Source organism: Python bivittatus, unplaced genomic scaffold, assembly GCF_059951505.1.
Source record: "Python bivittatus isolate LINGU-HERP-01145 unplaced genomic scaffold, Pbiv_v1 ctg000480_np1212, whole genome shotgun sequence".
In the NCBI taxonomy this organism is placed as follows: Eukaryota; Metazoa; Chordata; class Lepidosauria; order Squamata; family Pythonidae; genus Python; species Python bivittatus.
In genome coordinates, this window is record NW_028277075.1 from 72,193,636 (window position 1) to 72,264,988 (window position 71,353).

Genomic DNA, 71,353 nt, shown 5'->3' on the forward strand with positions numbered 1-71,353 from the left:
AGAATCTTCATGCTTTACTGTGGATTAGTCAGAGGATGCTCAGAGAGGATGGTCAGAAAAGATGCTCAGAAGATGCTCAGCCCATCCTTTGTTGTTTCATGTGCTTCAATTATTCAGACAGGCAAACTGGAGGTATTTATTTATCCAGCACAGAGCCCCAGACAACTGATGCAAGCATTGCACTGCTCACAGGAAGCCATTAAAACATGTTTCCCAAAGGACTTCCTCTTTTACCAAGTTCATTAAAGCGATTCATTCTCTTGAAAATTTCCCCCAGTAATAATGATTTTAGGCTGGCATAAAAAACAAAACAAAACAAAACCATTTACAACTGACACTATCCCCCTGAAATTATCCAAATCAACACCCAAAGATGAACAATCTTTCTTAGAAGATTCTGTTGAAATATTTTTCTACGTATATAATATATCAATATAACAACTTACATCAATTTGACATGGAGACAATTAAAGTTAACTAAACAAGAATACATGTTTTTATTAACCACATATGAAACATGTTGCATGTTGATTTTTTTTTTTAAACAAACAGAGGATTGACCAATGGTAAGAGCAAAGACACCATTGTAAGAAAGAACTCAGTAGGGAAACTGGGAATTCCAAGCAAGTTCACTGGGAAAGGTAGGAGCTCATCTCCTCTCTCCCTGCTGAAAAGCAGCACTTCTCCACTCTCCTCAGCTGCAAAGGAGAAGTCATTTGTTCTCCATGATCCAGTGAAGAACTGATCAGTTGACATCAGAAAAAAGTGGGTAGATTTCCTTGTTGAGTTCCTGAGGATTCATCAATCTTCAAACTTCTGTTTAAGATGTGAAGTATTTTTTTCTAACTGTTATTTAAAGCCAAGGCTGGAATATTTGAAAGAAAGTCACATTTCAGAAGAAACATTATCATTATCTGGAGAAGAGTCAAAAAATCCAAGTACAATAACATGATGTTGTGATAAGTAGGCTTAAGAGTAGAATTAAGCTTCTTTAGGCAACATAATTCTGATTCAACAGGAATGCAAATCGATTGAGAATTTGGATTATTTTATGATGGTTCACTTGTTATGGCATAATGTATCTACATTCAGAAGGTTGTAGGAATCTTCCCTTTTTGAAATGTCCTGTTTCAAAGACGTTAAAAGAGACAGAAGCCACCCATATTTTTTTATTCCTTCCTATAGGGAAGATTTGAAGCCAAAGTACAACCATATTTCAGTTTATACAAAGGATTTACATGACTGGTAATCCTAACTGTGCCTGAGAATGTAATTCCAGAAAAGGGCTTCATACATATATAGTTATTCATTCAAGCAGATACAACAGTATACCTAACCTACACTACCATCTTAAGTAAGATATCTGCTTGAACGAATAACCATAATTTGTACTAATTGACTGACTTGTGGTTATTCTATGCTCCTCTTTGGCGATTATGAGCTCATGAAATGGCTTTTGTGAACAAGCAGGCTAGATCTACCCTCAGGCATTGACATGCATGTCTGTGCTGTCCCTGGCTAATGAGTGGTCTAAAGCTCCTATGCACCATGTAAATACACACTATTAACATCTAGTCTGGCTTTGAGTTTTCGCCAAGATGGCATATCAGTTCTAAGACTGTTTTCCTACATTCTTGAGGTTTCATTCTAGGCCTGGACTTGACACTCATCAAGTCAAATATAATTTTCTCTCAGACAAAATAATCCATTTTGCACTCCCTATCAGCACTCACCTGCAAAACACTATAAGCAGCCATATTGGGGGGAGGGGATATTAAAATACTATTGATTTTTATCAAGTTCCTCTTCCCTTTTAAAGGGAAGGGTGGTTAGGATTAATTCAAATATTTAGGTAACTAGTGCCAGCACTAGAGAAAGAGGTATATAGGTACCAGCTGGGGAGGAGAAGAGTGAGGATGTTCCATGCTGGGGGGCTTCCTATTGGTAGAGTCACTTGTCTGCGAGAAAATAAATAAATAAATAAATAAATAAATAAATAAATAAATAAATAAATTTATTTAATGCCCTCCTTGGAAACAGAATCCTGGCCTTTGGCTTGATAAAGTAAGGCTTTTCTCCTGTTCTTAGAGTAATTCAGGGCATAATCAATATCAGTATGTTGACTCACTCCCAATGACATGGACTGCCCATTGTGATTGGGTAGATTGTATTGGATTGCTTGCATCTCACATCTTACTTACACAGGCAGCTGAAAGTCCTTTCTGAAGCAGCCACATGATCCTGGAAAAAGAAATAGCTGCATTAACAATTCAAAAAGAGGTACTTCATATGCACTCCCAGGTATTGTGAAGCCCCCGTCTGAAGGATTTGTCCTGTTGTGGTGGTGGTTATTCATTCATGGCTAAAGAGGGGCTATCTGAGGAAAACAGCTTTCTTGGTTATTTCCTTTCCCTGAGTAGGTCTGATGCAACATCCTCTCCTATTCAAGAAAATCCCTTGAGTAGGACATCCTTCCCACCAACTTCCTTCTACAAGTGTTCACCCACCCCATTATTCCTCTGTTTCCTTTCTGCATCATTAGCTCCAACTGACAAGGACAGGCAAGTTCACTGTGTGAAGAGGTTAATTTAGATGTGCATAGGAAGAAGGGAAAACAGTACCTTCTGTAACATCCAGTTCTACTCAGCAACTGGGTACATATATCACGCTAAGCTGTAATGTAGTTTACTTGGTTTGGACTTAATAAATTATAAAAAACCAGCCATTAAGGGTAGTAAATCATGCTTTATGGCCTAGTGTAATTGTTGAACTTAGTCAATATGTTGAAAGCTTATTAGTTCAATTAGATCATCTTCTGAGTCCATAATGCAGCATTGAGAATATGTGTTAAGGATGTATGTCTCCTTAATAATATCTTAGTAGCATTTTGGTTCCTATTTTAGCCACAGTCTAGTTGTTTCTCTTGCATTGAAAGCTTAAAGACATATTTGGAATATGCTGGGAAGAAGATTCATGTTTGATCCAAACTCTCATGAGAAGCTAACATTATGGGACAATTTAACCCCAAAGATTGTTGGCAAATAATTTTTCTAGAGTTCACAGGGAAAAAGGCACTACTATAATACATTGCACCAGTTTATTGCTAATCAACTTTTCAAAATATTTGATATTTTGCAAAAACAGTTTAGAATATCTAATATTTCTCAGTGGCAATATATTCAGTTAGAACTATTTTTGACCATACTATTTGGGTGAGATGCATTCTCTGGCCTGAAGTTTCTAATTATTATTTATTAGAAAAAGGTTTTGTAGTTCCTAAATTTTTGTCTACCATTGAAAAGTTGTATTAAGATAGGTACAGGTAATATGCAGGTGGTACATATTGGAATAATGACTTGGAATATCCTGTTTTAACAAATCAATCAGTTTTAAAGAATGTCAAATTAATACCTGATGAAATTAAGATGAGATTTTTCTTTTATCAATATAATTTTTATTAAAGATTTTTTAAAAGGAAGATAAAAACTAATACAAACTAATATGAAGTAAGAAAAAGAAAAAAAGAATGAAATCAAAGAGAAAGCTAAAAGTGCAAGAAAGGGAAAAAAATAAAAGAAAAATAGAAAAGAAAGAAAAAAAGATATAAAGTAGCTATAGTCAGCTATAAACATCAATATTATATTTTCTCTGATCAAAGAAGTCAATTAATACAAAATAAAGTTAACTAATACAAACTACATAAAATAAAAAAAGAAAAAGAAAAAATAGGAAGTGCAAGGAAAAAAAATAACATAGAAAGAAAAAGGAAAAAAGAAAGAAAAATAATATAGCAAAAAGAGAAAATAAATATGTAAAGAAGTGACTTCCCCCTTCATCACCATGTATAAACAATTTTAACAATTTATCACCTTCTCTTAAAATGCAACAATCTCTTCATCCCATATCTCATCTTTTATCTGTAAAGAAATCATTAAAACCTTGTCATTCAGTCCTGATCAGCAAAAGTCTGTTAAAGGTTACCAGAAATAGCAACATATCTATTTTAACCTTGATTAAATAAACCCACTTTATATTGCTTACTTTTACTTTTAACTATCTTAATCTGTAATCTCTTCATATAATGCCCTAGAGCTTGTTTTTTTTTTCCATTTTTTCTTTGTCCCTTCTCACAAAATCCTTTGTGAGAAACCTGTTAGTCTGTTTTGTAAATCCAATATAATAAAGTTATCCAAGTTGCTCTTTTGGTTTGCCATTTGTATATCTTTTTTATTATTAAGACATTAGCTGGTTTCATTTGTATATTCAGTATAACATCTTTTTCCATATCATTCCTGTAGCTTGTCATTTTTAAATCTGCTTTCAGATCTGATTCAGTCTTGTCTGGTGAAACTTGTTCCTCTTCCTTAAACATCTGAACACAGTCTATCTATAATGGCAGATATTTTTAAGATTAACTCCTCGGTCCATTGCTCAAAAATATCCTCCAGTATGTCCAATGTTAAAGTACTTTGTTTCATTCTATGTTAGTAAGTCAAATGGAAGTGTTCTTCTTTAATTATAATCTTTAGTTCTTTCTGGTTCCCTCTACTGTCCAACATTCAAATTCCCATCTTATCATGTTTTCTTTTAAGAATTCAAGTCAACAGCATTTTCCCATGGGAAGGATTCTTATGATTAATTTGAAAATCTTATTTCAAATCCATCTGGACCCTTAATCCATTTATAACTTTCCAAGATCAATGTTCTAATCAACTTTTTGCTGTTTATTTTTAAAAACGAGGTTTTTTAAAAGTCCTTAAACTTATTTTTAAAACTTCTTTAGCTAAGGATGAAAGGAAATTCACCCAGCGCATGTTATAAAACGTATCGATTAAAAGGTTCTTAATAGCTGAAAAGCAGTTAAGAAGCAATTTCAAAAAGTGATTAAGAAATGAGGCTTGGCAGAACTTTGTGCCCATAAGGCTATACTGTGGCTGTGAGCTTGGTGGACATCCCTCGACTCCCAGCCACTCAACTCATGAGCCAGCCACAGAAACCTCAGTTCCTGCAGTTTATTCACGAGGAGCAGCTGCCCAGAGTGCAAGTGGGTGATCTCACAATCTCTCCTCTATCTGGAGAGACTTGGCTGGCCAGAAATCACTTTCTGGCCCCCAATTTCACTGGAATGCTATCTTCGCTCCTTCAGAGATGTCCAGTTCACCATGAATCCTCATTGGAAGTCCAATTCTTCATCTTTTCTCTTTATCTCATCCAAAATAGCTTGTGTTTTCTCTTGACTCTTCTTTTTGAGTTTACTATTGTGTTGTATAAAATAACCTCTAATAAAAGCTTTACTTGCATCCAAGTAAACCATTCTTAAATCAGTGCCTTTACCTAAATTATTTTTTTAAAAATCTTTTCTTTCTATAATCCTCCACAATTGCTTCTCTTTGTAGCAACATTTCATTTAGTCTCCACCTAAAAGAACTAGATTTTCTTTTATAAACCAAACTCATGGAATTATGATCCAAAAAGGTATTTGGTAATATCTCTACTTTAGAAACCTTAGTAGCCAGGTTCTTTGAAATTCAAATCATGTCTATTCTTGAAAAGGATCTATATTTGGCTAAAGCTTTAATAACCTTTTCTGTAATATCTTCACCAGAATCCTTTGGGATTGATCAAATCTCAAACAAAATTCCTTCTCTCTCAATTCCAATAGAGCCAGATTATCTAGTTCTCTTTCTCTCTGTCTATAACTTCTGTCTTACTCTCCAAAATTTCCACTTTGTCATTAATTTGTTTTACATGTCCAGACACTTGTTTTACTTGTTTCCATCTTCTTAACTTCTTCTTTCATCACCTTTCATTTTTACAAGTCTTTGATCCATTCTTTTCTTTTTTTTTCAAAAGCAGTCAATGTAGTGTCAAGTCATTCAGTTAACTTACTGGCCATTTGCTCAAACATTTTCTGAAGCAAATCTGGTATAATTCCTCTCTCTGCAGGTTGTTCTAGTGCTCCTCGCCACTATTTTTGCCACTTTTCTGGTGGTTGCCATTATGATATTATAATCCAAAAATGGAAGTGTCTCAAACAAGGGAAAGAGAAAAGGCAAACTTCCCCTGCCCTCCCCCCCCCCCCCGCCATTTTGTCTTCCTGAGTCCTTAATACTTTCATCTCAGGTGGCACTCTGTAGTTACAGTCAGCATCACAGTCAGCATCTCCATAATTACAGTCAACATCACAGTCTGGCTCATGTTACCTTTATCTTTTGTTTTATAAAATCCATCAGTTGCACTCCTTAATAGTAAACAAAAACCATTACCATGAAGGTCTGGTTTGTTTGTCTATTTTAATTCCGATTTGTTCAAAAGCATTTCCACCAAAAAATAATCTTTGAAAATAACTGTCCTCTTTATCAATTTTAAATTTTCTTACATCCACTCCTTGTTAAGCTTTTTGCCAAAAGTTTTTAAATCTTTTAAAGTTTTTTTTTCCCCCTTTGGAATCCAGAAAGAATAATAACTCACCAAGAGGAATTTTTATCCTGGCACTCAGCAAATTTCTCTTTAACTGTAAATTAGTTACATCTGAAAGTGATTAAAAAATGAGGCTTGCGTGAAGCTTATGTCCATATAGGTTGCATTATGGCTGTGAGCTTGATTGAAATCCCTTGACTCCCAGCCACTCAATTCCCAAGCCAACCACAAAAACTTTAGTTCCTGCAGTCTACTCATGAGGAACAGCTGTCTGGGGTGCGAGTGGGCAATCTCACGATCCCTCCTTTTTCCAGAGAGACTGCTCCAGCCAGAATTCACTGTCTGGCCGCCAATCGCTGCTGCAGTGCTGACCCAACTCCTTCAGGGACAACTAGTTTGCCATGAATCCTTACTGAATGTTAAGATGAGATTTTTCAACAGAAGATTCTTTTCCTGAACCTATTGAACTCTCCAGAAGATGTATAGCAATGGTTGAATTTCAACTTTTGTAAGCTGGAGATCTGGAAGGGACTGTGATTTGTATGTTATGGGCCTGTTCTATGTTGGCTTAATAAGGCTGCAAATAGGGTGTAGGGAAAAGAAATAAAGGTCAAAGATGGAATGTCATAATGTCACATATTTTGACAATTTGTAGTATATGAAACCATGAAGAACTTTGGATGCATAGTGTATGGGCAGCAGTTAAAAAGGTTGTTTTTCTCCAGTAGAAAGTCTGCAGCGCACCTGACCTAAAATCCTGGATGAAAGACATGTCTACAGATTTTACATATCTTGACTTTATACCAACATTGTGGGAAGTCTGATCAATAGGATTCCATGTGGTCAAAACTCAATTTGCTATTTAAGACTTGTATTTAGAATGATTATAGAATTCTATAATATATATTTATTTGAAAATAACTCCTTTTTAATGCTCCTTCTTTACTTTCAAGTTTATTTTGTTTTGCCTTTTGCCTTATCATTTATTAGTATGCTTGATTGTTGCTTTTTTCCCCTTGTTATACATTAACAAGCAATTTTGTAAAGGAATCAAAATGAAACTAATTAAGTTTAATTATATAAGTTAAAAGAGGAGCTATGCATGGCTATTAGACAGATCAACATCTATCGGAGATGATAATGACTTTATTTTTGTACAAAGATGTTTGCCTGCATATATATTTTTTAATATTAATAACTACAGTAGCCATTAATGCAAAGTTTGTAGCATTCATCCAAGCTCTTTAAACACTTTTTACATAATTTCTTTTCTGACTGTGGCAAATACACTAAGGACTATTTTGCTACAGGGGAAAAAAAAAATAAAGTTCACAGGGAATAATTAAGAAGTATGCCACAGAGTTCTCTATGTTGCAATTAAAAATAATAGGACTGTATAAACAAAAAATATCAATACTTATTTTCCACCAGTGATGACTTCTATACAAATTATGTGTTCATCTGTTTGCCTTCTCTAGAGTAAACACACGTTTGCATGCTGTCATAAGCTTATCTTAATGAAGTCTCTTAGGGCTGCCACAAGCAATTGAACAAGCTGCTAGGTAGTAACAGGGCTGTTGCCTGAACATTTTCCTTTCTTATTAGCAAGCAAAGACCATAACTATAGCCACCCTGGCTACACAAAACACTGCAGAGTTCCTTCCTTACATCTTTATCTAGCACCATCTAATTTGCCAAATCTCTAATTTTACTTAGAGATGAAGTCTTGACAGGTGATTAATACTCTGCCCAGGGAATGAGCATTGGTTCAGTTTCCTTCTCAATTCACCAATTTACAAACATTTAATCTGAAAATTTACCATTTCCACAGGATTCAGATATCCCATGGAATGTCACATTGGTCCCCATCTAGGCCCTAGAATGGACTGGACTGTATCAGTTGTCCCAAAGTTATTTGGAGTAAATCAGGGCAGACAACAAATATCTAACTCCAATTAATTATTTTTGTTCTTGAAAAAAACAAAGGAAATCAGGCATATTTCAAATGCATGCTTTTCATCATTTGCTTTTAAAAAATGCGAACACTGATAGAATTATAAAATGACATTGTGGCTGGCCTACAATACAGTTTAAATCTCTTATCTCTGCTTTTATATTCATAAATAGCTAGCTGATTTGGGCATTCAGTACCTCAAATGACAGGAAACATGTTAGCTAAACAATATGCAATAGGTTTAAAACAGCTGTTGGAATGACAAAAAGTACAACAGATGTAAATTTGGGGATGGGAGTGTCACACTTTCCAGAGTTCTCCAACTATCAAAGATAGATTTCCATTCTTAAGGGCCACACCTATAACAAGATATAATATGGGACCTTCTAGAACTGCTATTAAAGTGCCCTTTGCCCACATCCTCTTTGTCCCCCTACATAAATATGAGATGAAATGACCCATTTTTAACATGATGATGCTAGTAACTTGTTTTCTAGTGAATTAACCTGGATAGTATCTAGCTTATTGTTGAAAAGCAAATGTTTGTGCATTTACTTTTTAAACATTAAAACTAGGCACAAAAATAAGAGATTATCAATGCAATCCTGCATATATAGAAGGAAGCCCTACTGAGTTACTTACTTCTAGATAAGGAAATTTTGATGTACAGCTGAACAACCTGGTGGTTGAAGGTCATCAAAGTTTGGAGTAGAAGAATGATGCTCCTGTGGAGCTGTGGTACATTACATGAACTACGTCTTTTGTTCAGATTGGGAAAAGAAGACACCAAATCATCAGGGGCATCTGTGTGTGGAAGGGATGTCAGAAAAGTCAAGATGGCAGCCACAACTGTCTGATCAAAGTCCTGCCCCTTGTTTCCACATGTAAAAAGCGTAAGGGCTTCAATCAGATGGCTTTTCAACTCCCCACTGTGGATGCCCCTGCACGTTATGGAACCAAATCCTTTCTTCTACATGTTTACAAGGTCTATTAGCCTTACCTAGCATGATTGATGGAGGATTTATGGGAGGTGGAGATAAAAGGATTGTAGAGGTTTTGAATTTTCTGGCCCTAATGTAAACAATTTGAAGGCCTATATGTTACAGTTGTTTGGTATAAATGTTATGCTAATAATAATAGTCCTGACTGCAACTTTATATCAGCTCAGTGAATAAATTTATCAAAATTATGATCTGTAAGAATGCTTACTTTTGACTAAAATAAGAAAATAAAGGATGGAAGAAAGTCAAAAGAACACTGCCAGAAGAACTATGCCTAACATGTCTTAATTTCATGGTTAGTCGGCCCATGAACAGGCATGGTTATTAGTTTTATGAAAACATGGGTTGGGAGAATAAACCATGGAGAAACCTGAAACAAAACACTATGTTTACACTTTTTAAAAACAATCTTTTTATGTTGTTGAAATGTAAGAGGGATAAGTAACATGAAAGGTGCTTTGCCAACAATTTGAAACTATAGGAGTGAAAATAATCAGCGATGTTCTTTAATTTCTTCCCAATTCACCATCTTCAGGGATCTCTGTTTTTCCTTTCTAGTTTTGAATCTCTTCCATTATTTATATTCTGTGTTATAATTTTAGCTTTGTTGTTGCTAACTAAAGTTTAACTCAGAGTAGAAGAATGCAGGAATGCAGATGGCGCATCTCTCAATTCATACTCCCAGAACTCTTAGATCACTTTTAAGTGAAGATCCCCTTGTTCTTGTTCTTCCTACTGGGTAAGATTGTGCTGATCCAACAGATTCCCTTCTGCAATCTCCAATGTATGTTTTTTTTTTCTTCCTCAGAAACCTGGCATTCACTTACATTTCCTACTCTTTCCTCATCACTTCCAGGATGCTGTATAACGTCCTTACAGACTGAGCTGCAATTCATGAAAGCTTATAATAAGGTCATCTGTCCACAAGCCCCTGCCCTTCAGTGGCTGGAGAAAATTATTCTGTATTCCTTATGTTTTATATTTTTGAATAAAACACAGCATTCAATTTCTTCAAAAATATATATTCTTTATTTCAAATAAAATAGAGTGAGTGCTGTAATGAATTGCCAAGGAAGTACAGTATAAGTACAGTACTTATATCTGCTGATTTCTTGTATTTTTGGATGGGTTTGGGTGAGTTTTCAGTCATTTTCCAGCATTTCAGAACCTAGCCCTCAATTTTTATAGGCACAATGTCTCATTTGCAGTTTTGTTTTCCATGATTGTACATTATAAAGTAGCTGCTGCAAATAATGAGATTCAGCTCGTGACTTGTCTTTAAGAATATATTTCTATATTTAACCTACTAATAAGTTTACAATGTGGGGATAGATTCTTAGAGAAGGAGGCAGTCTTTCATGTATTCTGGCACAAACCCATTTAGGACTTTATAGTAAGCTCTAGCACATAGAACAGAACACTGAAAACAAACTGTCAGATCGATATGACATGGCGTGACTTGAAAAACAACTCTTCTCCAGCTATACTTCCCAAGCTGGTTGGTAACCCCTCTGCCTTGCTAGAGAGACACTCAGTTTGCTAATCCCCATCTGTGCACTCAACCAACAATTCAGAGCTGCCACAGCCTTCTTGGCATTTGTTGACATGGAAGGACAAAGTTGACTATCAGTATACTGAAGAGATCATCCTTCCAGTCAAACTGATACAAACAGAGAAGCACCTGATTGTCTTATGCCTGGATGAATGATTTATCTGCTAAAGTAGTGACAGGTGATCAGACCAAAACAAAGCTGATGTAGTTTGGCTTTTTTGTTCCAATATGCATCAGTTATATTTGTTCATATTGACTGCATTTGCTCTTTTGAAGTTTAGAGAAATCCTTTCAGAGATCTTCACAATCCCTTTTTAATGTTACCACTCTAAATAGTTTGGCATTGTTAAGAAACACGGCCACTTCAGTGCTTACACCTAGCTGTAAATCATTTACAAACATCTTAAAAGCACCAGTTCCAATACCAATATCTGAAGGACCCATCTCACCAGCATGAGAATGACCCATTTATTTCTCCTGTATGGTTTTTTAACCAGTTTACAGTTCATGAGAGCACCTATCCTCTTATCCCATTGCAGGATTTGCTTGGGAGCTTATAATGAGGGACTTTATTAAAATCCAAGAATAGGTATCTATTTTGTCATGTTTTACATGCTTGTTGGTACCCTCAAAACATGTAGAAGAATCAAGATTTATCTGTAAGGAAGTCATGTTTATTTCTTTTCAGCAAGACCCATTCTTCTATGTGTTTGCATATTTTCCTTTAAAAAACGGCTCAACTATTTTCCTCAGAACAGATGTCAATTTAATATTTTCCTTTATTTACTTTCAATCCATTTGTAAACATTTGTCTGTTTTCTAGTCTGCAGGAACAGAAGCTAATATTACACAGATATTCTATATTTTCATGAACAGATTAGGAATTTCATATCTATCTATCTATCTATCTATCTATCTATCTATCTATCTATCTATCTATCTATCTATCTATCTATCTATCTATCCCCTTTAAGAATCCTTGAGTGGATAGGTTTTGGAGCTGAACTTTTTTTTTTTTCAGTTCATCATCATTATTAATTCATCTCTTACTTGACAGATCCTCTTCTGGAAAAAGCCAGTTTGTCCATAGACTTTTGTCCTACTTCCTCAGCCATGAAGATAGAAGCAAAGAATGCATCAGTTTCTCTGCTGTTTCCCTAGCCTTTTTTTAGCACACCTTGAACACTTCCATTATTGAAAGATCCAAGAGCCTTCCTAGGAAATACATTGAAATACAATGAAATGTATTTCATTTTCCAAATACATTTGAACAGGTTTTTGGTTGTTAATCGTAATGCTCTCACCATGAACTCCTTAAGTCTTTGGGGGGGGGGGGCAAGGCTTCCACTTTATGAAGGAAGCATTCCTGCCATTAATAAGAGCTCTCAGCTTGCTCATTAACCCCCCGGTGTCCTCTGGGACTTTGTAGTACTTTTCCTGATCAATTTTAGCTGACGCTTTAATTATGATTTTCAATAATATCCAAGTGCTGTAAAGAGAATTGACCGTCTTTCTTTCCACCAATCCGCTCATTTTTTGGAAGCTTGCTTTTCTGAATTAAAATGTCACCATGCTGGATTTTTTTCAGCAAGCATCTATTTACATGTGTGTTGAGGTTTATAGCATTATAAATTGGTTCAATAACGTTTAGGTTTTGGACAGATTCTGGGCACTACATAAGATGCAATCTAATGTTGCATTCCCCTTGTTGACTTCTTGGCTAGCTGTTCTAAGGCATAATCCTTTGGGATATCTAGATATGGATAAAGATATAATTTACCTTTATAAATTATAAAGATTTACAACTGGATTCTCTACTTTGCAAATTGCCTTCTTCTTCAGTAGCCTTCATCAGCCTTCTACAGGAAAACCACAACAACCACTCAGTTATATAAAATGTGCTAATTTCATGGTCAGACTGTGTGCTGTTGTCAGTGATCTGGCTAGATAGGCAATAGGCAACTGTGAGGTTTGATCGTTATGACACTTTGATTATTATTACTATAATACGGAATACGGATAAATGTGTCTGCTCAGGATGAGGGCTGGAATGATGTGGCAGGAACTGACCAGTCTAATATCCTATCTGATGAACTACAGGATGATCTAACTGAACAGGGCATTCCAGACACCCTGGAAGCAGCAATCCAAAGCAATGTGATTATAGACAGATGGGTCTAATGAGAGAATGGAGGCAGAAGGATGGGGTGAAGAGGTCTTGAAGCAGTGGGTAGTATGAGAACCATATCAGATAGACGATGGCAGCTTTTGCCTTTGTACACAGTCACCTACAATGCTAGGTGATTTTTTTGAAACCTAAAGACCTGGTTGGAAGACATTGATTATGTACCTTACAGTTAGATGTGGGTATTTGCATATTCCCAGCTGAAGGATGGGTAGAGACCGAACAACGTTCAAAGGAAAAGGGTGGATCATGATGAAGATCTCAGCTAGCATGTGAGTCCCTGGTATGTTCACTTTGAAATCTTCTTCTACCTAGAGTCAGAGCCTGGACAATGGATTATTCCAGATTAAAACAACAACCAAAGTTTATTTCAAACTTGGAATGAAATAGAATGGAAATAAATTCCCTTTGGGGTGAGGAGATAGCCATTCCTTAATGAAGAACCAGAATTCTCTCTCTTCTTCTCTTCAGGGCATCTTTAACCTCCTTGTTTCTCAGGCTGTAGATCATGGGATTCAACATGGGGATCACAAGTGTGTAGAAAACGGAAGCTATTTTATCAGTTCCCAGGGAGTGATTCGTGCTTGGTTGCAAATACATAAAGATCAGAGTTCCATAGAAGATAGTGACAGTTGTCAAGTGAGAAGCACAGGTAGAGAAAGCTTTGCATCGACCTTGAGCAGAATTGATTCTTAGGATGGCAGAGAGAATAAACATGTAAGAGATGAGAATGATAAGAAGGGAGAATATCATGTCAAAGCCAGCAAAAGCATAGATCAGTATTTGTTTGGTGCTGGTATCTGAACAGGAGAGGGCTAACAGCGGGAGGTCATCCCAGTAGAAATGGTTGATGACATTTGCAGAACAGAAAGACAATCGGAATGTAACTATGGTGTGGAACAGGGCAACTGAAAAGCTGTATATATAAGGTGCAGCTACTAACCGGATGCAGACTCTCTGGGACATGATGGATTGATAAAGCAGTGGGTTACAGATGGCTACATAGCGGTCATAGGCCATCACTGCCAGGAGGAAGCACTCTGTGATCATGAAAGTCAGGAAAGAACCCAGCTGGGCTGCACAAGCATGGAATGAAATGGTTTTCTTAACTGCTAAGAAGTTTGCCAGCATTTTGGGGGCAATAACAGAGGAATAGCAGAGATCAACAAATGCCAGGTGGGTGAGGAAGAAGTACATAGGGCTATGTAGCTGCCTGTCAGTTTGAATTAAAAGGATTATGCCCAGATTTCCCATCAGAGTGATACTGTAGTTCAGGAGGAAGATGGCAAAGAGCGGCATCTGCAGCTCAGGGCGATCAGTGATTCCAAATAAAATGAACTCCTTCACTCTACTCGCAGTTGAGTTGGTATCTGCCATTTATTCCATCACCTCAGTACTCAGGACACGGGTGAAGAAGGAATACAATTTCTTCCTTAATGTTCTATCTGTTCAGAGGGCTCTCACGCTCATAGATGATCAATTCTCTTGGCACTATTTTTATTTGAAATTCGGACACTGCATTGTCCAGGCTACTGGTATAGACATACTCATATCAGTTTATCTGTACCATCCGAAATGATTCTAGAGCAATATCATGAAGATAAAAAGTGCATGCATTATATGCATCATGCATTAAAAAGTGCATTATATGTCATAAATCAGTTGTGTACCACGACAATACTAAGAAGATAGCTTATGCTCAGTAAAAACATCTCAGCTGGGCTTGGATAGCTGGGCAAACTTAGGTTCCAGCTATCAAACCACAGTGCACATTGGCATTTTATCTTAGAAAGAAAGCGAGCATCAACACACACACACACACACAAAGTCACAGACAATATTGGATGGAAGAGGAAAGCTGAATATATCAGATGTACTGAAGAGCTCAGAATTGGTCAGGACTGAACTAGCTGTCTGATAAAGTTTGAAATGGGCTTCAGAGACATACAAATTGTAGAAACTTGATGGCTTCTCTCAGGTTGCCTGTTTCTGTATAGAAAAAAAAAATGGCACATGTTTAGAAAAATTGTAAGCCACATGCAAAAGAGTTGTCATAGTATTCATTTCCATTTCATGCCATATGGATTTTCAAAAGATCCTCTGAGAAAGCTAAGCCACACAACCAACTGACTTCTATGACGTTTTCACCCCTGATTTGCTCCTCAAACATTTAACATCTCAGAAAAAGTTGCCTTGTGAGCAGAATTGGGGCCATACAGCTAAGGCTGCTCAGGGAATTTCATCCCGACTTTATGAATGGTCCTGATTTCTATCTCTGAAAATGAGATATATGTTGGAATATAGCCGCTTCTGGATTTTGATTTCTCCACATTTTGTCTCATGCTTTTCTGAAATTTTGATGGAGTGAAAGAGATTGAGAAAAGTGTATTTGAATAGAAAGGGCATTGAGAAATGCATATTTTGAGGAAAAATAAATTTTCAGAAATGCCTGTTTAAAGGGTTTCAGTACTCATTTTCGTGTAGATTAATCACGTTTTTTTATAAAAAACATAAGTCCATCTCAATAGATCATTGGACATTCTCTTGATTTTTTTAAAACATGAAACAACTTTGTTTTCCGGAAAGCAAGACTTGGAGAACCTGTGAGCTATTCCAGTGTGAGACTGATGCCTAAAAGCAAACAAGCAAACAAGCGACTAGCTTCCTCCCAGGAAAATGCATATTATTCACTCTGAGATTCTCCCCATCTAAAAGGACTACGGGGCACTTTTTAACTTGGATCTTTTTCCCAGCCTACCTGTGCCTGCACTTTCTCATCCATCCACTGGCTGTGAATGCCTGTCCTTGGCAGGTATCTGTACGAGTGCCTTTGCCCCTCTAATAATCTGCTTTTAGAGGCTTCTTAAGGCCTTCTGCTCCTCAGAGATCTTCCTTGTGAGACTTGACCCCTCTGGGAGAGTAGCTGATAATGTAAATAGCAGGTGTGGAACTGTGGCAAGATGAGAAAATATAAACCCAAAGTGCTCAATCCAGATTCTCAAGGGTGAGTGAGTTTCCATAACTCATTTCTCATTTCTGTCTACCATGTCACTCTGGATAGGTGGAGCAAATACTGACATCCGAATGTCCCATGCAAGGCTGAGACTAAGACAAACAGAAAGCAGGGCAATGACAAGCTCATGAGCTTTCATTGGTCTGTTATAAACCTTTCAACAAAAGCCAAGGGAGAAAGAGTGGTACATTCACTTTGAAACCTTCTGCCTACCTAGAATCAAGAGCATTGGTTCTCAACGGGGGCGGTACCGCCCCCCGGGGGGTGGTGGGAGGATGCTGAGGGGCGGTGAACTTGTTTTGGGCGGTAGGGGGGCGGTGGGCATGTTTTGGCATTTGAACTTAATTTTAAAACTCCCAAAAAAATTTATTAAATCGATTATCCGGTTTACACCATTTGTACCAGCAATAAAACGAACTTACGCGATGGCTGCCCTCACGCACTTCTAAGAATGGTGAGACAAATTTGTATTCTAGGTAGGATGACCTTGAAGAACTCGACACTACGATTCTTCTCCGATCCCTACCAGAACAGGGCATGCGTCAGCTGTCTTCCCGCGCGATTAATCGCAGTGCGTGCGTTGAGTGTCCTTTCAATATGAATGTTTGATTTGACCCGTGTTTCTTGAGTTGCTTTTAACTAACATCTAGCGAAGCTAGGTTAGCAGGTATCCCAGATAAGATCCCTTCACTTTTACACTGAGTGTAACAAAGTAGGCTTTTCCTTTTGACAAGATCTATGAATATTGAGACAGCAGAGGTTCAGATTCAGGAGGAATTGGCCGAACTTTCAACTAATGAAACTTTGAAAGCCAGCTTCCAGAATGGTGATCGTCTCACAGAATTTTGGCTTCAAAGTAACATCAATCGCCTTTACCCAGGACTATGGACTATCATCAAAAAATTTTTAATTGCCTTCCCTTCCTCCTACCTTGCCGAGCGAGGATTCAGTGCTGTGACTGATCTAATTACAAAAAAGAGAAGTTGACTCCAAATCGTGGAAAGAGGGGACTTGCGCCTTCATCTCTCTAACAATATTGAACCGAATGTTCAGAAACTGGCTCTGAACCATCAAGTACAACCATCCCACTGACATAATCAAGCATGTTTCATTGATATTACTCTTTTAGCATATTTTTTGCTGTTTTTTTAAATTATCTAATTAAGAATAAAGAATTTTTAAACATTAAAAAAGCATTTGCAAAAAAAATAAAAAAAATAAAAAATTTTTGAAAAAGAGCATCAAAAAAATAAATAAACATATTTACAGCATTTTGAAATGAACGTATTTACATAAAAGAGCATTTAAGCATTTTTTTTGCATTAGTCATTTTAATTTTAATAAAAGGAATGCAATTACCTTCCAGGGCAAAAGTATCGAGTTAAATTGAACAAATTTGGTGTGTAAGTCTACTGAAAAAAATTACTTAAAATTTTTGCCTTTTATAATTCAGGTACTCCCCCCGTCCAATACCCTAAATTACAGGATTTTCACAAAGGGTGGCGCTGAAAAATTTTCCACTCCTTAGGGGGGCGGCAGTTTCAAAAAGGTTGAGAATCACTGAACAAGAGCAATGGGCTGCTCTTGATTAAAGCAACAACCAAAGTTTATTTCTTGCTTGAAGAGAAATAAATGAACATAAATTTCCTTTGGGGCGGGGAGGTAATCGTTCCTTAATGAAGAATCAGAATTCTCTCTCTTCTTCTCTTCAGGGCATCTTTACCTTCCTTGTTTCTCAGGCTGTAGATCATGGGATTCAACATGGGGATCACAAGTGTGTAGAAAACTGAAGCGATTTTATCAGTTCCTAGGGAGTGATTTGTCCTTGGCTGCAAATATGTAAAGAAAACCACTTGGAAGCTGCAGCTGGTCCAGGACGGAGCAGCATGGCCAATACAGGCATTCCTCACCATGGTCACGTAACACCGTTGCTCTTTTAGCTGAATTGGTTGCCAGATAGTGCAGGTCAGCCATCAGAGAAATCATCATTACTCCTTTCAGGTCTCAGATCCTTTTGAATTAATCTAGTTTTGTTCAAGTGTTCTCTGAAAGGAAATCACATTTGTGGGGATAAAATAAATAACATGACATTCATTTCTTATTATCTTAAATGAGGTTAATATCACAAAACCACCTTACTTCTTGCCTATTAGATGCTTCAAAAATGTTCAATAAGGATGAATTGGAATAGCCTTGCTTGGGGAGATGTAATTCCAGAGTTGAAACATTAACTCACGCTTCAGATTTGTCCTATGGCCACATTTTGGACTAAACTCACAGGACTGTTAATATGACTCTAGACTGACTGCTATACATTAAAAATCCATAGGTTCTTCTTGTCTGAATCTTGTCTACATCAATCAAGACATCAAGAACTGTGAACTTTTTGAGCATGTAGGCCGGCTAAACATTATTATATAACGCTAGAAAAAGATAGCAACGTTATCTGGTTTGTTATTGGTTTGTTGATTTCTGTTGTCATTTGAACTATTGCTTTTTTTCTTTATTTTTGACAACGGGACAAAAAGAAGACCTTCAAGCAGTATCAACAATGTTTCAAAGTTGTCCCATTTATAACATAAACATGGTACTGTCTAACATATAGATCTTTAGGAGAAAAATATCTCTAATTTGGTTCAAGGGACCAGGAAGGTGGCAGAAATTACTCAGAGATGACCTACATAAGTCATTTTCATTATTCTGCTCTGCATCAGCAGAATCAGCATCATCAGTAACAACAAACATGTCACAAGAGAATGAGAACCTTCAGGGAGTTTTTAAGTCAGAGCTGGAATAAATATTGCTGGAGCTCTCACCCACCTAGCAATTTCTGTAATGCTGTCAATACTTCATTCTCAGATAAGCTGTAAATTCTGAGGACAGTGTTACCAAGATGAGGTCTTGAAAAGTCTGGCTCAAAGCTATAGCTTACAGCAGTCCCACCAACATTATTCGTATGGGTCCCTCAGAAGACAGAAAAAGATACACTGGTGCTGGAATTATAGTTATTTCTTCTCCTACTGGAACAGGGGAAAATCCTCTTAAGGACAAGCATAAGGAAAAGTAACCTCCTATCCTTTCTGGTAGGGTTTAGGAAGTCTTGTTTCCTCTCTCACTGAGTCAATATATCTGGAAAATGCATCAGACACAAAGTTCTGGTGCCCTCTCAAAAACAGGAGGTAAGTATATGTTTGTCTCCATCTATTTATATTTTATTTATTTATTTTCAGAGAATTGACCCTGATCTCTGTCTACCATTGGCTAGGCCCAGAATAAATGAAGATAACATGTTTTTCTTAATTATCAGCTGATCACTAACCATGGTGCTCATGTCCTGATAAAAAGCATGTCTGAATCAACTTGTCAGAGCACCAAGAAAATGTTAACCTCCAATGGTAATTGGGTACTTAAGCTGATCCTGCCAAGTCACCTTCCAGATGGCAACTGAATTCCTCATGTAATAGTATGCTTTCAGGGGCATATGCAATGTGAGACTCAAGAAGGAGACACAGAACTGTGGTTTTCCTGGGCATGTGTTTGGGGCATAGCCGAGTGTTACACACCACTGATCATGACAATGTACATTTACAGTAACCAGAAAAGCATAGACAATGGGAGTAAAACATAATTGAATAGTAAGGAAGACCATATTCTAGCACATAGTATCTTATGATATCCAGGAGATCTCAAACTGGATATTGTGTTCTAATTTAGCGTTATTAAAAGCAGCAATGAGGTCTCTTAGTTTGAATGGAGGGCATGGCCCTAGGTATTGAGATAAACTCTTCTCTTATACCATTTATCTATCTTAACACATCTTTACACAGACACACAGACACATACCACCACTGGAACATCTAAAAACAAGTTTAAGGGATGGTGTTGAATCCATGGCTAGAGGATATATAAACTAGAAAAAAATAGTTGCATTAAGTTACATTGAAATTTGAAGGGAAAAATCAGGACATTTGCCTATAGATTTCAGAATAATGTAGTCTCATCTAAATAACATGCACACTATATGTGGTAGACAGAAGATATTGGTCCCAGTGTTTTAGTTACCTTACAAAGTAAGTAAATTCTGATCCTCTGTCTAACTGCATTTTTTTCTCCCAACAATATACAAAGAAGAAATGTCTAGGGGGAATCACACAAGTGTCTCCAAGTTCATTCTCCTGGGCATCACAGATCAAAAAGAGCTACAACTGCCTCTCTTTGTGTTGTTTCTACTGATCTACATTATCACCCTGGTGGGGAATCTAGGAATGATCATGTTAATCAAGATGGATTCTCGGCTCCACATTCCCATGTACTTTTTTCTCAGCAATTTGGCATTTGTAGATGTCAATTATTCTTCAAGCATTACACCCTATATGTTGGTGTCTCTTTTAACAGAAAGGAAAAGCATTGGATTCTCTGCATGTGCAGTTCAAATGTTTGTGTTTGTTATATGTGGAAGCACTGAATGTCTTTTTCTGGCTGTGATGGCCTTTGATCGGTATGTGGCTATTTGTTTCCCTCTGCGTTATTCAGTGATCATGTCAGGAAAAATCTGTGTCTGGCTGGTAACCATTTCATATTTCCTTGGCATTTTCTATGCAGTTTTACACACCACACTCACTTTTTCTTTATCCTTTTGTGGATCAAAGGTTATCAATCATTACTACTGTGATATTCCCCCACTCCTAAAGCTGTCTTGCTCTGATACTCACACCAGTGAGACAGTAGTATTTGCACAAGTGAGCATAAACTGTGTAGGCACTACAGTAACCATCTTGCTCTCATATGCCTGTATCTTAATCACCATTTTAAAGATCCGTTCTACAGAGAGCAGACGCAAGGCCTTTTCTACCTGTTCGTCCCACATGATTGTTGTCAGCCTATTCTATGGGACAATCTTCTTTATGTATTTACGGCCCAGCTCCACATATGCATTGGAACAAGACAAAGTGGCATCTTTGTTCTACACTGTGATTCCCATGTTGAATCCCCTCATCTACAGCCTGAGGAACAAAGAAGTGAAGGAAGCATTTTGGAGAATGTTTAGGAAGACAGAGTAATGGTAATCATGGTGTTTCGGAGGACCGTGAAGACTTGGTGCTTTGCCCAGGCCTTGGGCTAGGGTGGCTGAACCCCCTTTGGGGTAGTGTGGGTGTGTTTCTTGTTGTTGCCAGAGTTTGTTCCTGTCTTATTGTTGTATTGTGTTATTGTTATTTTTTCTGGGCTTTTACTTTGTGAACTGCCCAGAGTTGCTGGGAGTCAAGGGGTGTTTAATAAATTAAATAAATTTTAAAAAATCAAATCAAATAGCAATCAGAAACAGCACAAAGAACAGCACCAGAAACATGGGATTAACACTGAAAAGGCCAGACAGCAAAATAAATACAGTCTCTATGGAAGAAAGGTGACAATATAAAAGTAGTTTTTAATTTTTTTTCTTAAAACAGCCCAGACTGTGCCATTAGGGGAGGGAATTACAGAGCTGCCACTGAAAGGTCCTGACCCTTGTAGATGCCAGGCGAGCTTCTTTCTGCATTGGCATGGAAGGAAAACTGGTGAGGCAGTAAGACCAGCTGAGCCTTGAGGCTGGCTTCCAAGATGCCCTACGTTCCCTTGGTGACAGCTAATGCTGCCATAGCCTGCTAGTAAAAAGAACACAATGTGTACTTGATTGAGGTACATCACCACTGTCATCTTCCATCATGCTCTCCTTTCTTAGGGTATTTTAGGGGCCATTATAGTTGCAGTAGTCAAGATGGGTTGTAATCAAGGTCTGGATAATCATTGTCAAGTCCAAGAAATCCACCAGCTAAACTTGTACAAAGGGATGCCCCACCAGAACTACTCCCTGTAAATCTGGTAACCAAAGAACACACTCCCAAACTGTGAATCTGCTCTTTGCAGGGGAAACAGTCTCATCTAAATTAGGCTTCATTTAATCCCCTAGTTCAGTGTCCTCCCAATTCTACCTCTGTCTTGTCTGGATTTAGTTTTAGTGTGTTCTCTCTCAACCACTCCATTATTGACCTCTGTATTGATCACTTCCTTGAAGTTAAATGATAGAATGCTGTTGGCATCCCACTCCACTGCTCCCCTAGAAAATAAAATGATCCCCCCTAGAAGTTTCACATAGATCAATTTTAGTTAAACCTTTTGCTCTCAGGACCCCTTCTCACTTTTAAAAACTTTGGAGGATCCCAAAAGAGCGTTTATTTCTATGGGTTATAGTGGTTGATATTTACTGTAATAAAAATTAAAATTGATGCATTTGTAGGATATTTATTTATTGAATCGTATAAAATAACAATATTAAACCCATTACATATTAACATAAATAAAATCTTTTTCATGAAAAACCCTATTTTTTAAACAAATAAAAAAATAACAAGAAGAGTCACATTGTTTTACATTTTTGCAAATATCTTTAATATCTGGTAAATAATTTTGATTTTGTGGCCTCCTGAGAGGGTCTTGGAGGATCCCTAGGTGTCCTCTGACCTCACTATAAGAAACACTGACATGCTGTAGATGTTAATCAGTATAGGAGATGAGATAGAATCCTATGGAACATTACAGTCAATGCCCATGGTATTAAAAGCAGAATTCCAGTGCCACCTTCTGGACATAGATCAACATGCAGGCCTCAGCCACTGCACCATAGTGCTCCCAAGGCCCAACCCCACTAGAAAACTAGTGTGAATGGTATCAAAAGCCACTAAGAGGTAGAGAACGAGTCCAGGAACACTCCCATCCTCCCACATCTAGTTTCCAGCATAGATCATTCACCAAGGGAGTCAAAGTAGTCTCAGCACCATATCCTGGAGGAAGCCCTGACTGTGATGGATCCAGACAATTAGGTAAGGAAGAAAATGTAGCTTATGAGTGGCACTATTTCCCTGCCATACCCTGGGCAGCATTGCACCACCAAGTCTGCTAATAGTGAGAATGATATTCTGGACTATATCTGAATGTCACTTAATTCTAGGATATAAGATTGAAGTCCACTAGAGTGTCCACACCCTATTTTGTGGAAGTTCATGACTGAACAACAACAACAAAATTTTTTTTATATAGAAATGGGCATTGCAGCAGTAGGGTTGGATATTATTTGGCTGATACTGAAGAGAAAAGGGTTGACAGCAGCTGGGATGTATAATATTAGCTACCTGTACTGTCAAATATCAAATATTATTTCATGACAGTGACCAAATACTGCAAAATAGTTATTTATTTATTTAAAGGCCTTATATGGCCACCTATCTCGCACAGTGATCCTAGGTGACTCACGGCAACCAGTAAAAACAACAGCGTAAAAGTCATCCTACCCTTCCCAAGTGGGTGCCATAAAAACTCATACTACTGACCCCTGAACTCAACCCCATCCTAGTCTAATGGTAGGGGAAGAGCCAGGTCTTCATGGCCTTCTGGAAGGTGAAAAGAATAGACATTCCTTGAATTTCAGGTGGGAAGCTATTCCAAATATCTTTTGTATCAAATACATATAAGCACTATTACTGTATCTGTGTGTGTGTGTGCCTGCGAGGGACAATACGTAATCACAAATGATGTGGGCCATTTATCTCTCAGTTCTCCCTTTCAGCTGCAAACTGTGTTCTGCCAGCTGTTGCTCCTGGCTATGGAACTTAGATGAGCTGTATCTCCTTCATGTCTGGGCCTTGGCAGGCTTACCGGGTTGTAGCAGAAGTACCAGACAGCAGGTGTCACTACCTTCTGAAGTTCTCATAACGTTTGAGAGTGATCTGAGGAAATGACATGATGAAAAAATTAAGAATTACTGGACTGTGAGACTCAGCACTCTTTGGAGTCCAAGGAAGGAGGATCGATTCATATTTGATGGACAGGAAATCCACATATCAGGATAAATTATCTGCCAGAGGATGATGAAGAAGAAGAAGATGATGATGATGACGATGATGACAATGTTTTTTTTTTTTTTAGGGAATGATGACAGATTTCTCTTCTCTTCTCTTCTCTTCTCTTCTCTTCTCTTCTCTTCTCTTCTCTTCTCTTCTCTTCTCTTCTCTTCTCTTCTCTTCTCTTCTCTTCTCTTCTCTTCTCTCCTCTCCTCTCCTCTCCTCTCCTCTCCTCTCCTCTCCTCTCCTCTCCTATTATTACTATGGTAATACAGAATAGAGATAAATGTGTCTGCTCAGGATGAAGGCTGGAATGATGTGGCAGGAACTGACCAGTCTAATATCCTATCTGATGAACTACAGGATGATCTAACTGAACAGGGCATTCCAGACACCCCGGAAGTAGCAATCCAAAGCAATGTGATTATAGACAGATGGCTTTAATGAGAGAATGGAGGCAGAAGGATGGGGTGAAGAGGTCTTGAAGCAGTGGGTAGTATGAGAACCATATCAGATAGATGATGGCAGCTTTTGCCTTTGTACACAGTCACCTACAATGCTAGGTGATTTTTTTGAAACCTAAAGACCCGGTTGGAAGACATTGATTATGTACCTTACAGTTAGATGTGGGTATTTGCATATTCCCAGCTGAAGGATGGGTAGAGACCGAACAACGTTCAAAGGAAAAGGGTGGATCATGATGAAGATCTCAGCTAGCATGTGAGTCCCTGGTATGTTCACTTTGAAATCTTCTTCTACCTAGAGTCAGAGCCTGGACAATGGATTATTCCAGATTAAAACAACAACCAAAGTTTATTTCAAACTTGGAATGAAATAGAATGGAAATAAATTCCCTTTGGGGTGAGGAGATAGCCATTCCTTAATGAAGAACCAGAATTCTCTCTCTTCTTCTCTTCAGGGCATCTTTAACCTCCTTGTTTCTCAGGCTGTAGATCATGGGATTCAACATGGGGATCACAAGTGTGTAGAAAACGGAAGCTATTTTATCAGTTCCCAGGGAGTGATTCGTGCTTGGTTGCAAATACATAAAGATCAGAGTTCCATAGAAGATAGTGACAGTTGTCAAGTGAGAAGCACAGGTAGAGAAAGCTTTGCATCGACCTTGAGCAGAATTGATTCTTAGGATGGCAGAGAGAATAAACATGTAAGAGATGAGGATGATAAGAAGGGAGAATATCATGTGCAAGCCAGCAGAAACATAGATCAGTATTTGTTTGGTGCTGGTATCTGAACAGGAGAGGGCTAACAGCGGGAGGTCATCGCAGTAGAAATGGTTGATGACATTTGCAGAACAGAAAGACAATCGGAATGTAACTGTGGTGTGGAACAGGGCAACTGAAAAGCTGTATATATAAGGTGCAGCTACTAACCGGATGCAGACTCTCTGGGACATGATGGATTGATAAAGCAGTGGGTTACAGATGGCAACGTAGCGGTCATAGGCCATCACTGCCAGGAGGAAGCACTCTGTGATCATGAAAGTCAGGAAAGAACCCAGCTGGGCTGCACAAGCATGGAATGAAATGGTTTTCTTAACTGCTAAGAAGTTTGCCAGCATTTTGGGGGCAATAACAGAGGAATAGCAGAGATCAACAAATGCCAGGTGGGTGAGGAAGAAGTACATAGGGCTATGTAGCTGCCTGTCAGTCTGAATTAAAAGGATTATGCCCAGATTTCCCATCAGAGTGATACTGTAGTTCAGGAGGAAGATGGCAAAGAGAGGCATCTGCAGCTCAGGGCGATCAGTGATTCCAAATAAAATGAACTCCTTCACTCTACTCGCAGTTGAGTTGGTATCTGCCATTTATTCCATCACCTCAGTACTCAGGACACGGGTGAAGAAGGAATACAATTTCTTCCTTAACGTTCTATCTGTTCAGAGGGTTCTCACGCTCATAGATGATCAATCCTCTTGGCACTATTTTTATTTGAAATTCGGACACTGCATTGTCCAGGCTACTGGTATAGACATATGCATATCAGTTTATCTGTACCATCCGAAAGGACTCTAGAGCAATATCATGAAGATTTGTGTGCATTAAAAAGTGATTATATATATCAGTTGTGTACCACAACAATACTAAGAAGATAGCTTATGCTCAATAAAAACATCTCAGCCCGGCTTGGATAGCTGGGCAAACTTAGGTTCCAGCTATCAAACCACGGTGCACATTGGCATTTTATCTTAGAAAGAAAGCGAGCATCAACACACACACACACACACACAAAGTCACAGACAATATTGGATGGAAGAGGAAAGCTGAATATATCAGATGTAATGAAGAGCTCAGAATTGGTCAAGACTGAACTAGCTGTCTGATAAAGTTTGAAATGGGCTTCAGAGACATACAAATTGTAGAAACTTGATGGCTTCTCTCAGGTTGCCTGTTTCTGTATAGAAAAAAAAAAATGGCACATGTTTAGAAAAATTGTAAGCCACATGCAAAAGAGTTGTCATAGTACTGATTTCCATTTCATGCCATATGGATTTTCAAAAGATCCTCTGAGAAAGCTAAGCCACACAACCAACTGACTTCTATGAAGTTTTCACCCCTGATTTGCTCCTCAAACATTTAACATCTCAGAAAAAGTTGCCTTGTGAGCAGAATTGGGGCCATATAGCTAAGGCTGCTCAGGGAATTTCATCCCGACTTTATGAATGGCCCTGATTTCTATCTCTGAAAATGAGATATATGTTGCAATATAGCCGCTTCTGGATTTTGATTTCTCCACATTTTGTCTCATGCTTTTCTGAAATTTTGATGGAGCGAAAGAGATTGAGAAAAGTGTATTTGAATAGAAAGGGCATTGAGAAATGCATATTTTGAGGAAAAATAAATTTTCAGAAATGCCTGTTTAAAGGGTTTCAGTACTCATTTTGTGTAGATTAATCACGTTTTTTTATAAAAAACATAAGTCCATCTCAATAGATCATTGGACATTCTCTTGATTTTTTTAAAACATGAAACAACTTTGTTTTCCGGAAAGCAAGACTTGGAGAACCTGTGAGCTATTCCAGTGTGAGACTGATGCCTAAAAGCAAACAAGCAAACAAGCGACTAGCTTCCTCCCAGGAAAATGCATATTATTCACTCTGAGATTCTCCCCATCTAAAAGGACTACGGGGCACTTTTTAACTTGGATCTTTTTCCCAGCCTACCTGTGCCTGCACTTTCTCATCCATCCACTGGCTGTGAATGCCTGTCCTTGGCAGGTATCTGTACGAGTGCCTTTGCCCCTCTAATAATCTGCTTTTAGAGGCTTCTTAAGGCCTTCTGCTCCTCAGAGATCTTCCTTGTGAGACTTGACCCCTCTGGGAGAGTAGCTGATAATGTAAATAGCAGGTGTGGAACTGTGGCAAGATGAGAAAATATAAACCCAAAGTGCTCAATCCAGATTCTCAAGGGTGAGTGAGTTTCCATAACTCATTTCTCATTTCTGTCTACCATGTCACTCTGGATAGGTGGAGCAAATACTGACATCTGAATGTCCCATGCAAGGCTGAGACTAAGACAAACAGAAAGCAGGGCAATGACAAGCTCATGAGCTTTCATTGGTCTGTTATAAACCTTTCAACAAAAGCCAAGGGAGAAAGAGTGGTACATTCACTTTGAAACCTTCTGCCTACCTCGAATCAGAACCTGGGCAGCGGCCTGCTCATGATTAAACCAACAACTAAAGGTTATTTCTTGCTTGGAAAGAAATAAAATGAAAATAAATTTCCTTTGGTGTGGGGAGGTAATCGTTCCTTAATGAGGAGAGAATTCTTTCTCTTCTTCTCTTCAGGGCATCTTTAACCTCCTTGTTTCTCAGGCTGTAGGTCATGGGATTCAACATGGGGATCACAAGTGTGTAGAAAACTGAAGCAATTTTATCAGTTCCTAGGGAGTGATTTGTCCTTGGCTGCAAATACGTAAAGAAAACCACTTGGAAGCTGCAGCTGGTCCAGGAAGGAGCAGCATGGCCAATACAGGCATTCCTCACCATGGTCACGTAACATCTTTGCTCTGTTAGCTGAATTGGTTGCCAGATAGTGCAGGTCAGCCATCAGAGAAATCATCATTACTCCTTTCAGGTCTCAGATCCTTTTGAATTAATCCAGTTTTGTTCAAATGTTCTCTGAAAGGAAATCACATTTGTGGGGATAAAATAAATAACATGACATTCATTTCTTATTATCTTAAATGAGGTTAATATCACAAAACCACCTTACGTCTTGCCTATTAGATGCTTCAAAAATGTTCAGTAAGGATGAATTGGAATAGCCTTGCTTGGGGAGATGTAATTCCAGAGTTGAAAGATTAACTCACGCTTCAGATTTGTCTTATGGCCACATTTTGGAATAAACTCACAGGACTGTTAATATGACTCTAGACTGACTGCCATAGATTAAAAATCCATAGGTTCTTCTTGTCTGAATCTTGTCTACATCAATCAAGACATCAAGAACTGTGGACTTTTTGAGCATGTAGGCAGGCTAAAAATTGTTATACAAAGCTAGAAAAAGAAAGCAACGTTTGATTCATAGCATTGGTTTGTTGATTTCATCATCAAGCCCTTCCTGAGTGCTGGTGTCCTGCAGTGTGCAGTGATGCTTAGACAGACTCCAACCTTGCAGATGTACAGTGACACGGAAGGCTCCTGGGCAAGGTGTCCTCTAGAAGAACCATAGATAATATGCCTCTCTAATTCACTTTGGTCTTGTTTACACTTTCCTTTCCCCCAGTGCTCTTTTTTTTTCAGCTGCAATTTAGTAAAGGGGTAAAGAGTAAAGGAAAGTGTGAATATTGAAGGGAACAGAAATAATCACTCCAATTCACACTGAGGACCCTTTGAATTGCAAAGCCCTGAATCTCCACCAAGAAAGCTGACCTTAGTGGTACCACTGCCTATTTATGGGTGGTGGAATAGTTTGATTAGATCCAGACAAGCATCAAAATGCTACATTGAGAAAGGGGTCACATTATTTGCCAGAGGTGGGCCAGGATCAAAAGTTTTATCTGGCTGGGCCAGAGAAAAGTCAAGTCAGGCCCTAGGATGTATCAGAGATGGATTGGGGTAGAACTGAAGGCCTCCAACTCATTGGGAGGTAAAAGGGATATCTATTTAGATATCCATGATAGTACATTTTTCTGTTTAGTGTAATCATTGTGATCATTGTTGGAACAAGAGACTAGAATAGGTTTTAGGCGAATGGTTAAGGTAATGATCCAACAATAATTTAGATTGAATGTTTGCCAACTATGTTTGATAGTTTTGATTGCTTCATAGGGCATTATTAAAGGTTGTTTGGATGTATCTATAATTTTACAAATGCAGTCTTCCAATTAAGTCAAGCCCAGTTGGAGCAATATTTATTAATTATGACACGGTGTGTGTTCACTGCTGAGTTTGCTTTGAGCAAACAGCACAACATTGGATTAAATCTTTAGCATATACTGCAGATCTGAAAGAAAGAGCAGACTCAGGAAGTAGAGATAATATGTTATGAAGGAAGCTTTCTGTGCCATGATTACAGAAGGCTTATACTGTAAGTGAACCTTGGGTTTGGGTAAGCAGATTTTACGAGTCATGCTGCCTTTCTTAGTCTTAAAGGAGTTTTTCCCCCCATCTCTAAATACATAAATTAATAATTAGAAGGCAGACTCCACAGAATATTCCTAGGAGAAGTTTAGCTAGAAAATTGGAGTCTCCACTTTCTAGAAAATGACTTAGTCTACATGAGGCTCTATTGCCTTATGTTGACCAAAAAAAGAAGAAGAAGAAGAATTTGACCAGGCAGAAGTATATGTTGTATGGTTTGTGGAGAAACATGATATCTTAATAACCTGAAACATTATGTCTGTATCCGACCATATATATAAACCAAACAGGTTTTGCCCTGATGGTTCTATTCCTTGTGATTAGTTTTCTGAGAAATGCTTATTAGTAAAAGTGGACAAAAATTCCCCCAAATGATGGGGCAAAAACTAAATGTGGACAATTCCACACCATACCCAAACACTCCTACATAGTTTAGCTACACCCATAAATGAATCCTCCATCCATCCTTCCTGAGCCACAATACATCTCATTTCTTCACAGAGTAAGAAATTTCCTGGTGCAGCAATTAAACTTGCAAAGAATCCTTCCGCTCACCTGAAGGTTTTGGGATGTTTTCCGCAAGGGCAATGGCCATGCAGGAAAGGATCACAAGAGGATCACAGTTGGTAGAGAGGGCAAACACTCTGCAGCTTCCTGAGACGCACTCTCATAAAGAACCTCATGCTTTCATGTTGCAATTAGGTTGGGGGGGGGGGGACTTCTGATACCAAGAGAATCTGATTGCTATTTGAGGGCCAGAGTTAGGATAAAAGGCTGTAGGTTACTCAGGGAGTCTCTGTGGCTACATCCAACCGTGTGCTGGAGGTTTCCTGATTTGATCTAAATGTATGCCTATGAGACCTGTCAAGATTTCCTCTCTGATTTTAATTTCTCCAACATACAACATCTGAAAATATTAAGGGGTAAGGTCCCAGAAGAGGTAAGCTTATAAATAAGTATACTATGAATGTTTCTTTTGAAATGGTTCTTCGGAGTTCATCCAATGCTTCACAAGGTGCTAATGGACAGAAAACAATATGAACTCTTCCCTTCCCTTCCCTTCCCTTCCCTTCCCTTCCCTTCCCTTCCCTTCCCTTCCCTTCCCTTCCCTTCCCTTCCCTTCCCTTCCCTTCCCTTCCCTTCCCTTCCCTTCCCTTCCCTTCCCTCCCCTCCCCTCCCCTCCCCATCCACTGCTGTTTAAAGTAGATATCAAGAATAGAGAAAGCATCTGAAAAAGCTAACTATGGGATTGTCTTGGGTAGATGAATAGTTGAATACAGACTAAATTCTTCATTTCCACATGTTCTAGAAGGAACAAAATCTTTTTAGAGGGAATACAATGCCAAATTAAAGTGTATGGAAAAATACAATGCTAAATTAAAGTGTATGGAAAAATATAGAAAAATAGAAAAGCAAAAGCTTTTCATAACAGGATAAAGGATTGGCTCAGTTCTAAAATCTGGCATTCTTCCTGGTTTTAGACACTTACATACCTGCAGTCTCACAGGGTCACCCAGAATAAGTAGGTATGTCAATATCTGTGGATGTTAAGAGAAAAATAGAAGTGGGTAAAGTCTGTCTACAATCCTCTTTTGTGGCAATAAAACCTGATTCTGAAGATAAGAGTGGGGAATGATGGAACATTTGTTGTTTAAACCTCAGTACCTTCCTTGACAAGGCAGTATAGAGATAGTATACTTAAGAGATTTTTGTACTGTACAGTAAGGATGCCTGAATAATTCAGTTTTGGTTTTCCTTGGTTTTGTTTTGTTTTATGTCCACTGCACTTCAGTGGGCAATTTACTCCTTCCCAAATCTGTTCAAATGCACATACATCTATGTGTATATTTGTCTAAATGAACACCTTTTTGTGCATTTGTGAATCTGCATTTTATTTTCAGGAAAAATAGTAAAGACACCCTTGAGTTGAATTTGATTTGTTATTGAAGCAGTGTGCCATTCCTTCTGGGATTTCTTTCACATTTCCAGTCTAGCTGAGTATCCTGGAATTCCTAGGTAGTTTTGTTCAAGGACTAACCAAAACTAACTTTGTGTAGCTTCCAAAAACAACTGAGGATGACCAAGTGCTGCCACCTTCAGAGCCAATTCTAAGAACATTTCAATTGTCTAATGCAGTTATATGCATTTTTCTTATATTTTTAATATGAAAACATTGCTAATTTAATTTAAAAATCCAGAAAAATGAGGATTTGACTGCATTGTATTGTATTCAGGCCCAGATATATGTTTGGGAAGTGTGAATTGGGTACATTTGCATTAAAAAAAACCAGACTGAATAAATGCTTCATCTATCATGTAGATATATGCTCACAATTTATAAATTGTGAGTGATTCCATGTCAAGGACCAAACAGCTGATTGGAAAGCAATCAGGACAGGAAAATATGATCAAACAAGGATAAATATAATTTTAAAATATTTACTTTTAAACAATTAAGTAAAAAAGTAAAAACAATTTACTTTTAAATTGTTCATGGAATTAAAACAAATGTCTTCCACTGAGTTCTTTAGAGGAAGAGCAGATAGGAAAAGAGACAAAAATGACAGCATCTATTTGGAGATTTTTTTCATTGCAAGTTTTTATTTTAGCATATTCCAAAAAACAGTGAGAAGAATATACATTTTGCAATCATACATTTCTTAAATGAAATTAATTTTACTGCTGCATATAAAGTATTTATTTACTTTAATAAACTCAGGGAGGCAGTGAAGGACAGGAAGGCCTGGCGCAATATGGTTCATGGGGTCACTAAGAGTTGGACACGACTTAACAACTGAACAATAACAGCAAAATAAAGTATGTTTAATACACACACAATGTACCAGTATCCTATAAATAGCTTAACTTTCTGTTTTACTTAAGCAATAGTCTGAATTGAGTGAATATAGTATTATTCACGAATAAGAATATATATTTCTGGGGCTCAGATCATTGTACCAGCCACCCAGATATTAATCAATATGTTTATTTTTTCTTTTATTCTCAGCAGGAAGTTCAGATTGATGGAAAAGTCTCTGTTCAATCACACAAGAGTCACTCAATTTATTTTTCTGGGTATTACAAATAAGGCTGAACTCCAACTCCCTTTATTCATTTTGTTTTTTATTGTGTATATTATTACTGTGGCAGGAAATCTGGGGATTATTTTTATAATCAAGTTTGATGCCCGGCTCCATACTCCTATGTATTTCTTTCTTGGTAGTCTGGCTTTTACAGATACCAGTTATTCATCAGCCATTACTCCTAAAATGTTGGTGGATCTCTTAACTGAGAAGAAAATGATTGAAATATTTGGCTGTGCAATCCAAATGTTCTTTTGTGTTCTGTGTGGGAGCAGTGAATGTCTCCTACTGGCTGTGATGGCCTATGACCGGTATGTGGCCATCTGTAACCCACTGAATTATTCAGTCATCATGTCAGGAAGACGGTGTTTCTGGCTAGTAGCTGTTTCATATGTTCTAAGCATTTGTTATTCAGTTTTATATATTGTGTGCATCTTTACTCTATCCTTTTGTGGACCAAATGTGATCAATCATTATTACTGTGATATTCCCCCACTGCTAAAACTTTCATGCTCTGATACTCGCATTAATCAGATAGTGATATTTGTACAAGTGAGTATAAATTGTATAAGTACTACAGCAATCATTCTGACTTCATATGCCTGTATTCTGTCTACCATTTTGAAGATCCGTTCCACCACGAGCAAATACAAAGCCTTTTCCACCTGTTCTTCTCACCTGATTGTTGTCAGCTTGTTCTATGGGACGATTTTCTTTATGTATTTACGGCCCAGTTCTACATATGCATTCGAACAAGACAAAGTGGCATCTTTGTTTTATACAGTGGTGATTCCCATGTTGAACCCTCTCATCTACACTCTGAAGAACAAAGAGGTGAAGGAGGCATTTCAGAAAATTTGGGAAAAATTGTTGTAATTTGAAAGTATGATATTAGGTTAACAGAAGTGTAGATACTTATAAATTGTATATACAACTTTAATTCTTTGAAATAGTGTTCTCTATGGGCTGAGCTACACAGTCAGGAGACTGAATGAGTTCTAACCCAGGTCATTAGGTAGCTATTTAAACTAGACCTGCAAGAATAACTCTTCTTTCAAATTCTAGTTTTCTAGACATATATATTTGCTTTCACAGAAAGTGTTAAACATGCGATCTGCTGGTATTTATAATAGCATATAATGCAGCAAAAGGACATAATGTGATCCTGCTAATAATACATATCAGACCTAAATGTTTGTATGGCTATTTAGGTTTTATTCTCTAAATATTTATTTAATTAAGCATACAATTCTTTGTGTCTGAGCAAGCAACTGGAGGATAAAATCTTTTATTGCCTTCTAAGTCCTATGTATGCATACATTTTTCAGAAATATTATTTCAGAATATAACATTGGGAGAGAAACTATTTTTTTCTGTCCAAATATTATGCAATTTACTTTGTTGAAGCAAAAGATCAGTCCTCTTTCTGGTGGGTGCAGGTTTGAATCACCAAAGAACAGGTGAAAACCAGCTTACTCATAGTTTCCTTTGCAATGTGCAGTCATGGGAATGGTTAATAAGTTCCTGTATGTATACTCAGTGATCCATTCTCCCATTATCCAGCATACCCTTAAAATGAATATACAGATCACAGCATTTGAATGAACTAGGAGCCACAAATACATTTCTTTACTTATGGGCTCTGCAACATTCTTAAAAAATTAAAACCAACCTTTCTAACTCAGTGCAAAAATAGTGGCTCTTGCCTGTCAAAATTTAGAATTCATATAATCTCTTTAAGCATTTAATTTTCCCCTACTCACACTTTGGCTATCTCAGTGATGGGTGTAAAAGTGCAAATATAAAATCCCACTTTTATATTATCTGCCACTTTTTGGGGTGAAGCAATCAATAGAAGTCACAGATGCACAATAAAAGTCACATTCAATCTGATACAACTAACAGCTAGTCCTTGTTTAGCGACCACAACTGGGACTGGCAATTCAGTTGTTAAGTGAAGTAGTCACTAAGTGAAACCATGACTGTGCTTATGATCTTACTTCAGCTTTCCTTTGCTTTACAGACTTGCAAAGGTTGTAAACACAAGGATTGGTCATAAAGTTACTTTTGGTTACTTTATGGTTACTAAAATGGTTCTAAATGAGGCAGTCACTAAATAAGGACTACCTGCATATTCCAGCATGATATACCTTCCTAAACATCCAGACGTTTTTGAACTGAATGGCCACTAACATGATTAACTGGGTTTTGCCAGGAAGCAATCATTTTGGATTGCTTCCAAAACAAAGACATCCAGGTCACTGATTAGCAGGTACACAAACCTTTTTTGGCCATGAACAAATTTCATCCCTGAGAGACTGCACATAATATCTAGCTATTTTTTTAAATTGAAACAATCCACCATCTCTTTTTCTATATCTCATTAAATTATGATATTTCTTGTTGATTTTTCTGAAATTATGCATAATAAAAGAAGTTGTGGTTTCATTTCAAATTTAAATTCCAAAATTTTCTGCATTGTAATATATATATATATTCCTTCCTTCCTTCCTTCCTTCCTTCCTTCCTTCCTTCCTTCCTTCCTTCCTTCCTTCCTTCCTTCCTTCCTTCCTACTACTTCTGGTTTTTTTTTTACATGTCCACTGTATGTGATAAAACATTACTTCTCTTTCATGGCATTTCCAACATTTATTACTGTATGATTTGCCTATCTTAGATACTATGGACAGAGTTTGTACCATGTTTAGAATATTTTGTACCAATTTTCCTTTAAGTTACAACTTGGTGTAAATTTTATCGATTTAGTCCATAAGTCTTCCCATTGTTGTATGGTACAAACTTCCCATTGTTGTTGATTCTTTAAAATTTTACATCCATTTTATCATATAGTTTTTTATTCATTCTGTCCCTGTATCATAACTTTTTTCCTATAATTTTTATTAAAGATTATTAAAAAGGAAGATTAAAAACTAATGCAAACTAATATAAGTTAGAAAAAGAAAAGAAAAAGAAAGTAATCAAAAAGAAAGATAAAAGTACAAGAAAGAAAAAAAAGTAAAAGAAAAATAGAAAAGAAAGAAAAAAAATACAAAGAAATAGCTTCCCATCTTCTTTACAGCAGTTGTAAGTACAGTCATAAATTTACTTCTTACTCTTTGGTTACAACCTAACTATCTTCTTTTTATAATCTATCTTGTCTAATCATCAAAATCATAAATCATAAATTCATTTTTTTCTGTTTTACGCAAAAGTCTATAAGGGGTTTCCAGTCAGCAATAAACGTAGATATTGTCTTTTCTCTGACCAAAGAAGTCAATTTAGCCATCTCAGCAAATTCCATCATCTTCACCAACCATTCCTCCATTGTGGGTAATGCCAAATCTTTCCATCTTTGTGCATACAATAATCTCACTGCAGTTATGTACAAAAACAAAGTTCTATGTCTTTTTTCCAGCTGTTTGTCCATCAGTCCCAAAAGAAAAACCTTTGGTCTCAGTTGTATATTAATCTTTAAAATCCTCTGAATCAGTGTGTGTATTTGAATCTAAAATTTTCTAGCCTTTTTACACATCCACCAAACATAATAAAGTGTCCCTTCTTGTTGTTCACATTTCCAACATAAATTTGAAGTGCCTTATACATTCTAGACAATTTCTCTTGTGACATATACCATATCTCTGTATCATATCTAATAAAAGCATATATGCACCTGAACAGATGGTGTTGGTTTTATATGAGCATTTCAAATTCTTTTTTCTTAATATCCCTCCTTTCTCCTTGAGATCTGATTTTATCCTTCCAGCAATTTGTAAGTACATCAACCATGGTATCTTCTGGCCTTCACTGAGTATTTCTTGCTGTGTTTTTAATCTATTGATAGAGTCTGATTGAACCACATCTGCATATGTAATTACATTTTTCTTGCTGTAATTGTCTCCAACATGAAAAGCATTTGAGGGAGGAGCTAGAAGTGAAATTGTTGGGCTTATTATTCCCTTTGTAGAATTCCATGCTTTTCTCAAACTTTGTCTAATAACGTATCCTTTTACATTTTTATTCTCCTTTGTATCTCTATACCATAAATATCTATGAAGTCCATTGGCTAAGCTGGCTCCTTCCAATATTGCCATTCTACTATTTGGGGACTTTATCCACTCTGTTATCCATGACAGGCAGCTTGCTTTATGATATAGTTTAAAATTTGGAAGGGCGAGACTACCTTTCTCTTTGGAATCTTGAAGGGCTGTTTGCCTGCCTGACTCTGGGTCTTTTCCCACTCCATATAAATTTACTGACAGTTTCTTGCCATTCTTGTAAAGTTCTCCCTGAAATTGTGATTGGTGCGATTTGGAATAGATGTTTATCTTGGGTAGTACATCAGTTTTGATGACTGCAATTTATCCTAACCAAGATAACTTTTAAGTTCCTCCACCTTTCAAGGTCTCTTTTAATCTCTTGCCATAATTTAACATAGTTATTCTAGTATATTTCTTGATTGTTGCCTGTCACACACAAACCAAGGTATTTCACTGAGCTATCTGATAGCCAGATTCTTCTTGCAGAAGATTGATTTCTCCTTACATTAAAAATCTTGTAATTATTTTTGTCTTTGAACATCGATTTTATATCCATAGTGTTCTCCAAAACTATGAATTGTTTTCATTAACTCTCTGTCTTCTTTTACCTTGTTACAGCAGCTGAGCTCTCACTGATAGCTCATTAATTGTTTTACTCTGTTTCAAGCAGCTTCCTTATCTTCTCTTCCCTTGCCTCTGCTTTCCATTAATTTTATTGGAAAACTAATACACCTTGGAATATTTTTTCATTCAGGACTTCTATTCCCTCTCCCTACCATCATTCTTCATTCACTCTAGTTTCTTGTGTCACCAGATGGGCCCATAGACTGACTTCAGCTACCTAGCATGTCTTTCACACAATGTTTTAAGACATGATAGGTGGCTGGCAAGAAGGTTACCAGCCTTAGCTGTACCTACGTCACATGCAATATTCTTTGTATTTGTCATACCCAGAGAGGCAAGCAAACTCAGGAAATAAGAACCACTTTCTTTCTTCTTGCCAATTGGGTAAAGTAAAGAATTTTGAAAGCCTGCTAAAGCAATTCTCCAGATCCACTTATACCTTGCATAATTAAAGTGGAGTTGCACTGAATCTCACATTTCCACATTTGCCCTGGGCTGAAGAGTCTTTTTTGTAATGATCTTGTTGCCTTTCCCATGTTCCCCAACCATGCCAGATGTTTCATCACAGTATTTTGTCCAGTGTGCTCCAAGCCCGATCAAAGACCCAAGTATTTTACCCAAAGCTTTCTCTTGCTCTTATATGTAAGATAGTTTCTGGATTAGGGATCCTATCTTGTAAGCCAACATACCATTGCCATTTCCCATCAATTAGCAGGTACATGCAATGTACTGACACACACAAAAGGTGCATCATCATTTTACTATGCTTTTTAGGCTGAGCAAAGGGGAGTTGCACCTTTTTCTCACAGTGCCCCCTTTTTTTTCTTTGCTGCAAAAACAAATGCAAAGCAGCAAGATGGGGCTTGGGTGGGGGGATCCTCTCCTATACAGATAGATTACTGAGCATAGCAAGGATAGCAACATGTGGATTCTCATGGAGCAGTGTGAAAAAGCTTCCGAGAGGTCAGACCAGTCAAGCTGATAGGTATGTGGAAGTGGTTTTCAATTCCCAGACTTAGCAAAGGCTGTATGTAAACCATTTTTTGGTCAACTCAGTTAAAACAAGAGAGAAAAAAATAGCCTCAGAGATTGGTTAAAGCTGAACACATTTTAATTTAGTAAAATCATTGTTGTCCACCAATTACAGCAATATGTTCCAGAAAGATCTCCGGTATTTATTATAAGTAGAATGTTTACAGAGCTATAATGATAGTCAGCTTTATTAAAGGAACTCAAATACATGGAAACAATCTTCTTTTCAGGAAGCCTTATTAAAAGCAGTGCTTCTTAGTGGTGATAACAATTATGCCCTTAACACATTATATTGGAAGTCAGCAAGGCTTCGCAGTTTGAGTTGTTTAAACAAACAAAAGAGGGAAGACAAGAGCAAGGTAACAGATCCTGAACATCCTGCTGATCCAGAAGAAAGGATAGGTGATCCTTAAAAAGGAAGTCCCAAAGGTCCCAGAATATGAATAAATACTCTATGCGTAACTCCTCAGACAATCACAGAGATGCTGATGCTTCATGTCACAAGTAAGTTAGTTATTCATGAGTTCTAGGTCTGAAAGGCTAGGCTCAGGTAGCACAAACATGCTCAACATGTTTGCCTTAAGGCCAACAATGTGATTGCTTTATACAAGGGGTGGTGAGTTGGTGGGGAAAGGGTTTTGCATGCCATTTTGCAGAAACAAGATAGAGATGCTGAGCAATGCCTGGAACTGAGAATGAGGAGCAGGAATGGAAAGCAAAAAAATTAAGTGAGGTGGAAGAGATACCAAAAATGGTTCAGGAGAAAAGAGAATGTAAAGGGCTATCAGAAGAGGCAAGAGGATCATTTGGATGGGAAAAAAGGGTCAGGGTACTTCAAGATTAATAAAAAGCTGGAAGAAAGAAAGTTATGGAAGCTGGTAATATATGAATAAAAGATATCCAGGAAGAGAGACGAGGAGAATATTACCTGCATGACTCTTTCTTTTTTGCCAATGGACATAACTAACAGGATAAACCATCTGGATAAATGCTACTAGCAAGGTTGTAGGGTAGGATACAGACAACACAAGGAACAGACAATCAAGTCTAAACCTAATTCTGTATTTATTTATCATTCTCTGATGGAAAAATTTCAATCACTAAAACGAAACTCCTTAAGTATTCATTTTTCCCTTTAAAAAAATATTTTTCCCTCCTGCAGTAAAATTATTCTCTCTGTGTGGCCCTTCTGGGATGGTTTTTGGTTATCAGATTTTGATCCACTTTTTTTTCTTTCATATATAATTTTAAGGTTCTATTTTTAAATGCTGAAAGTAACAAAATCTTGCTTTAACTGAGAAAAATGGATGGTGATATGATCTTGACTGCTTGGCCCAGATAAAAGCATCAATTCACCAGTATTTTTTCATATTCCAAACAGGAACTCTTGGTGGGGAAAATGTCCTGGTGGAATCATACCACCATAAATGAATTCATTTTTCTTGGATTGACAAATCAAACAGAGCTACAATTGCCTCTCTTTGTTCTATTCCTAAATGTGTATGCTGTCACCTTAATGGAGAATCTGGGCATGATTTTACTAATCAGATTTGATACACAGCTTCAAACCCCCATGTACTTCTTTCTAAGTCATTTAGCTTTTGTAGATATCTGCTATTCTTCAGCCATCACTCCCAAAATGTTGGTGGATCTTTTAGCAGAGAGAAAGAACATTAGATTTTCAGCCTGTGCAACTCAGATGTTTTTGTTTGTTATCTTTGGGATTACAGAATGCATTCTGCTGGCAGTAATGGCCTATGACCGTTATGTGGCTGTTTGTAAGCCTTTCCATTACCCAGTCATTATGTCCAGGAAAACATGTGCTTGGCTTGTGGCTGGTTCCTATGCAGTTGGCTTATTTCATTCATTTACACACACCATATTCACATTTACTTTATCCTTTTGTGACTCAAATAAAATCAATAATTATTTCTGTGACATTCCTCCACTGCTTCAGCTTTCTTGTTCTGACACCCGTATTTATGAGATGGTTATATTTGTCCTGGTTAGTATCAACTGTGTAACCACCACAATGACCATTAGCATCTCCTACACCTGCATCCTGATTGCCATCTTAAGAATAAGCTCCACAGAGAGTAGACATAAAGCTTTTTCCACCTGTAGCTCCCACATGACTGTGGTCGCCATGTTCTATGGGACAATTTTCTTCATGTATCTACGACCGAGCTCCACATACACTCTGGATCAAGACAAGGTGGTCTCTTTGTTCTACACAGTGATGATCCCTATGCTGAATCCCATGATCTATACCCTGAGGAATCAAGAGGTGAAATGTGCCCTTCAAAGAATGATTAGGAGGTCTGTTGTTGCAAAATGGAAGAGCAGAACAATAGAGACACTTTAACTCTGCTCTGCCCTGGATTACAATTGTACAAGATGTATTTAGTCATTGATCATTATTTCAGATTGTGGTTCTTAAGTGTAATGTTTTTGACCAGATATTGATCTTCAGTTATTGAAAGTTATTGAAAGTACTCACACTGATGTGCCAGTGGGGAACAAAGACATGTCTGATCACTTCTTTGATATTCTACAGTCTTGACTAGAATTGCTCCCTAGTAACATATCGAGGCTGTGTCTCTACAGATGCTGAAGCTTTGGTCATCAGAGGGAGCACTGATTTCATATTAGTGACATCTGGGAAGGTAGAACTAGTCACTATAGTCCCTCTCCACAATCAAATTTTGGGTTAAATATGTTCAACAACAAGTAACATGAGCTAATGTCTGTAGCTATCTCTTTTTGTGTACTTAAAGGACATTTGCAAAGTCTGGTGCAATTTTTTTAGATTTACAGCTTACCAGAATAGCATCTTGAAGTACAGAATTATACATTTACAGGAAATGAAATTTCCTGTCTTACCAGTTTCTATACTATGATGGACTTGCTCAGAATGAAACATAGTAACAATATACCAGCCCCATGTCAAAATGGGGAACATCATGCTGGTATTATGGTATGGTATTATTCTCAACATTATAAGGGATAATGCAGAGCTGACAATTTGCAGAATATAAGCATTTATTTGAAAAAAGAGGGAATTGTTACTTCTGTGATAGATCAGAAAAAATATTTATTTATTTATTTATTTACTTACTTATTTACTTACTTATTTTAAGTGCTTGTATGCCAGTTCAGTACAAATAATGAATGCAAGTGGTTTACAAAATTTATACAATAAAATTATGGAACAAATAAACATCACAATTATATCACAATAGCAATATCATGATTAGCAGCACCAACATCTGTCTTAGGTACATAGATCCTTCATATCTCCATCCCCAAATGTCTGCTTAAGTAGCCAAGTTTTCACTAGTCTTCCACATCTTAGCAATAAGGTTGTTGGCCTTAGTTCAGCTGGGATCTGATTCCACAGGAGGAGAGCTCCAGCAGAGAATGCTGACTTACAAGTCCCTTCCCAAGGCACATCACAAGGGGTTGGGACTACTGGTTTCTCTGCATTGGCACCTGGTGGATGGGCAGATTCTACTTAGAATAAGGAGTCTTACAGATATCCAGGTCCCAAGCAAGTAGGTCTTTACAAGTTTATTACTAACACCTTGAATTGTACCTGGAATCAAACTTGTAGTCAATACAGCTCCTGAAGCCCTGGTGTTTCACAATATTGGGATGTTCCCATTAGGACACAAGCATCTGCATTCTGTACCTGCTAAAGTTTCCAGATGGTTTTCAAGGACAGTCCATTATATAACCAAATACAGATCAACTAACAGCAATTTAAAAATAAATGACTTAAAATTATATTACTATCTAATCAAAACTGAGCTCCTAAAATTGATATTTCTATATACCTAAGACATTGTTTTCATATTTTGATAATTATCAAGCAGTATTTAGTTACTTCATAAGACATTTGAAATCTTGGTCTGCAAGAAAGAAGCTTACATAAAGTCACGGGGGGACTAGGAGATACTCAATAAGCAGAGTTATAATAGAGTTCCCTGAATGTCTGGAGAAGGTTTAAAGCCAGTGACTTCTCTGCTTTCAAGTCCCAGGGACACATTCATCTCACTATTGGCTTACTAGCTACAGATAATTCTTCTAAAATCTCTAACCACTGTGGAACTTTAGAAATAATGATCATCTCTAGATTTAAATAAACCAAATAAAAAATGGTTAAGTTGACTAAACTGCCAAAAAGCACTCTATGGTACAGCACATCTTTTTTTTAATTCTGCAAAAGTTTTAAAAATGGCTTCCTCAGAACTAAGGTGATCAAAGATAATAATGTTCCAATGAGTCCAATTTATCAAAATCACAATGACCATGTTTAGATACTATTGTTAAACTTTGATTATTCCATATTGTAAGTTTTTCATGGGTAAATCAATCCTCTATCTATCTATCATCTATCTATCAATCATCTCCCAACATTTTCCATGTGTGTCTTACAACATTAAGTGCAGATATTGAAACTGTGTATTTCCTGTCTTTCAGTAGGGTCAGATAATAACTATTTGGTTAATCCCAAAGAGGAGCTAAATTTTGATAATCTTCAATCCAGACATGAACTAAAGCTAGGACCTTATTTAAATAAGCCCAGTGTTCAACTTGAAAGTGTAGAAACATAAATGTGCTTTTCTTAACAGGTAAATATAATTAACTCACTGAAAATCTCACAAAACATTCTTGTCAGATAAATACATTTCAGTGTCCTCTACATTTATTTAAAATAAGGTGATGAAATAAACATGGGAAGGCCTTTCAAAATGTAAATCAGCCTTGGTGTTATTTATATCTTTACATATATCACATTTATCTCATCTCAGATATTCAAAGGTGTTCTGGACCACCTCTCCAGATTTTTTTATATCTGTATCAAAACAGGCAGTAAGTTCAAATTTACCAATTGAGAAGGTTCCAGAAAATCCTTATGTCAAGATTGAAAAAAGGAGTCAGAACATAACCTAAATGTCAGTCCTTATATTTTTCTAGACTATTTCTATGATCAAATCTAATTTACTCCAATGTACCAAGTAACCAGGTGGGATCCCAAATTCATGTATTACTGAAATAAGATTAAGAAGAGAGATTTCTCACATATATGTAAACTATCATAAAATATTATTAATATATAATAAAATCTTATGCTCAGTGCCCTGTTACAATTCCATTAATATTTTCAAAATATCTAACTATGCAGGAAGCCAAATAAAAAAGAAAAACCAAATTCTAAAACCAAATTAAAAAGAAACAGAGAAAAAGGATATCATTTATATGCATTTTGACATACATTTACCAAGAAGAAGGCAAACCAAGCACCTGTAGTTTAGGAGTGAATAAATCATAGTAACCCAAAATATATAACTTTATGGAAACTATACTGCCTTCAGCTCTTGGAGGAAAAGTAGGAAAGAAATCAAGTAACTAAATAAATATCCCGTTTTCATTCTGCTGAGATACAAACTTTCTAGGTCACCTCAGACTGGTTTAGAAATTCAGAGGGGAATAAATTAAATTCCTTTTAACTTCTCTAACAACAGCAAAGCTAAGTTGCTTCAGAGAATTATGCAAGGAGATATCATACCAGTTCAGTTCAGCACGCACTTTCTATTTATGCTAAGAACTGCAAAAAAGCAGGGACTGAAAATTAGAAACCAGCTGAGAACTTAGAATAGTTGAACACAAGTGTTAGGGACCACATGTTGTTAGGCAGATTAATGAAGAAAATAAAGCAGTCCTTTTGGTATTAAAATAATATCATTAATCATGGGATTGATGATTAAAAATACATTTATTGCTTGCATTAGATTTCTGAAAATAAAAATGACTGAAAGTTATGATTTTTACTGCTATTATTATTATTATTCCACAAACTCTCTTCTATTATACATCCCCCTCAAAAAGGCTGCTGCCTAGAAAACCTACTGTTAACATCATCTAATTTTTAAAGCATAAGAGAATTGAGGGTCTCTCCCTTCTTACTGCAACTGTGAGTTTTATTAAATCGGTGCAAAGATAGTCTTCAAGGTATGTAAATATTTGTCTTACACTATGTAAGTTTTGGTCATTTTAACTGTTTACCTGAAAAAAATGACTTGGAGGGATAGAACAGCTTTAAATAACTAGTACAAAGCGAGTCTACGATACAGCAGCCTGTTTTACAGCAGCATGGTATGGGGCTTTGAAATTATTTTTGTATTTTTTTAGAAAAGGAGAAACAGACCACTTTTAAAATGAGCTTTACACCCACCACCACCCCAACTTTATGAAGGTAGACTATGTACAATCCAGTTCCAGTGATTTTTTTCCAGAACTACTTGGCTTAAGATATTCATTTTCTCCTCTTTCCATTTCCAGTCAGTGTTCTTCCCTTTTGCTCTTGTTTTCTCTTCTTTTTTCCATCCAGCACAAGTTTTGAGTAAGGAAGCACAAAGCAGGGAGAGGGATAGGTGCAATAAAAGTTCTGAATTTTATACAAAAAGTCTTGTTTTTCTTCTTCTTACCCAGTTCGGGGGGGGGGGGGGGAGCTAGACCTACTCTGCACCTGCAGTGTAATGACATGCTTAATTTAAAACAAAAAAGCAGAAGGTAATTGGACATGGTAAGGGGAAAAACACAGCTAACATAGAGTCAGGTATTGCATTCAGCTGGATTTAGCCTCCGGAAAATATACATTATGGAAACAAAAGGTATGATCTGATTGGAGATTATTTGCAACAGATTTTACTCTGTGCAAAATCTGCCATTATTTTAAATTGGGAAAATTGTAATTGTTCAATGAGAGAAAGCTGTATCTACCTGGATGTCTTTATTTAATGGGGGTTTTAAAGTTATTTTTTAACTTGCCTTTATTATTTTTATAAATACCTCGAGGCAGTGAACATACCTAATACTCCTTCCTCCTCCTATTTTCCCCACAACAACAACCCTGCAAAGTGAGTTGGGCCAAGAGAGAGATTGGCCCAAAGTCACCCAGCCGGCTTTCATGCCTAAAGTGGGACTAGAACTCACTGCCTCCTGCTTTCTAGCCTGGTGCTTTAACCAGTAGACTAAACTTCTGAGAAATTTAAAGAAATTCTAGTAATTTTAAATACGTGTGTGCATGCCCACAAATATTATCACATGTGTTTCAGGCTTGTCCCAGGGCTTTTTAATTACCTAGCATTATCTTTCAGTTTTGCTCAGAAATAATTCCGAAAATATTCAGTTGCTTATTCAGAAAATAAGTATTAAAATAAGTGTGAAAAAATACGGATGCAAATTCTGTTAGTTTGAATGACAAAAAGTTAAACTAAAATTCTCTTCATTTTATTTCTCTTTCCAACACTATGGATAGTATTGTATTAGGGTTAGAGTTATTGTATTAAACAGTAGGATGAATACAGCGACAGACACTTTAGGGGTAACATCATGCCAGAAGCAATCCAGGAATCTTTTCAGTTCTCCTGATATCAGCTCCCTATTCTTTTTAAGTATTAGCCTCTAATCATGTACATTTATTCAATCATATAATATAAATTTGCTTCAGTAGAATTTAATTCCAAGTTAGACCAGGTTGTAGCCTAAATACAATTGTTCAAATCTTAAGCCAGTTCAAAATTACTTATAGGTTTTGCTGCCTGCTAGCAATAAACCAACATAGTTACTCATTTGGGAACTCAGCAGATTTATCCTTGAAAGATTTCTATCACTTTATTAAATTCTTTTTACTCACTGATGGCAGTAAATTCCACACATTCATTTTGTGTTGTGCAAAAACAGAAAATGTTTTTTCCTTATCTATACTTTGGAATTTTGCAGGTTTGGGGGAAAAAAAAATATGGACATGATGTTTGAAGAAAATGCCACCACAGTTGTCCAGAACTTCATATTTGTAGGATTAACAAGCAGTCCTAAAATCCAGATCATCCTCTTTTTAATGTTCTTTGTCATTTATGTAACTACTTTGATTGAAAATCTAGGAATGGTTGCTTTAATAAGGGCCAGTGCCTGTCTCCATACCCCTATGTATTTCTTTCTCAGCAGCTTATCCATTCTGGATGCATGCTTCTCTTCAGTGTTTGCTCCAAAGATGTTAGTGAACTTTTTGGCAGATAAAAACACCATTTCCTTTACTGGATGTGCAATACAGATGTACTTCTTTATAGGCCTAGGGAGTGCAGAATGCTTTCTCCTCGCTGCAATGGCTTATGACCGGTATGTAGCTATCTGCAAACCCTTGCTGTACCCAGTCCTCATGTCTCCTACAGCCTGTATCCTTCTGGTGGCAGGCTCCTGTGTTCTTGGGCTTTTGCATTCTCTTATACATACTATCTTTACTTTCCAGCTCTCGTTTTGTGGTTCTGCTATCAATCATTTTTTCTGTGATATCACTGCCCTTTTATCACTTTCCTGTTCTGATACTTACATCAATGAACTTCTGATCTTTTATATAGCTGGGCTTGTGGAAATAATCACCATCCTGAGTGTAGCAGTTTCTTACACATACATTCTCACCAACATTGTAATAGGAATTCACTCTGCCTCAGGCAGGGTCAAAGCCTTCTCCACTTGCACTTCGCACCTCACCGTGGTCACCATCTTCCATGGGGCAATCCTTATTTTACATTTCCAACCAAAGTCTAGCAACAGATCACCTCATCAAGGTACGAGTGACAAAATTCTTGCAGTTTTCTACACAATTGTTATCCCCTTGCTGAACCCTTTGATTTACAGCCTGAGAAACAAGGAGGTGAAGGATGCCTTAAGAGGTGTTTGGAGAAGAGCCTGGGTCAAAATGATTAGATAAATTAAAAAAAAAAAGTTTCCTGATTTTTTTGAGAGGGAGGCATGGTATTGTAAATAAACTATAAGCAATTGTTCTTAAACATAAAAATGGAGTGTTCTTTGCTATAAATGATACAACATATATACTTTAAGATGCTCCACTATATTCTCAACTATTCTTCTCTACATGTACCCGATGGCAAAGGGTCTCCATTGAAGACTTGTTTTCTCTCCAGGAACAGGGCCAAGATGTCATGGGATCCTGCTTAAGTGTGTTTTGGAAGTTGATAGTCTGTCGGGCAACAATTTTTATGGATTTGTTATTTTGTATTCTGATATTTTTAGTCCTATATAAGCTGCCCAGAGTCATGTTATTAGTGAGCAGCCTTAAAAATCAAATACATAAATAAATCTATGTACATCTTCAGTGTGAGCTATAAAATCAGCTGGTGGATCCTTTAACAAATTTGTCCATGCACTTCCATTCCACATGAGAAATGTCCCTCTGGTAGATCTCCTGGGAATGAATTTTAGAAAGGGAGAGGGAAAATGGACTCATCTCCCTGAGCCTTAAACCTACCCCATTCCAAATGGAGTGATAGAGGTACCCCTGTTGGTGTTCTGTGGTGTGAGAACTTGGTTGTTTGTCATGATGGGGCTGAATAAACAATGAAGCATCTAAATGGAAGATTAATGAGGGTTTGTTTCTTCATCCACCATCCAATGACTACACAGAAGATCTGATCTAGTTTCTTATCTGATTTCCTTCTCCCTGCTGCCCAAATTATAGCCCCTTGGGCTCAGTGTTTGCACATTCTTCATACTAAGTTCAGCCATCAGGCCAAAAATGCTGATTAAAGGGACATGCTGACGGAGGGCCCTCTACTCAGTTAACAGTAGCATACTTAACAGGCTTGACCCGCATGCACACCGAGAAGCAATGGTTAAAAGTAAAACCACCAAGTAGCTGTAACGTAACGCAAAAGAACCCTCATCTTTTTATTTCTTTATTTGAAGCATTTACAAGGCCGCCCCATTCAATCTATTTAGCTCTGAGAGTCATACAAGAAAAATAAACAATTCAGAAAAAATATCGATACTCATTTAAAAATAACCCAATAAATAAAATGGCAAACTGAACAAGACGATTCAAACAGTCACAGGGGGACTCTGCTCAACGGGGCCCAAGTGCCTGGGAAAAAAGCCACGTCTTCACAGAGTTTCTAAAGGCAAGCAGAGCTGGGGCCTGTTGTGTATTGTGGGAAGTTTCCTCCAGAGCACATTCACAGCTGAACGTGGCCCGAGGCTTGACGTTCTCCACATCCTGGCAGCGGTGGCATCGTGTGTGTGTGTGTGTCCGTGTCCGTGCATGTGTGTGTGTTCCCTGTTCCTCCCATGGAATTGATCTCTTATCCAAACCCAGGAATAGCTGCAGTCTGAAGACATACCAGAGTCTGAAAAATATCCCAGCCTTGCTAGAGACGCTGGGAAGTTCTCCAGGGACCCAGAGCCTGGAGAGATGCGGTTTGTGCTGTGGGGAAAGACAACTCTAGTTCTATTTGCATATAAACCAGTCGTGTTCTGATACCAGTTTATGTATCTGTTAGTGAGCTTCAGCGTAAGAACATTTTGCCTCTTGAAATGATGTAATGGTACAATGGCTCTCTCCCTGGAATTCAGTGGCATCATACAGTTTCACCGGGTGTCTTATTTCCTCAGACTTGCTAGCACTTCATTTCCTATTTTGGGTAAGTATTGATATTATAAAATGGTGTAATGGGCATGGTTTTTTTTCCTTCCCCCCACCCCAACCTCAGGTAAGCCTCACCTGGCTTGGCTCTTTTATGTGCCTGCCTTGAATTCTGGAACTCTTTTGACCCTCTGAGGTTCTTGGCAGGCTGCTCATCCCTTTGCTTGTTGATTTTGCGTGCTTTTTGTATATCGATACGTGTTCTCTGTTGACTGAGGCTTAGGTTATTCCTACCTAAGGAAACCCTTTGTTTTTAAGCTGAGGAAGGGCTCTGAAAGGAGAAGAGACGACGCTTCCCAGTGGCTCAGGCATCCAACCAGGCAGGATTCTGTGCAGTGAGTTCTGTTCAAAATGGCGGAGGAGGAAGACTGTGCGTACAAAGGGCGTGCCGGGAGCTAAAGCTAAACTGAGCCCTGAATTTTATAAGGGCTGTGCAGGCTCTTTCTTTTTGTTTACTCTACAAAAACAAACAGTGGCCCAGATCAGACTGGGATCCCCATGAGGGCTCTCCACCACTCTCAATAACATGATCCGATATTTAATTATCTGGAATACGCATTGCATTATTTTCCAGATTAAATTGATATCTGCTTTAGTCCCTTGCCATGCAGAAATCTCATCTCTTCATTTTATGAAGAGAAAAGAATATTAGTTTACGAAGATATTGTTTACGTATGAATATTTGACAGCCCAAAAGTAGCATTTAAATGTCTATTTAAACAGATATTTCTTTACTATACTAGATAGCCTGATTATGTAGGCTGAACTGTAAAAAATGTGGAGAGAGTTTTAAACCAGATATTTTGAATCTGAATTCAGAGCCAAATAATTGGAGGGGTTGAATTGTCTCCCTCCCTCCCTCCCTCCCTCCCTCCCTCCCTCCCTCCCTCCCTCCCTCCCTCCCTCCCTCCCTTCCTTCCTTCCTTCCTTCCTTCCTTCCTTCCTTCCTTCCTTCCTTCCTTCCTTCCTTCCTTCCTTCCTTCCTTCCTTCCTTCTGTTTTGTTTCAAAGAGCATTGTGATATTCATGTATCAGAATAATGAATGGAATATAAAAAGTAACAGTGAATGATTGTGATTTCCGATTATGGCCAAGTTGTTTCACTGAGAATGTATTTGGAAATGGGCTTCCAGACACTCATTTAGCTTGAGTGTGCATGTGCTCACACTACTTCTTCCACTTAAGCTAACAGAAATTCTCCATCTACTCCAGCCTTTCCAAACCTGATGCCTTTTACATGTTTCGACTATTACTCTCACTACTCCCAACCAGCATGCCAATAAATTCCCTGTGTTACTCATATATGAATTATTCAAAAGGTATTGCTTTTCTTGGCCTTCAGCGTTTCTTTACCTTGCAGGTCTGGAAGGAAAATGACAGAGGAAAACAGCACCACAAAGGTCAAGGATTTTGTATTTGTAAGTTTCACCAACAAGCCTGTCGTGACGATCACCCTCTTTTTTGTGTTCCTGATCTCTTATGTAGCTACTTTGGTGGGCAATATTGGAATGATTGCTTTAATAAGGGCCAGCCCGCAACTCCACACTCCAATGTACTTCTTTCTGGGCAACCTGTCCTTTATAGATTCAGTATTCTCCTCTGTGGTTGCCTGTAAGTCTTTGGTGAATCTCCTGGAAGATAAAAGATCCATTTCCTTTATTGGATGTGCAATGCAGATGTACTTTGTCATAGGCTTGGGCAGCGCAGAGTGTTTTCTCCTCGCTGCAATGGCCTATGACCGGTACGTGGCTATCTGCAAACCCTTGCTGTATCCAGTCCTCATGTCTGCTAGATCCTGTATTCTTCTGATGGCAGGTTCGTATCTTCTTGGGTTTTTGCATTCCCTTCTGCATACTGTTTTCACCTTCAGATTGTCATTCTGCCAGTCTAATCAGATCAATCATGTATATTGTGACATCACGGCCCTTTTATCTCTCTCCTGTTCTGACACTCGCCTGAATGAACTCCTGATTTTTTATGTGGCTGGACCTGTAGAAGCAACCACCATGCTGAGTGTCTTTCTTTCATATATGTATATTCTTGCCAACATTGTGAGGATCAGCTCAGCTTCAGGCAGGCTGAAAGCCTTCTCCACTTGCTCTTCACATCTGATTGCAGTTACTATCTTCCATGGGGCAATCCTTATTTTACATTTTCGACCAAAGTCAAGCAATGGATCACCCATCCAAGATATGAGTGACAAAATTCTTGCCGTCTTCTACACTATTATCATTCCTTTGCTGAACCCTTTGATTTACAGCCTGAGAAACAAGGAGGTGAAGGATGCCTTTAGCAATATTTGGAGAAGAGTCTGGGTCAAAATGATTAGATAAATTGTTTAAAGAAGAAGCTTTCCTGATTTTTTGGTGGGGGCGGGGCATGGTATTGTAATTAAACTGTAAGCAGTTTTCCTCAAATATTAAAATGGAACATTCCTTGGTATAAATGACAGAGCATATATGCTTTAATATGCTCCACTATATTTTCAACTATTCTTCTTTACCTGTACCTGATGGCAAAGGGTTAGGTCTCTATTGAAGACCTATTTTCTCTCAGGCATAGAGCCAAGATGTCATGGGATCCTGCTTAACTGTGTTTTTGGACTTGATTGTCTGTGGGATAATGATTTTTATGGATTTGTTCTGTTGTATACTGATGTTTTTAGTCCTATATAAGCTGTCCAGAGTCATGATATTAGTGGGCAGCCTTAAAAATCAAATCAAATCAAATCAAATCAAAACAAACAAACAAATAAATCTATGTACATCTTCAGCATGAGCTGTAAAATCATCTGGTGGATCCTTTAACAAATTTATCCGTGCACATACATTCCACATGGGAAATATGCCTCTGGAAGATCTCCTGGGAATGAATTTTAGAAAGGGAGAAATAAAAAGATCTTCTCTCCCTGAGCCTTAAACCCACCCCATTCCAAATGGAGTGATAGAGATACCCCTGTTGGTTTGCTGTGGTGTGAGAACTTGGTTGTTTGTCATGATGGGGCTGAATAAACCATGAAGCATCTAAATGGAAGATTAATGAGGGTTTGTTTCTTCATCTACCATCCAATGACTACACAGAAGATCTGGTCTAGTTTCTTATCTGATTTCCTTCTCCCTGCTGCCCAAATTATAGCCCCTTGGGCTCAGTGTTTGCACATTCTTCATACTAAGTTCAGCCATCAGGCCAAAAATGCTGATTAAAGGGACATGCTGGCAGAGGGCCCTCTACTGAGTTGGACTTGCGGTACAGTCCCAAGGAGATTACTGGACTTAAGGACCTGAATTCAACCCCCTCTTGCCTTCTTAGACTCTGGAAGCAAATTCTTCCTAGGTCCACGAAGCAGCCTTGCTAAGTTAGCTTTCGCAACTCAGCCCGCTTCACCTTATCACGTGGATCCAGAATCAAGCAAAGAAGAGATATACACATATGCGCCCCTTGAGCTGGTCTGACCTGCAGCTTAGCTCTTGTCCAGCAGCTGTTGATAGAAATCCCCCTATTTACTTTCCCCTCTGCTGTTGGACAATCCCTCTAACACTGACTTTAGAGAAGTAGGACTGTGTACTCAAGTAGCCCCCTGCTGCAAAAGAAAATCCTTTTCTCCACTTGCTCCCAATCTTTCTCTCCATCTTCGGTCCAGAGATATTTTTGTTGAGCAGAGTGCAGCAATACTCCTGTTGTGCAGAGTGCAGCAATACTTCCAGGAAAGTTGCCCAGGAAAAATACACATCAGCATGAGAGATTTACAAAATGCAATGTCCATATCTTGTTCCCCAAAGAAATCCAGCCAGAAAATATATACTAACTGGTGTTTATTGATAAAAAATGCAACACTCCATAAAATACAAGTTTCATACAAAATATAGGAAAAAACACGTCTTCTCATATATTTTAGCATCCAAGACTTATCTACTTTACAAGCTTAGCAAAGTCTCTAGCCAAAACTCTCAGAGAAGTGGTACACTACTTGGTTATTAGTAACAGCTACGTAACCCATAAAAACTGACTACATGGTGGCTAAAACTCTACTGAGAGGCTGGACATATAATCCTCCCATTATATTGCCAGTATGTACCCCCGCACTGGGTAACTAGCATACACACGCCAATAGGTGGCAGTAAATAGCAGTATACGTGCAAACTAAAAAGACTAAACTAAGTCACAGGGTTTACTTAGCCATAACAAAACTGTTTTGCAGATAACAAGATGAATCCTTCCCATGAGAAAATCCTAACAATTTTCTCTGTTTTCTCCTTCATTTTCAGACAAAACAAGGCCAGTGCAAAAAGTGCTACCTCTTAGCCCATGGGCATGTGTCTGTGGGAATTCTGTATTTTGTGCGTTTCTTCCCTTCTTTCCTTCCCTCTGTGCGAGAAGCCTCAATGTTTCTCGCTTTCATTGTTGCAGCAACAGTTTCTGTTTTTCTTTCTGCCTTCTCCTTCTATAGCTGAACATTCTGTCGACTGAATCTCTTTTCTAAGCCTTCCCCGTTTCCCATGCCATTCTCTGAACTCTTGCTTTATCTTTCTTTCCTTGATGTGAAGGTGCTTCTCTCTGAATTCTTTAAACTGAATAATGGGTTCAATTCTCATAGATTACAGTTACATGTGTGTTTGTTATATTTAAATCCTGCCCCTCATTCCAGAGCTCCAGGTAGCCTAGATAGGGAGATTTCCAGTAGCTGGAATAGCTGGAGCACACCAGCGTTCCAGCATTTCCAGCCCTTCTGGTGGGTGTATGTGTGTGAAGAGAAGAAGTTGCATTTGTGTGTTGGAGAGCAGGAAAAATGAAGGCTGCAGGCAAGAGAAGAGGCAAGTCAGAAACCCCAGACAAAATCAACTTGGTGAAACGATTGGGGTCAGGGGACAGAACGTAGTGGGTGACTGTAGGTAGGAAAAGTGGAGCCGAGCAGCAGAGCCTGGAAGCCATGCCAGCTCCTCCTGAAGAGCCAACAGTAGCAAACTTTGTCCCCTCCCAGCCAAAGACTGGGAAAAAATGAAGTCCCAGCAGCAGTTGAGAACTGAGGCAACCCATTTTTGGCTGAAAAATCTCAAAATGTCAGTCTGTCACAAGTTAGCCAAACCTAGGCTTTAGTAAGATAGTAAAGTAAAGTAAAGTAAAGTAAAGTAAAGTAAAGTAAAGTAAAGTAAAGTAAAGTAAAGTAAAGTAAAGTAAAGTAAAGTAAAGTAAAGTAAAGTAGAATGTCTTTATTAAAGGTTTTATTGCAAATAATAGCTTACATCATAGTTTTTAAAAACAGAGACATACATACTTCATAATATTATACAGACATGACACCAGTATTCATGGAGATTTAGATTTGCAGTTCCAGAATTCTGGGGTAAAAATGGTATAGGCACAAAGCGCTCCCATCTCCTGCTTTTCACTATTGAGGGGAAAAGAAAGAAAAGGAAGGGGGGGGGGGAGTGTCTGAGGCACCTGTTGTGATGTCCTGTGAAGCGGGTAAAGTCAGGAAGCGTGACTCCTTGGATTTCTGGGAAGGTCTTCATTGCTTGTAGGGTAATGTAACAGAGTCTTGAAAACCTACCGGGGCGATTCTCCAGCTCAGCTTATACCTGGCGTAATTAAAGTAACTAAACTGGAAAGCCAGTTTGGTCTAGTGGTTAAGGCTCTGAGCTAGAAAGCAGGAGACAGTGAGTTCTAATCCCGCTTTAGGCATGAAAGACGGATGGGTAACTGGGCCAGTCACTCTCTCTCAGCCCAACTCACCTCACAGGGTGGTGCTTGTGTGAAAAATAGGAGGAGGAAGGAGTATTAAGTATATTTCCAGCTTGAGGTTTTTATAAAGGTAATAAAGGCAGGATGAAAAACCTAAAAAAAAAAAAAAAAAGGAGTTACTCATGAGTCTCTTTCTTTTGCTTCTCTGCCCCCCCCCCCCGACTTAAGAATCTCTTCTGTAGCAGCGCTTTCCCCTCCCTTGATGTCTTGCTGCCTCCTGCGTGTCCCCACGGTCTGTTTGGCATTCTGCCAGGCCCATGTAGAATTCTGCATAGATCGTGTCACAATCTGCCCAGAACCGTGGACACGTTCCGATGGAGTTATCTCCAGTGGCATACTTAACAGGCTTGACCCGCATGCACACCGAGAAGCAATGGTTAAAAGTAAAACCACCAAGTAGCTGTAACGTAACGCAAAAGAACCCTCATCTTTTTATTTCTTTATTTGAAGCATTTACAAGGCCGCCCCATTCAATCTATTTAGCTCTGAGAGTCATACAAGAAAAATAAACAATTCAGAAAAAATATCGATACTCATTTAAAAATAACCCAATAAATAAAATGGCAAACTGAACAAGACGATTCAAACAGTCACAGGGGGACTCTGCTCAACGGGGCCCAAGTGCCTGGGAAAAAAGCCACGTCTTCACAGAGTTTCTAAAGGCAAGCAGAGCTGGGGCCTGTTGTGTATTGTGGGAAGTTTCCTCCAGAGCACATTCACAGCTGAACGTGGCCCGAGGCTTGACGTTCTCCACATCCTGGCAGCGGTGGCATCGTGTGTGTGTGTGTGTCCGTGTCCGTGCATGTGTGTGTGTTCCCTGTTCCTCCCATGGAATTGATCTCTTATCCAAACCCAGGAATAGCTGCAGTCTGAAGACATACCAGAGTCTGAAAAATATCCCAGCCTTGCTAGAGACGCTGGGAAGTTCTCCAGGGACCCAGAGCCTGGAGAGATGCGGTTTGTGCTGTGGGGAAAGACAACTCTAGTTCTATTTGCATATAAACCAGTCGTGTTCTGATACCAGTTTATGTATCTGTTAGTGAGCTTCAGCGTAAGAACATTTTGCCTCTTGAAATGATGTAATGGTACAATGGCTCTCTCCCTGGAATTCAGTGGCATCATACAGTTTCACCGGGTGTCTTATTTCCTCAGACTTGCTAGCACTTCATTTCCTATTTTGGGTAAGTATTGATATTATAAAATGGTGTAATGGGCATGGTTTTTCCTTCCCCCCACCCCAACCTCAGGTAAGCCTCACCTGGCTTGGCTCTTTTATGTGCCTGCCTTGAATTCTGGAACTCTTTTGACCCTCTGAGGTTCTCGGCAGGCTGCTCATCCCTTTGCTTGTTGATTTTGCGTGCTTTTTGTATATCGATACGTGTTCTCTGTTGACTGAGGCTTAGGTTATTCCTACCTAAGGAAACCCTTTGTTTTTAAGCTGAGGAAGGGCTCTGAAAGGAGAAGAGACGACGCTTCCCAGTGGCTCAGGCATCCAACCAGGCAGGATTCTGTGCAGTGAGTTCTGTTCAAAATGGCGGAGGAGGAAGACTGTGCGTACAAAGGGCGTGCCGGGAGCTAAAGCTAAACTGAGCCCTGAATTTTATAAGGGCTGTGCAGGCTCTTTCTTTTTGTTTACTCTACAAAAACAAACAGTGGCCCAGATCAGACTGGGATCCCCATGAGGGCTCTCCACCACTCTCAATAACATGATCCGATATTTAATTATCTGGAATACGCATTGCATTATTTTCCAGATTAAATTGATATCTGCTTTAGTCCCTTGCCATGCAGAAATCTCATCTCTTCATTTTATGAAGAGAAAAGAATATTAGTTTACGAAGATATTGTTTACGTATGAATATTTGACAGCCCAAAAGTAGCATTTAAATGTCTATTTAAACAGATATTTCTTTACTATACTAGATAGCCTGATTATGTAGGCTGAACTGTAAAAAATGTGGAGAGAGTTTTAAACCAGATATTTTGAATCTGAATTCAGAACCAAATAATTGGAGGGGTTGAATTGTCTCCCTCCCTCCCTCCCTCCCTCCCTCCCTCCCTTCCTTCTGAGGGTGTCCCTTCCTTCCTTCCTTCCTTCCTTCCTTCCTTCCTTCCTTCCTTCCTTCCTTCCTTCCTTCCTTCCTTCCTTCCTTCCTTCCTTCCTTCCTTCCTTCCTTCCTTCCTTTTTGTTTATATAATGGAATATGAAAAGTATGATTGCAATTTCCAATTATGGCCAAGTTGTTTCACTGACAATGTATTTGGAAATGGGCTTCCAGACACTCATTTAGCTTAAGTGTGCATGTGCCCAAACTACTTCTTCCCCTTAAACTAACAGAAATTCTCCATCTACTCCAACCTTTCGAAACCTGTTGCCTTTTACACGTTTTGACTATTACTTTCCCTACCCACAACCAGCAGACCAATGGCCATGCAGGCTGGGATTGGTGGAAAAGGTAGCCCAGCATACTCAGCAGCATCAAACTGAGGAAGAAAAAAATTAAGCTTCTCTTACTGACTGGAATAATAATTTCAGTGACCTCAAAGAGAGAACTAAACCCGCTGTGTATTTCTCCATCTGTTTCTGTGAAGTAGACTGCCTATGTAATGGAAGTTACATTTTAGGTGAATACTCTACGTTGTTCAGAAATACCTTGTCTTTTCAAATAGCTCAGACTAGTGGTCTTCCCTACATTTGCAAGCCATGAATTCCGTGAGTTACTCATATGAATTATTCAAAAAGTATTGCTTTTCTTGGCCTTCCGCATTTCTTTACCTTGCAGGTCTGGAAGGAAAATGACAGAGGAAAACAGCACCACAAAGGATTTTGTATTTGTAAGTTTCACCAACAAGCCTGTCGTGACGATCACCCTCTTTTTTGTGTTCTTGATCTCCTATGTAGCTACTTTGGTGGGCAATATTGGAATGATTGCTTTAATAAGGGCCAGCCCGCAACTCCACACTCCAATGTACTTCTTCCTGGGCAACCTGTCCTTTATAGATTCAGTATTCTCCTCTGTGGTTGCCTGTAAGTCTTTGGTGAATCTCCTGGAAGATAAAAGGTCCATTTCCTTTACTGGATGTGCAGTGCAGATGTACTTTGTCATAGGCTTGGCGAGTGCAGAATGCTTTCTCCTCGCTGCAATGGCCTATGACCGGTACGTGGCTATCTGCAAACCCTTGCAGTACCCAGTCCTCATGTCTCCTAGAGCCTGTATTCTTCTGATGGCAGGTTCGTATCTTCTTGGGTTTTTGCATTCCCTTCTGCATACTGTTTTCACCTTCAGATTGTCATTCTGCCAGTCTGAGATCAATCATGTATATTGTGACATCACGGCCCTTTTATCACTCTCCTGTTCTGACACTCACCTGAATGAACTCCTGATTTTTTATGTGGCTGGACTTGTAGAAGCAACTACTGTGCTGAGTGTCTTTCTTTCATATATGTATATCCTTGCCAACATTGTGAGGATCAGTTCAGCTTCAGGCAGGCTGAAAGCCTTCTCCACTTGCACTTCACACCTAATTGCAGTTACCATCTTCCACGGGGCAATCCTTATTTTACATTTCCGACCAAAATCAAGCAATAGATCACCCATCCAAGATGTGAGTGACAAAACCCTTGCCATCTTCTACACTATTATTATTCCCTTGCTGAACCCTTTGATTTACAGCCTGAGAAACAAGGAGGTAAAGAATGCTCTGGTTGTTATTCAGAGAAAGATCTGGAATAAAATGATAAAGCAATGAAACTTTGTAGAAACCAAGAACTGTTTATTATTAAATCTGCATTATTTTGACATGGAAGAATATGATACAAGTATCATAATATCACTCATCTATGTATTGGTATTTCTAATTTCCTAGCATTTAATATTAACATAGGATATTTAATTGCCATGAGGATTAAATTTTATTTTTGGAAGATCATCAGTGAGTTTCTGTCTCACAGATCTTTGCCAAGAGTGGGTGGGGGAGCTGCAATTTGTTTCAATGAAACACTTTGCTCCATGGAAAGAACATCCTTCATCTCTTTGATTGGCTGTCTAGCCTTTCCTTGAGTACATCTCTGAAGGGGATGCATCTATTTCTCTTGGTTCCACTGTCAAACTGCCCGTATAGTTAGGAAACCATTCCTGACATTCAGTTGGAATCCATCTTCTTGTATCTAGAATATATTATTTTGAATCCTACACTCTAGAGCAGAGCAGAACAGGTCTTGACCTTTCTCAGTAGGACATCCTTTCAGGTAATTGAAGAGTGCTATCATATTTCTCTCCTCAAAACAAAACATTCCCAGTTCCTTTAATCTCTCTTCATAGCCCTTGTTTCCTAGTCCTCTGATGATGATGCAAAATAAAATGGAACTATTGCTTTTTGTAATTTAGAAACTGTACTTTTGTTGATGAAGCCTACAATTTGCTTCTGTCTTTTTTTGCAACCACATCACAACATATTTACTTTACAGTCCACTACTATTTTAAGAACTTTTTCTACAAGTTTTATTACCAAGCTATATTTCTCCCATTCTATGCTTGTGCATTTGTGTTTGTTCAGTCAATAATGTTGCTTCTCTGCTAAATTTCATTACAGTATGTTATTTTCAGCCCATTTTAAAAAATTGTTTTGGATTTTATTTCTGTCTTCTAGGGCAGAGGTCTCCAAACTTTTTTGATCACATACTCTCATTAGTAAAACAATTTTGAACATGCACCCCACTATATGCAAGTTTATTTATTTATAAATTATCTAAAAGTACTACTGTATTAATATATTATGTACATTACAAAACACCCCCAAATACATGCTTTGCAGTCTGTATATTTAGCATTAGTATAGCTTAATTTCTTATTTTTTAAAATATAAATTGACATTATAGTATTTTCTTCCCAGACCCCAATGGAATGTCTTGTGCAACTTACTTTGGAGGCCATTGTTCTACCACAGTGTTTTTCAATCTCAGCAATTTAAAGATGTGTGGACATCAATTCCCAGAATTCCCGAGCCAGCATGTTGGCTGGGGAATTCTGGGAATTGGTCCACATATCTTAAACTTGCTAAGGCTGAGAAACACGGTTCTAGGGTATTAGCTATCTCACCCAATCTTGTGTCAACTGCAAATTTGATAAGCATTCCTTTAATCCAGGTAATTAATAAAAATGCTGAAGAAGATTGGTCTCAGAATGAATCTTGTGATGTTCCATAGGATACCTCCTTCCAGTTTGATGAGAAACCACTATAAGCCACTTATGTATCCACCTCCTTTTCAAGTTATCCAACCCATTTTTAACTAGCTTACTAAGCAGCATGACATGAGATACTGACATCAAAAATATAGCAGACATCAAAATATAGTATACCGATAGTATTCCCATAATCTACTAAGGAAATAGAATAGTAGTGCGATCCATCAGAAAAAAAAAATAGCTTGGCTAACTTTGTACTTGACAAATTCATGCTAACTTCTGATAACAGTCACATTGTTTTCAAGGTACTCATAGTTCAACCACTTTCTGATTAATTCTACAATCATAAATGATGTCAGACAGATTGGTCTGTAGATCCTTGGAGTTAGGAAGAACATAACACTACTACTACTCAACTGTCAGTTCACATATCCTCCTGGATTTCTCAAAGATATTACATCAAGGCTCGGCAGGTTGCAATCCATTTGCCCCTGGCGATTTAGATGCAAAGTAAATAGATATTCCCTGACTATATTTCTATCAGTCTTAAGTTTTGATCCTGTCCCTTTAATCTGCTCTTTACAATCTCCTGGTGGAACACATGTTCTTTTGTTGGAGAAGACTGCCGCCAAAAAAGGAGTTGAGAAATGATGTTTTTTCTTCGTTACCTGCTAGAATGTTGCTATCATCAGTGAACAGTTGCATAATGATTCTTTTTGCTTTTTTAAATTTAAATTATACCTGAAAAAGCTCTTTTTATGCTTTTCTTTTATTCTTGGAAACAAATTATGAAAAAGCTTAGGATGCTCTGTTCATCTATTTGTCCATCAGTAAAATAACTACTCCAAAAAAACCCCAGAATAGCATGGGACCAAATTTGGCATGGTGGGAGAACCTGGCAAAAGAAAGATCAAGTTTTTAAAAGGGCGAGATCCAGCCGGGGGCTGTGAGAAAAAAAATCCAGGAAAAAGTCCTCAGTGAATCCTATGGAAGATGCAGATTGGCAGTGACGCGGTATATTGCTGGTCCTCCATTCTAAGCCTCCCTGCCACCTCCCTCTTGATCCTGCAACCTGTTCTATGCTTCTCAGTGTACAGTGGACATACAGTACATGAAAATACACAGAGAGAGTGGCAACACATGTGGACCCACTCTAATTAGGCCTTTACACACTCATACATACAGAGAAGGGTGGTGGTGGCAACACACACGGCCACATCCTGATTAGTCCCTGGGGACCAAGTGCAAACATGTTGGAGGTCCAAATCCAATGGCTGTGACTCTTCAGCATCCCATCGCCTACTGGTCACAAGGCAGCCATAGGGAGTAATAGTAAATGAAAGATTTACTCTTTGTCCCCTCTGTCTATTACTCTTCCTGCTGTTTGCTGAAGATGTCTGATTAGACACTTCCTTCTGCCTGTCTTCCCAGATTGTCAACCCTCCCAAGTAAACCAGTTAGGAAACATGACTAGATGAGCTAATTCTACTGTATTGTAAGGCTATATTAACAGAATCTTGCAAGTCTGAAAGTACACATCTCTCACCCTCCCTGTTTAGCACCTGAGTAGTTAAGAGAAGGTCCTTCCTAAGTTTCTTTCTCTGGCTGTTACTCTGTTGTGGGCTCCTTTCTCTTTTATCTGATTGGTCCCTAAATGGCATCTCTTCTTCCCGTCTTCCAAGGTCACCCTCACATTCCATCACACAGGCACACACACACGGAGCACGTGCTCTTGACTCTCCTTCTCATAAGATGTAGCTAGCAGTGTGCTAGGCTTTGCCTGTCCCTATATTATATTTCCAGTAAATTGCTGGGCTATTTGCAAAGCCTTGGAGGTAGAGCTGTTATGACCGTACCTCTGGATTTGCAACTTTTTAGTGGTGTTTTTAGAACGCTTGATTCCTGGTACACATAATTGTTTATATTGTATATTTTTGATTTTCATTTTTTTTTTACTATTATGCATTTGTTTTAACCCAAACAATGGACTTGGGGAATTGTATGTTGGTGTATTGCTTAGAGTCAGTTGACTCAGATGATCCATAAGTCCGGTAAACAAATAAATTTAAAAAAATAACTCTCCTTTACGTTATAGTTATAAAATTTGTTTCACTACTCATTGTTCAGGTCAGATTCCTGTTCTCAGGAATTCTCACATGCACACACAGCATACTTCAACCTCCAATAATAAACACAGATACTAATGCAACATGTTACCTCTTTTGTGTGTGTATGTGTGCCTTTGAATCAGTCCTGACTCCTAGAGACTGCCTGGACAAGTCTATGTGATTTTCTTGGCAGTATTTTTGGAAATGGTTTGCCATTGTTTTCCTCCTAGGTCTGAGAGAGAGGGACTGGCCCAAAGTCACCCAGCTGGCTTCATGCCTACGCTGGGACTAGAACTCAAGGTCTGCTAGCTTCTAATCCAACACCTTTAGCCATTACACTAAACTGGCTCTCTTCAAAATGCATTAGCAGCATCTAAATCTCCTGAATTATTATCAGTGCTGAAATGTGTTCTGGCTAATGTAATCTTTATAAAAAATTACAAAAAATTGCTAAGGTGAATACTACAGTAGTTATTTGCAAGAAGTTCAGAATAAAGGTTAGGAATACTTATGTTTATTGGACATCTCAGAGAATGTTTAGAAAGGTTTGGCTATCCGTTTTATTATGCTGGAAGTATAAAATCATGGAGGGCATCCTTATGCATAAGATATTGATTTGCCTTACTTTCATCCTGTTTTAATATCTATTTGTTAATCTGGTTTGGGGAAGAATAATATGTTTTTAAAATATGAATGATATTCTGAATTACATATAAAAAATGTGGAATCTATCATTATATGAAGAGCTGTGGATTTACTGAACACGAGAGCGTAAGAAAAATATTGTTCTTATACAGTGGAAAAAACTTATTATCCCAGATTTACAATCTTGGGTTAATTAAATGTGTTCACTCTCTGTTTATGAACTGGCTTTGCAATAGTGTAAAGGGAAGACAATCTTGTTTTTCCATTTAGTTAAGGATTATTGCTAGGTTTAAAATCAACTAGGATATGTTCCAATCTGTGACCTGAGATACTGGAATTCAGTGGGACTTGACAATGGACTGAAACTCTTGCCTCCTACCTTTGTATGAAACTATTTATTTATTTATTTATCTATCTATCTATCTATCTATCTATCTATCTATCTATCTATCTATCTATTTATTTATTTATCTCTGCCCATCTCCCCCTAATGGTCCATTAAAATAATATATATATATATATATATATATATATATATATATATATATAAAAATATAAAATTGGAAAAAATATAAAAACTGTACAAGACATTACTAAGAAAAAAGTCCAAGAGGGAGATGGTTTCCCGGGCTGGAGATGAAAGGCTTCTAAGGGACTAGCCATCCCCACACTCGATGTCTCCCCTCCTTCCGCCAAGCCAAGTAGCAGAGCCAGGTCTTCAAGTCCCTCTGGAAGGCCAGGAGTGAGGGTGCCAATCTCAACTCTGAGGGCAGAATGTTCCAAAGGGCAGGGGCCACAGCCAAGAAGGCCCATTTTCTGGACCCCACTAATCAGCTCTTTTACTGATGGGGTCCGAAGCATGCCCTCTCTGTGTGATTGGGTGGTATGGGTTGAAGTCATGGGGAGGTCTGGAGGCTGTAAGGGTCTGGATGGGGATCAACAGGCTTCAGCTGAACCCTGGTAAGACAGAGTGGCTGTGGGTTAATGGCTGTGGGATGCTCTGATTTAGTTCTTTCTTGAGCATAGGTGTCTTGCACTGGGCAGGGATGTGATGTCACAGGAGCCAATCTGATTCCCACCCCACCCTTATACCAAATGCAATGATTACCAAATGGATGAAGGCAACATGGGATGAGATGAAATTGGTTCTGTGCTATGGTCTGTAATCAGTCAGAAACACTGACCAAGAAGCAATGGGGATGTTTAGGGTTTTTGAAGGTTTGGAAAGTGAAATTATGTGAATATGGGGATATGCCCTTCATTGAAATTCCAGTCAATGGGAATTGGAAAGGTGATATTTAAATATGAATGCATGTTGTTGAATAGTAAGTAAATGAGTATTTTAAAAAATATTTCAATAAATATTGAAAAGAAGCATAGCACTATTTAGTTACACTCCTGTTATTTGTTAGTTCTGCTTCAGTGGCTGTCAGCCTTCCCAGGTAGACCAGACAGGAAACACAACCAAATGAGCTAATTCTATTTTATTGTAAGGCTACATTAACAGAATCTTGCAAGTCTGAAAGTACAAATCTCCTGCCATCTCCTTTACAGCCTGAGAAGCTAGGGAGGGTCCCTCCTGAGCCTCTTTCTCCACCTATTATGCAGCTATGGGCTATGCTGTCACTTATCTGACCGTTCCCTAGGCAGCATCTCTTTGCCCCGTCTCTCAAGGTCTTTCTCACATGCCATTACAGTGGCAAAAAAAAAAGAAAGAAAAAGTCTTCCCACCTATATCCCTGTGATAGCTAGTTACATAATCAAAAGTAAAGAACATGATGCTTCATCAGGCCATTACCCAAAAAACCTGTACTTCCCACCCAAAAGAGATTTACTTCTAGTTTTTTGGAGAAGGCAGAAGAGGCTGGAAAAAAATTATTATAAATAAAGCTTGCATTTGATATGCAATACTTGCTGGAATTCTTTCATCATTGCTTTAAGCCTTTTGTGGGAAGTCTGGTGCCACAAAATGCTGCTCTGCAGTGTTGTCCACCAAAAAACCAACTCTGCCATTCTGTTTTCTTCTTGTATCGTTTACAAGTTTTTGATTATCAGATTGCTGCTCAGCAAAATCAGGAAGAACTACTTGCATTGTAGGTTTGACTTAGCAACACAGAGGTCAATTAGGAGCACCAATCCCAGAAGTTTAAAAACAAACAAACCCAAACTCTCTTGATATAATCATCATTTGGGAATCCCTCATGTTAAGGTAGCTAAGAGAAGATGTCTGCCTCCAGCCTGCAAAAAGAAATAACCTATATTTTTTGCACCTTGACAAAGTAAGTACAGATTTATTGTTCTGTCGGTTGGCTTACAAAAGTCAATTTTGGCAAACTGATGACCATTTTATGTACAAAGGGAATTTATGAACAATATACTTCAGTTCAATTTTCCCTTTTAAATAGGAGAAAACAACATTCTCATATGGAAGCGGGTTGCTATATTTCCAGCTTCTTGCAGTCCATTGCTGCATTTTAAAACTGAGTTTGGAGGCTGCATTTTACATTTGGGAAAATTGTTTATTGAAACTTTTCAGGTCACGTTGATGTGTTGTCTATGAATTTTTATTGGGGTTTAATCACTTTATATTACTTTTTATTGGTATTTCTGTTAGCTTCCTTTAGTACTCTGGGAATGGAATGGTGGGATAGAAATTGTAATAAAATACATTTTAAGATATCCATTTAACATCAGATTTTTTTTAAAAATCACTGTAGTCATGTGCCTTCTGAGATTTAAACCACAGAATTTAAAATAGTAAAATCTGGAGTTGAACCATACGGGTTAAAGAGTGTTCAGCATGTCTTCTCTTTCTCATTGCAATCTGTATTATTTGCAGAAGTGAAGTATAGAACTGTGATAAGCTGAATCAAATTTATTTCAGAATTTTGTTAGGTAATTAAGCCTCCAATATAGGCAGGAAATTCAGCAAGTGATAGTCCCAACACATCTGGAGGGATTCAATTTGTGGTTTTTTGTTTTTTTTTTGAGGTAGACTAGAATATTGAGTCCTTTTGTTTAATTCTGAAAATGGTCAAGTACTGTTAAAAGGTGTACATCACCTTTAGTCAAAAACAACTTTCTGTGCCTGATTGCATAATAGTATAGGATGTTGAATGACAGATTTGGAGTTACACCAAATATTCTTGCTTCTAAATTATTATTTCTTAAACATTATATTTAGCAAATCTGCGTTTTCCACTAAGCTCGAGGTACAGATGTCAGAATAATCAAACTGCAATATCAATTATGCTTCTTTCAAAATTAAAAATGAACCTGATTACTATGAAGTCCCTGGACTTATACCAACCAATCCATCTGTGCAGTAATATTGATCTTTTCTTAGCACTGCTGAAAGATTTTGGAAGGATCTCAAAAACAAAAATAAAAGTTATATGAATTAAATCCTGAATTAAAGTAATTTTGTACTTATTAACAAACATTTTAAAAAACGAAAGCAAATTCTTTAAATGATCCAGCAATTATGTTCCATTACTGTAGAACTGGTGTTTTAATAATTTTAAATCCTGTTATGATCTCAACTCTTTGCCATCAGTTGGAGATGTTAGTTTTATAATGCTCAAGGCAAAAGCAGATTGTTTTGACATTGTAGGAAGAAAACTGTAAAAAAAGTGATTCCTGACTATAAAATACAATACTAATAAATTAGTAACATAACTATTCTCTGCTGTTTATGACACAAACAAAATCTGCTCTGTAAGGCCATTTCCCCATACTGTCTAATAACAAGAGTAAGAACATTAAATATTATTCAAAACTTATAATGTAATAATAATTTATTGCTATGTAGTTAGAATTCTGTAGCTTATAGAATGAAATACAAATAAATACAAATGAAAGATGCCAATAAATAAAGCATATAAAATTTGTGAGTTAAAAATATCCTAGATGAAGTTTAATTTTCCTTTTTGGGGGGAAGATTTGCAAAAGCCTGGATAATTACAAGTTTTTTCCCAGCACTTATATATCTGTGTGTCGTTGTTTTGGACTGTGTTGTTTATAATTTGTTTTATTAGGTCTTTTTATTAATAATTATCATTACTGATGATGTATGCTGCCCTGAATCAGATGCTGAATAGGGTGGCTATATAAATATTAGATAAATACATATTAATTCTGGATAAAAGTCAACAAGGATAAACCTGGTCTGACTATCTATCTATCTATCTATCTATCTATCTATCTATCTATCTATCTATCTATCTATCTATCTATCTATTGGATTTCTCCCCCGCCCATCTCCCCCACAATAGGGGACTCTGGGCAGCTTTTTATAACAAAATTAGATTATAGAGACAAGTACGCATGGAAGTTTGTGCCTCAATGTTCTGTCTACCTTCTTCTCTACCCATGTGTTTTTTACTTTTATAAGCCATCTCCCCAGCTACATATAAAGCTGAGGAACAGTTTATAATGTTGTTGCTGAAAAGCAGAGGCAAATGACTCCCAAGACATGACAGGTCACAATTTTATTGCACACAGAAAAATGCCTTGCAATATTGAAGACAGCCTTCCTCATATTGATGAATTCCAGATTTATGGGAATAGAATTGTCATAATCAGCAGGCACTATGACAAATGTCATGTTGGTTAGGATGATTTGAGCTGCAACTCAACAAACTGGGAAAGCACTAAGTTGCAGAAGACTAATTTAAAGTATTATACCACACCACAGTCCCATCAGTTACTATAATGTTCCTCTTCTACAAATGAGGAAAATAAGCACAGAGACTTGCTTGTCTAATCTCATGTAGTGATATTCTAAGGGTTTCTCTGACAAACACAAGTCCCTTTTTCTCTCTCTCTATTTCCCTCTCACACATAGGGACATATTTCTTCAGATGAATAATTATACTACAAGATCATTTTTCTTTTTCAGAATCCACTATTTCATAACACGCATCAAATAGATGGCTGGAGAAAATTGCACTCTGATGGAAAACTTCATTCTTTTGGGATTCACAGACCATCTTGTCCTGAAAAGCATTCTCTTTGTGGTGTTTTTGCTGATCTATATTATCACTGTTGTGGGAAATATTGTTATTATTTGGGTTGTGAAAATCGATTCTAATCTTCAAACCCCCATGTATTTCTTTCTCAGCAATTTGTCTTTCTTAGACCTCTGTTATTCTTCAGTTGTCACCCCCAAAATGCTGGTAAACTTCCTAGCACACAAAAAAATCATCTCATATACTGGGTGCATCTTGCAACTTTACTTTTATGCTGGTTTAGCAACTACAGAATGTTACCTTTTGGCTGTAATGGCTTATGACCGATACTTGGCCATCTGTAACCCATTCATGTATACACACATCATGTCTCGGAGGATCTGTATCTCCTTGGTAGGCTTGTCATATTTGGCTGGGTTTCTGAATTCTACGATCCAGACAGGATTCAGTTTACAAGTAACGTGTTGCAAAACCAATGTCATCAACCATTTCTTATGTGATGGACCCCCTCTGAGCTACCTTTACTGTTCTGATATTACACTCAATGAACTTTTGCTATTTACAGTTGTTGGGTTTAATGAGGTCACCACCACATCACTGGTTTTTGTATCCTATTGCTGCATCCTCTCTACTATCATCCGAATGAACTCTACAGAGGGCAGATACAAGGCTTTCTCTACCTGTACCTCTCACTTGACAGCTGTCACCCTTTTCTATGGAACCCTTCTCTTCATGTACTTACGTCCTACAACTAGTTATTCCATGAACAGGGACAAAGTAGTGTCAGTCTTCTATACAGTGATAATCCCAATGCTCAACCCAATAATATACAGCTTGAAGAACAAGGAGGTTAAAAATTGTATGAAGAAAATATTTAAAAGAATGGTCACTTGCAAATGAAGGAATTTACATTAAAGAGAAGACAGACAAGACAGGGAAGTTCAATACATACAAGTTAAAAGGATATATTTTAATTTTTCAAGAAATACATTGTTTCTTAAATACAAATATGAAAAGTTTATAAATCGTATATTTTTTCATGTAGATTGTCCTTTTAAAAATTATTATTACTATTATTATTCCTTTAGCATCAATAAGCAATGCAGAATTTCCCCTTCCCCTTCCCCTTCCCCTTCCCCTTCCCCTTCCCCTTCCCCTTCCCCTTCCCCTTCCCCTTCCCCTTCCCCTTCCCCTTCTCCTTCCTTCCTTCCTTCCTTCCTTCCTTCCTTCCTTCCTTCCTTCCTTCCTTCCTTCCTTCCTTCCTTCCTTCCTTCCTTTCTTTCTTTCTTGTTGTATCATCTATTTATTAGGAAGCATTTATTATGGAAGCCTGAAGTTCCACATACCAAACAGAGTTGACTTAATTCATATTTTGAAAAAGCCTCTGACATCTTAAAATAATTATTAAGCATTCCTCAATTTTAGAAAATCAATGGGTCCAAGTTTTAAGAAATAGAAAATACAGTTATTACAGTTTAAGAATGAAGGTGATACAACAGAAAACACTGTTTCATGTTTACTGGACCATAACATAATGTTAAAAAAAAGTTTGGATATTAGATTTGTGTGTGTGTTTGTGTGTGTGTGTGCGTGTTGCCATTGTAAGAAATTTGAGGGGTGGTGGTAGGTTGTTCTGTTTTGACTCACATGATTTGATTCTAACCAACCCTAATTCCCTTTTGGTTTCAAGGTACAGTATATCTTAACACATTCTTATAGTTAAAGCATACATGTGATGTTGAATTCTATATCTAATGTATGGAATTTGACATTTTATGAAAAGCTTTGGCTTTACTGAGCCTTTCGTTCAGCAAAGAGAATAATTTTACACAGATAGAAAGAAACTTATTTTCCTTATGTTAAAGAATAGATTCAAGATTCTTGAAGATAGTATAATAAAAAGACATTATAGTGATTTAAATAAACTGATTTAAATCACTATAATGTATTTTTATTATACTATCAAAGAAGTATTTTTGTGATTTCTTAAGACCAAACCTTATGTGTTAATGTTCCACTTCCTGATTTACACTTCCCGGAGTAGGGAGTTTGTAACCAATCTTACTAAATATTCTCTGAGATCCCCAGGGTATACCCACTGGATGGATGGATGGATGGATGGATGGATGGATGGATGGAGATAGATAGATAGATAGATAGATAGATAGATAGATAGATAGATAGATAGATAGATAGATAGATAGATAGATAGATAGATAGATAGATAGATAGATAGATATAGATAAATAGAACTCATTTGAAGAGTTTAAGAGAAACAATCCAGGTGTCTTAGCCTTCATTTAGGCTGCATCAAATCTTATACAAGAATTGCAAATTTCCGTATGCATATTTTTACAGCTGAATAAGCAAACTGGTAACAAGAAATACAGCTTTTGTGACTAGGATGTTTTAGAACACTGTGTTAAAAACAGCAGTCTCTGGAGATATTATGAACATTTTAACCAGTACGTGTTAATGGCCACAGGGTCTTCCTTTGGCACCTAAGAAGACTACTGTTCAGAAACTCTCCAGCTTCTTCAGAATTCTCTGCACTAAATCTGGATGACTGTTTCATCCAACTTCTCCAGAGAGAAGAATATTTCCCCTGCAGTGTTTTTTAGGCCAAGCTTGCCATGAATTCTATTGACAGCAATAGTAACATTAGGACAAATCTCTTCCTTTTTTTCAAGAACAACAATAGCAGCCATGTGGTATGTGCCTGCAGATGCGACTGTCTTAGCAGCTTGGTCCCTTTCTGCAGTACCTCAAATGTTGCAAGGTTCTAGAACTCTGGGAGTGGAAGTCCACATGTCTTAGAGTTGCCAAGCTTGAGAAACACTGTTCTAGGGAAAGGGAGAGAAATGCCAGCTGCCTAAAAGAAAATGGTGGAAAAATGGTTCTCTTTAGCTGGTATGAGAAAAGAAAGTCCCCAGACATTTCTTAGAAACTACTTTTCCCAAAAGGGTTGGCACAGCTTTGGCTTATTCCTCCTTGAAAGTGCAGCACTGGCAGGAGGGGAATTACTCCACCTCCATACCAAGAGAAAATAGGAAGTTGACTCTGTAATACAGCAGTCCATCAGGAGAATGGATCCCAGTGGTTTAAAGCAGACAGCTAATAAACACCAGCCTTCCTGGTAGAAATAATCACTTTTTCATATGGGAATCCTCCTTCTAACACAATTTTTAAGGTAATTCTGAAAAGAATCAAGAGGCACGCTTTGCTTCCGCTGAAGTGTTTGGAGGACACTATGGTGAGTATACATTTATTGCTTCTTCCAATAAACATTCAGTATCTATTTAGATATATTAAAAATCAGTAAAAAATAAGGAATATAATAAGAAAGGTAAACTTCTATTGAAATTTTATATTGTTAGTGAAATAAAACTCTATTAATCATAAGAAAATATTTTTCAAGTTAGTGGTAATCTTTTTTTTACTCCAGGGCACTTTATAAAAGAACCTGTGGTTACATTTCAGAAAAAAGTTTCTTTGCAATGGTTATTTAGGATTCCCCCCACCCCCATTCACAACCTGTCAGTGTCCTCTAAAATATTGCAGCCGATGTTCCCACCAAATTGCCTTCTGTCAGCAACAGAGCCACAAAAAACACTCTTCTAAAGATCTTCAGTCTCAGGTAGACCAGTAAGGTGGAACATGGTATTTCGAAACATCTGGGTTCCAACTCATATAGAGCATTAACAGCACGTTGAATCAGGCCAGATCAGACAGAAACTGGTGGCTATTGTCAAAACAGAGTATCTACTACTTATAACTGGCCCTAGTTAGTAGTCTGGTCTCCATTATGTATAACCTGCAGTTT

General features: G+C 37.8%; 9 protein-coding genes across 9 annotated transcripts; 7 read left to right on the forward strand and 2 right to left on the reverse strand.

The window, feature by feature from the left end:
• Positions 1–13,544: 13,544 nt before the first annotated feature.
• On the reverse strand, positions 13,545–14,489 carry LOC103063789 (olfactory receptor 8U3-like). Its single transcript, XM_007445475.3, has one exon. It carries the CDS (start codon positions 14,487–14,489, stop codon positions 13,545–13,547), a length of 945 nt encoding a protein of 314 aa, XP_007445537.2.
• A 5,769-nt stretch (positions 14,490–20,258) lies between these two features.
• On the forward strand, positions 20,259–21,185 carry LOC148215025 (olfactory receptor 5AP2-like). Its single transcript, XM_088146280.1, has one exon. It carries the CDS (start codon positions 20,259–20,261, stop codon positions 21,183–21,185), a length of 927 nt encoding a protein of 308 aa, XP_088002406.1.
• A 3,694-nt stretch (positions 21,186–24,879) lies between these two features.
• LOC103063004 (olfactory receptor 8U3-like) lies at positions 24,880–25,833 on the reverse strand. The gene has a single exon (XM_015891345.2). The coding sequence runs from the start codon at positions 25,822–25,824 to the stop codon at positions 24,880–24,882; it is 945 nt and encodes a 314-aa protein (XP_015746831.2). The 5' UTR covers positions 25,825–25,833.
• Positions 25,834–32,608: 6,775 nt separating this feature from the next.
• On the forward strand, positions 32,609–33,562 carry LOC103054682 (olfactory receptor 5AP2-like). Its single transcript, XM_007437980.2, has one exon. The coding sequence runs from the start codon at positions 32,627–32,629 to the stop codon at positions 33,560–33,562; it is 936 nt and encodes a 311-aa protein (XP_007438042.1). The 5' UTR covers positions 32,609–32,626.
• A 6,216-nt stretch (positions 33,563–39,778) lies between these two features.
• On the forward strand, positions 39,779–40,845 carry LOC103054918 (olfactory receptor 5AR1-like). Its single transcript, XM_007437981.3, has 2 exons — positions 39,779–40,698; positions 40,806–40,845. The coding sequence occupies exons 1-2, from the start codon at positions 39,779–39,781 to the stop codon at positions 40,843–40,845; spliced, it is 960 nt and encodes a 319-aa protein (XP_007438043.2).
• A 5,350-nt stretch (positions 40,846–46,195) lies between these two features.
• LOC103055157 (olfactory receptor 5T3-like) lies at positions 46,196–47,155 on the forward strand. The gene has a single exon (XM_007437982.3). It carries the CDS (start codon positions 46,196–46,198, stop codon positions 47,153–47,155), a length of 960 nt encoding a protein of 319 aa, XP_007438044.3.
• A 3,091-nt stretch (positions 47,156–50,246) lies between these two features.
• LOC103055397 (olfactory receptor 5AR1-like) lies at positions 50,247–51,215 on the forward strand. The gene has a single exon (XM_007437983.3). The coding sequence runs from the start codon at positions 50,256–50,258 to the stop codon at positions 51,213–51,215; it is 960 nt and encodes a 319-aa protein (XP_007438045.1). The 5' UTR covers positions 50,247–50,255.
• Positions 51,216–57,417: 6,202 nt separating this feature from the next.
• LOC103055624 (olfactory receptor 5AR1-like) lies at positions 57,418–61,031 on the forward strand. Its single transcript, XM_007437984.2, has 2 exons — positions 57,418–58,326; positions 60,993–61,031. The coding sequence occupies exons 1-2, from the start codon at positions 57,418–57,420 to the stop codon at positions 61,029–61,031; spliced, it is 948 nt and encodes a 315-aa protein (XP_007438046.2).
• A 6,457-nt stretch (positions 61,032–67,488) lies between these two features.
• On the forward strand, positions 67,489–68,430 carry LOC103055849 (olfactory receptor 5AS1-like). Its single transcript, XM_007437985.2, has one exon. The coding sequence runs from the start codon at positions 67,492–67,494 to the stop codon at positions 68,428–68,430; it is 939 nt and encodes a 312-aa protein (XP_007438047.2). The 5' UTR covers positions 67,489–67,491.
• The last annotated feature ends 2,923 nt before the right edge of the window (positions 68,431–71,353 follow it).

Excerpts from the sequence above, each read along its gene's own strand:
- LOC103063789 (XM_007445475.3), bottom strand. The coding sequence starts at position 14,489 with ATGGCAGATACCAACTCAACTGCGAGTAGAGTGAAGGAGTTCATTTTA.
- LOC148215025 (XM_088146280.1), top strand. The coding sequence starts at position 20,259 with ATGTCTAGGGGGAATCACACAAGTGTCTCCAAGTTCATTCTCCTGGGC.
- LOC103063004 (XM_015891345.2), bottom strand. The coding sequence starts at position 25,824 with ATGGCAGATACCAACTCAACTGCGAGTAGAGTGAAGGAGTTCATTTTA.
- LOC103054682 (XM_007437980.2), top strand. The coding sequence starts at position 32,627 with ATGGAAAAGTCTCTGTTCAATCACACAAGAGTCACTCAATTTATTTTT.
- LOC103054918 (XM_007437981.3), top strand. The coding sequence starts at position 39,779 with ATGTCCTGGTGGAATCATACCACCATAAATGAATTCATTTTTCTTGGA. Across the intron at positions 40,699-40,805 it reads CTTCAAAGAATGATTAGGAG|ATTGTGGTTCTTAAGTGTAA; the intron begins GTCTGTTGTTGC and ends TCATTATTTCAG.
- LOC103055157 (XM_007437982.3), top strand. The coding sequence starts at position 46,196 with ATGTTTGAAGAAAATGCCACCACAGTTGTCCAGAACTTCATATTTGTA.
- LOC103055397 (XM_007437983.3), top strand. The coding sequence starts at position 50,256 with ATGACAGAGGAAAACAGCACCACAAAGGTCAAGGATTTTGTATTTGTA.
- LOC103055624 (XM_007437984.2), top strand. The coding sequence starts at position 57,418 with ATGACAGAGGAAAACAGCACCACAAAGGATTTTGTATTTGTAAGTTTC. Across the intron at positions 58,327-60,992 it reads AGGAGGTAAAGAATGCTCTG|AGAAGGGTGGTGGTGGCAAC; the intron begins GTTGTTATTCAG and ends TCATACATACAG.
- LOC103055849 (XM_007437985.2), top strand. The coding sequence starts at position 67,492 with ATGGCTGGAGAAAATTGCACTCTGATGGAAAACTTCATTCTTTTGGGA.